This window comes from Lutjanus erythropterus, chromosome 3, assembly GCF_056507025.1.
Source record: "Lutjanus erythropterus isolate fLutEry1 chromosome 3, fLutEry1.hap2, whole genome shotgun sequence".
In the NCBI taxonomy this organism is placed as follows: domain Eukaryota; kingdom Metazoa; phylum Chordata; class Actinopteri; order Lutjaniformes; family Lutjanidae; genus Lutjanus; species Lutjanus erythropterus.
Window position 1 is genome coordinate 36226776 of NC_139319.1, and position 72089 is coordinate 36298864.

At 39.6% G+C, this 72089-nt stretch overlaps 3 protein-coding genes across 3 annotated transcripts in view; 1 reads left to right on the forward strand and 2 right to left on the reverse strand.

Annotated features, from left to right (window-relative positions):
* Positions 1-5917, reverse strand: part of LOC146330429 (keratin, type I cytoskeletal 19-like) — a 6541-nt gene extending 624 nt beyond the window's left edge. The window contains exons 1-7 of the mRNA XM_084715973.1: positions 5555-5917; positions 4299-4427; positions 2664-2746; positions 2293-2449; positions 1953-2114; positions 1595-1720; positions 1240-1466 (exon numbers count right to left, since the gene is read on the reverse strand). Coding sequence (XP_084572099.1) covers positions 1240-1466; positions 1595-1720; positions 1953-2114; positions 2293-2449; positions 2664-2746; positions 4299-4427; positions 5555-5917 — 1247 coding nt within the window. The remainder of the gene's footprint in view (positions 1-1239; positions 1467-1594; positions 1721-1952; positions 2115-2292; positions 2450-2663; positions 2747-4298; positions 4428-5554) is intronic.
* Positions 5918-30707: 24790 nt separating this feature from the next.
* LOC146330430 (uncharacterized) lies at positions 30708-31456 on the forward strand. Its single transcript, XM_084713955.1, has 3 exons — positions 30708-30782; positions 30864-31110; positions 31270-31456. The coding sequence occupies exons 1-3, from the start codon at positions 30714-30716 to the stop codon at positions 31344-31346; spliced, it is 393 nt and encodes a 130-aa protein (XP_084570081.1). The 5' UTR covers positions 30708-30713; the 3' UTR covers positions 31347-31456.
* A 3945-nt stretch (positions 31457-35401) lies between these two features.
* hap1 (huntingtin associated protein 1) lies at positions 35402-57618 on the reverse strand. The gene is given in 15 exon segments (XM_084715974.1): positions 35402-35576; positions 35579-35936; positions 37584-37686; positions 37944-38132; positions 39643-39974; positions 41113-41331; positions 45620-45831; positions 47686-47760; positions 47972-48102; positions 48189-48267; positions 48762-48870; positions 49602-49696; positions 49810-49926; positions 50409-50485; positions 56937-57618. Coding segments are annotated over 15 exon segments (2337 nt in total). The 5' UTR covers positions 57136-57618; the 3' UTR covers positions 35402-35534.
* Between the last annotated feature and the right edge of the window lie 14471 nt (positions 57619-72089).

Below are 72089 nucleotides of genomic sequence, written 5' to 3' on the forward strand. Positions count from 1 at the left end.
TTAAAACATATTTTATTGTTTTAGCTGTTGGCCAACAACTCTTCATTTTGATGTAATTTAACATTTGTTAAAATAAATAAAATATATATTTAGAGGAAAAAATATAACCTAAAACAAATAAATATTCACAGACTTTCAATGAGCAAAGTAAATTTTCATGCCCAAAAGAAGTAAGAAAAAGCAACATGCTTGTCCAGTCCTACACTCATTCAATATTAGTGATGTTAATGATTAATCATTAATCTAATCACCTTTTAACCTTTTAAATATGTATTAATGTATTCATAATTAAATAATTGTGCCTCATTTGGCATTGTTGAGCCATTTGTTTAATAAGGAAACTAATAGTTCAACTTACAGTGATAATATTGTTTTGTATTTGTTAGTTTGCTCCAGACTCTCTTTGCTATACTTATGGCTCTTTTTTGCTGCGTGCATAATGGTTGTAGGCTGCTGGTGTATGTTGCTTCACACCTCTACACAATAATTCAAATCTGGTAATACCCAGTGTTGAGCGGTAATATATTACTTTAATATTGTTATTTTTAATATATTACTCAGTAATATATTACTGTAACATTATTATTTTTTCAACAGTAATTAGACTACAGGTAACTAAACAGTTAAAAAGGTTAAAAAGTATCTGATTCCAGCTTCTTAAATGTGGATATTTATTGCTTTCTTTACTCTTCTGTGACAGTGAACTGAATATCTTTGTGTTGTAGGCAAAACAAGACAAATCAGGACATCATCCTGGGCAGCCAACTATTAATAGATCAATCGAGAGATCAATCCACAGATTAATCGACTGTGAAAACAATCATTAGTTGCAGCCCTATTATTTTCATTTGCTCTTTTTATTATATACATTGTTTCATCATCATAATTTGTACCAGTGCATTTATTTTATGACTTCCAAAAATCATAAGTTTGGCTTTGTTCAAATTTAGTAATCATTTGTTTGTGTCAAACCACATCTTAAATTCAACAACTTTTAAGGTTTTCACCATTTCACTAAAAAACAATATATAAACATATAAACATAAAGCATCCCAAACACAGCAAAAGTTATTTTGCTGTGTTCAGGACGATTAACCAGCCCGTAACTTCAGCGTTTGATGTTCTGGGAATGAGACTCAACAGTCAGCCATCTTTCTGGTGCATTTACAGACAGCTCGGACAAATCCTACTGATTCTATCTTATAGAAGTTAAAGAAATTAAAGATTTAAATCTCTCACTTCTTTTCATGCAGCTCTCCGTCCAGCAGCCTCCTGTACTCTGCGATCTCCAGTTCCAGCCTCATCTTGATGTCCAGCAGCAGCTTGTACTCAGCTTGCTGGTTCTCAATGGAGACCCTCAGCTGCTGCAGCTCCACCTCCCACGAGTTGATGGTCATCTGCAGCTGGCTGAGCTGGATGCTGTACCGACTCTTCACCTCCTCCAGACTCTGCTGCAACAACTGAATCTGCAAGGCAGGTGGGAAAGATATTAGGAGAGCTGTTTGGAGAGAGTTAAACTTTCATGATCTACCTGCACAACAGTAATTTTAAGGTACGCATTAACATTTTTTCAAGTCTGTCATGTACAGCTTACCTCTGTGACGGCACTTTGACGACTGATCTCCAAACTCTGGTAGGACCTCTTCAGCTCTGACAGTTCAGAGTAGTGTGTCTTCACCTCTGTGTCACGTACTGAGATATCCTTCCGAAGAATCTCCACCTGTTTATACAAACACACACAGATATTTGCAGTTAATGCCGTACAATACAATTACCATCTGTACATCTTTCATCATGGTTTTCTGTTCTGATCCTGAGTCCTTTTGAAAATGTCATGGTTTCTACAAATTTTCAACCTCAAAATTCCACACTTTTTCTTCACAGCTGTTGGTGATGAGAGAAATCAGATTATTTTCTGTACCGCTGAGGAACCCTGAATTTTCCCAGCTCACCTTAGCATTGAACCATTTCTCGAGCTCCACCTTGTTCTTCACCACCACCGCCTCATACTGTTCCCTCATCTCCTCCAGGACCTTCGTCAGGTCCACAGACTGTGTGCTGTCCACCTCAACATTAACCTGGCCGGTCTGCTGGACCCTCGCCAGACGCATCTCCTGCAACATGAGAGACACATTGTTTATCTCCTGTCCTCACCAACAGATGGCGCCATTGTACTTCAAAACTGAGCAGACATCCAGGCATCCTGCTCTTAAATCATCATTCAGTACCTTTAAACCCTTTTTGTTACAACCTTTTTAAACATGAATGAATGGTTAACAAATGGATTTTTACCTCCTCGTGGTTGCTCTTCATGTACACCAGCTCCTCTTTCAGACTTTCCACCTGCACCTCCAGGTCAGTGATGGTGAGACTCAGGCTGTCTCTGACCCCTCGGAGACGAGCAACATCGCCCTCCACATTTGTACGCATGCTCATTTCCATCTCATACCTGCAGAAGGAGGCCAGGTGTGGTTATAATCACATTAAATGGGAGAAAGAAATCAATCAACAACTTCATCCTAATTTCCCTGTGGCTGTAAATGTTATTCCAATCACATAATATAAATCAACTGTCTTTTATAAGATTACAGACTACAATTACAAACATTTCTTCAGATTTGGTTACTGTATATCTTCAATAAGTGCATGTGGAGGAAACCTACTTCATTTTAAAGTCCTCTGCAGCCAGTTGAGCGTTGTCGACCTGCAGATTGATAGTTTGATTCTCTCTGGATCTCCTCTGGATCTAAACAGGGGAATACAAATAATACTGTCTTTATTATTTATTCAAATGTTCATTTGTTTTACAGGACAGACTCATCAGTACATTCATGTGCCATTTTAACAATGTAGCAGCACCAAACAGGACAGCATATACTTCAAAAACTCAGTTTTCTCATTTGAGATTTGATTGAAGCCACTATAGATGATTTTAAGGTGGTATTGATAAGATCGATGACGTTCAGCCACTAGAGGTCGCACTCTCCCTGCACCTGTCTATTCCACTTCACTGGTTACCAGCTTGGTGCATCTGTTGCTCATGAACCAAATGTCACACACTTACAGGGTTGTGACTAGAAGTGAACCCGAGAGCTGCAACAGTTTGTACTGGTACCGCCCCACTGAACTGTGATTGGCTTGTTCTCATTCCACTCAGTTCTCATAACACGTTCTTATGATTGCCAGAAAGCCTTTCTAATGTTGAGAAAGGTTCTGTTTTAACCGTAAACCGTGATCTTTTCCTAAACCTATCCAAGTAGTTTTTGTGCCTAAACCTAACCAAACTGTTAAAAAACTGAAAATAATTTTCAAAAACCTGAAAATAATATTTAAAAAGAATGAATCAGCTAAAATAAGTGACATGTGACATGATGAACATAACTCAGAACAGAGCTGGGCAATTCACCCTGGAGGCTATTAATTTAATAATAATAATAACAATAATAATAATAATAATAATAATTTGACGTAAAATATCAATTTAAATTTTTTTTTTTTTTTTGTTCTATGATCAGAACTGCATGCATAGGAATGACCTATTATTCAGAACAACGATCAGATATAGAAATCAATGAAGAATGCTGTAATTGACCAGACAGCAATTTACCTAATCAGAATAGAGTATTTAAAGATTTTATAGTAACTTTAAAAAAAAAAAAAAAAAAAAAAAAAAGATTGTGAATTAATCATTTAAAAAATTGTACGGGTGCAAAATGAATGTTTTGTGTAAGATGTGTAAAGTTTGCTTCCTGGGCAACTGCGACGGTAACCTGGCAACCACTGAAATGGAATGGATTGGAATGGCAGGAGACAGAAGGGAGTGCGACCTCTAGTGGCTGAATGTTATCAAAATAACCTTTAATAAAACCTTGTATATAAAAAAAAAATTAATGACCCATTTTTAACAATGGCCAGCAGGAATAAACTTAATTTATGCAAGTCTCTTGTAATACACTTCATCATCAAGGGTCCAAGTTATTTGTCATCATGGTGCTTTGCATTTCAGTTAAGTTACTTAACTTTCTATTGGTATTGATGAAGTATCTATTTCCAATACATATGACTGATGTTTTATTGGCCAGGTGTAGTTCAGCTCAAAATAGCACAAATGTTGCAAAGATGTCAACTGTGTGTAAACTGGTTAATAGTTGTTGACAGAATAAATTATTGAGAAATATGTCTTTAAAGACAGAAGCACGCACACAAATGTTTGCTTTGCTGCTTCAGTAATCCATCCTTGTGTTTGCTCACAATGTCTATGCTTTCTTGTTAACTGTACTGTAAAATGAGAGCGGTACCTGAGCTCGGAGATCAGTGATGGTGGCAAAGTAGGCGCTGAAGTCTCTGCCGACACTAGGAGCTCTCTTTTCATAGAACTCTCTGATCTGCAGCTCCAGCTTCCTGTTGGCTGACTCCAGGGAGCGCACCTGCAAACACAACCAGAGGGTTACATCGCACCGTGACAGGTAGCAAAGAAGTGATGACACGTGGCCAAATTATAAAGCACTTTAGTTCTGGCTCGTAACTCATCACAGTAGTGATAATGCTATTCCCACAGTTGGGAAACAACACACTCAGCAGCTCTGCTTTGGTCTTAAGAAGCTGCAGCTTTTCTTCCCTGATTAACTCAAACCTAAACTGTACATTTACTGCCAGATGGACAACTTCACTGCTCAGCATGCATTTACCATCACCCTCTCTCAGACACCCTGAAGTTACACTCACTATGCTATGTTAATCTAACCAATCAGAAGTCTGCAGCATTTGTTGGCTCACCTTTATCATCGGGACTAAATCCAAAATACTCCCAAACTGCAGAGGTAGTGTAGTGTCTGTATTTTTGATGTTATTGAAAATTATAACATCATGATTACTTAATACCCTACTGTAATACCTTTATACCACCCAAGCCTAGGGTTAAGTCATGCATTCATTTGCTGTCATTTTTTTTGGCTGTTATAAACACATGTTATTATCTACTTCTTAAACCTCCTCTATCAAAGTCTATTGACTGCATCCTGTCTGACCTGCTTCTTTGTCATTGATGGAAGAAGTAGTCAAATCCTTTACTTAATGCTTTACTTTTGTTAAAGTTATGCAACTTCAGTCAACAAAATGCACTTAATATGTCAAAAGTAAAAGTACTTTCTATGCAGCAAACAGTTGCAGACAAAATTTGTCCCACGGGTCATATGGGCTTGACTATTGTTGTAAGAGACTTAAGTTACCCATTTGTGGTTATGTATGTGTACTTTGCATGTATGCAAGGTATTTGAATGAGAGAGAGGTTATGTGTAGGAAAGATAATTCATTGTGCATTCAGGCAGCAGTTTTACAATGAAGATATTGAGACATTAAAATATATTTGAACTTACTTTGATGCAGGTTATAAAAGTTTTATTTTTCTATAATTGCAGTGCAGGTCTTTAACATTCAGAGCATTGTGCAGTAAAGACAACACATTAAAGTTTGAGTGCTGCAGCAAACTGGGCAGCATGTTATAGATGTCATCATCATCATCATCATCATCATCATCATCATCATCATGTCTCACCTTCTCCAGGTAGGTGGCCAGGCGGTCGTTGAGGTTCTGCATGGTCCACTTCTCGTTGGTGATCACTGCATTCTCGCTGTAGGGGGTCAGAGACTGGGACCCGGAAGAGAAGTAGGTCTCGGCCTGGGAGATGCGGGTCCCGAAGCCCCCCGCACCACCGTACACGCTAGGTGTGCGGTTTTGGAAGGACCCGGTGGAGATGCGGGTCTTCCCGGATCCGATCATCTGCATCCCTCCGCTCAGCTGCATCCCTCCGCTCAGGCTGACGGCGCTGGAGCCGCCAGAGACGCTGCGGGAGCTGGAGACGCTGCGGGAGCTGGAGATGCTGCGGGAGCTGTAGCTGTTCATGGCACTCAAAGACATGGTGAGAGGTGGGTGAGAAGGTGGAGCTGTCCTGCAGGTGATGCGCACAAGTAGAGAGTCTCCGAGGAGTGCAGCTAACAGACCCAACCGGGCATTTTATAGGACCGTGAGAGGGACAGACAGCGTCGGTTTGCACCACAGCAATGTATGGTATGCAGATAATGTTTTTTAAAAGGTGTGTACAGTAGCGTTAGTGATGGACAGGTTGGATATCTAGTTTGGCAGCTTGATAAGAAGCCAGGCGTGAAGGTAATTGTTTTTTCTCTCACTGTCAGGTGTACTTAACAACTTTAAATGTCATTCTCTTTTCAGGTTGAAAGGTGTTACTAATTACACACAGTGCACATAGCCTGGAGTGTTTGAAAGAATTAATTTAAAGATTGTGACTGTACTGCTCTGTGATGAAACACATCAGTGCTGACAGGGTCAGGCGGTGAACTGAAGTATTACACTGTTCGCCCAAAAATCATACCTATGAATGCTGCTCATCTGGTGTAATCCAAGTCTCCTAATCCCCCCAACATGCACTTGCACCTGCACACCGTCACTGTCAGACCAGTACATTCAGTTCAGACAGTGTGCACATGCATGGCTCCAAGCTTAAGATCTACAGTGAGGATTCATCCTAAAAACATGTTGGGGATTTTTTTTTTGGTTGTTTTCTGTTTGAAAACTGGTCACCATTCACTTCAACTGTTTGAGACATTCTGCAGTGCTGTGTTCCTGTGAAACTCCAGCAGCGTTCTGTGGACTTAAAAACTAATCCTGGCCCTCAATCAGAATGAGGTTGAGTAGATCATGACTGAAGTTTTATTTTTTTATTTCCCTTCAAGTTAGCTGTGCTTACTAAGAAAATTATAACAAACTTTCCTTTAATGTCCATATTGCTACTCCAGTGAGGAAGCTTAAAGTGAAGACTGTTTTTTATGTTAGAAATAGATCTTAGTTTACTAAGAAAAAACTTGTAGAAGCTACTTTTCTGTCTGTGATTGATTACGGTGACATATTCTATATTCATGCAGCCTCCTCGATTTTGCGTAGGCTTGATTCAGTGTACCATGCATCACTACGTTTCTTTACAAGTCCCTCACTCACAACCGATTCTTTATGATTTAGTGGGTTGGTAGTTACCAGTTAGGCTCCTCCAAGTGGTTTCTTTTTAATGTACCACAGGTCTTAACTGACGTGGAGAAAACTGCATTTTCCTACTATGCACCATGGAACAGTCGTCAAAAAGATCTTAAATAACATACACATGTATCCACTGATGAATTTAAGAGCATCATAAAGAATGTGGGAATGGAGACGTGCTTGATTTTCTTGAGAGACCACTATGGGGTTTTTTTAATGTGGATTTTTGTTTAATATGTTGTATTTGTTGCATTTTCCTATGTTGTGATTGGCTGCTACCTTGGCCAGGTGTCTCTTGTGGAAGAGATTTTCAGTCTCAGTGGGATATCCTGGTTCAATAAATCTTAAATAAATAAACATCACACCTTCTCTTTTAACTTTGTGGTGGGCCAAGACTCCAAGGGGGTCATGAGATCATTCGTGGGGGTCGCCAGATGTTTGGGGAGAATAGAATAAAATATTGTGGCAGGCAGCACAGAATGAGAGCCAGGAGGCCACTCTCACTGACGTCATTGCCTTAAAGTCATTCAACGTTCAGCGGGACAGCTGAATATATGTTGTGAAAGGAGGGGAGGGAGCCGGGGAATGGCATGCAGCAAAGGGCTGCAGGCAGGAGTAGGACCCACAGGGTGAACGCCCCACCAACTGAGCTATCAGGCCACCTACAACAGATTTTATTCAGTGTTTGTGAGAGTTTAAGTGTGTTTGGGCACATGAGTTCTGGTTTGACACACATATACACACAAAAAACTTTTTCATTTTGGTGCTTTTGTGACACAGTATCATAGACAGTATATTGTTTAAATGGCTCCTAAGAAAATGTATTCCAGTTCAACACTCAGGCCAACGGGACACTGAATAGGAAATGGACACTGTCTCGAGGTGGGTCAGCTGAAATTGTGACAGTAGTGCAATCAACATAGAAATGTGAGGATCTGGCATCACGAACAGAGCCCTAAGCTCCCACCAAGCTTCAGAAATCTCATCCTCACTTTCTACAATATAGACTTTTTGTAGTACACCAACCTATTCGGGGGGAGGGGTAGGTTAGAGTGTAGAGCTTGGCGCTTGTCAATCTTGATTTGGGACTTGACACCTCGACTTTGGACTTTACTTTGGCCAGGTCAAATCCCAAGTCACTTGGGACTTACTAATAACTCTCAAATCCATGACTTGGTCCCACCATAAATATTTTGACAAATCACAAATGTACAACTTTACTGTCACTTTTTCAGACTCTTAAATGGAAGTTAACAGATGCATCACCACAAAGAGGGAGAGAGGACTTTCATTATATTCAACTAGATCCTCTAAGCAAGTGTAACAGCAGCAATAATAGTGTTAACGTGTTTTTCTGCTATGAAACTACAGTAAGAGTGAGAGCAGTTTACTTGTCCTCAGACATCCTGCAGCTTCATCCATCCATCTCAACTATCCCTATTTCACAATGATGGAGAAGCTGCTAATTATTCCACAATGGAAGAAGTTAAGTGCAGCAAAGCTACACTGTAGAGGAATCTAGTTAAAGATACTGGAAGAAGTTTTTCACTGGTTGTGAAATAGTGTCAATTAAAACTAAGTTACTTAGAAAATGTAGTTCAAGCTACTTTGTAAAAAAAAAAAAAAAAAACTGATCAAATTGACAATTTATATTTAATCTGAAATTGTAATAAAATGAACTACAAAGTTTATAGTGAAAAGTGCCCACTGGTGTACTGTCATATATAAACCAAAAAAATAAAATACTTCACTGTTCAAGAGTAAATGTCAGCTTTGGCTTTCTTTATAATGTTGTTGAACAACCAGCAAGCTCCTGTAAAATGTAGTTTAACTAGTTGAATTACATGTTCACCACATCCCACCACTGTCTTTTGATGAGAGGCATTTGGAGCACAGCAGAGTGAACAGCAGCGTATTATGACTTTGACTCACTCTGGTGTGCAAATGTCAAAGAAACCTCAGAGAGGAATGCCTGGGAAACTAAGACACTCTTTTAACCACAAACTGGTTATTTTAATTGATTCCTTTGAATGACTAAAGATAATTTACTTCCAGTGAAGCAAAGGGAGTTGACCAAATCTGTTAAGGAAATATGTCTCCAAAAATAACAGGGGACACAATACTGGACCCCCACCTCACGCACACTCACATAAAACTCTGTCACACCCTTTTTACTGGAAGTTTATCTAGCATGATGGTCAGAAGTGATTGACACAGGTATCTGAAAACCATCTCAATCCGCTGTGGACCACACCCAAAGTGAAAGATATCACTGTCACACCAATGTTTTGTGGCATTCACTTTCATATCTGAGATCATTACCCTGAAAAAGTACTACATGGCAGACACTTGCTATAGTTAAGATGTGTTTTAGTATCACAATGCAAGGGATCCCAAGAGATGTTTCAATGTGAAGCTAAGAGCTTACATCACAGTCTCAATGAATGGATTCAACTTATTCCTTTTTAATTTCTTTTATTGCAGTAAACCAAAATCATATTTTTGTATAGCATCATCACTTTTGAGTGCTTTATTGTGGATTTTCTGTGTCAGGATTAACAAAAATGTTGTTGTCAAAGCAGTTTACACAAAAATCCATATTACATACATACTGTATAAACATATATACATTACATAGGTGTCATTATCATGTATGTAAGTTATGTATGTAAATATATATACATGAAAATATGCAAAAAAATATAGCCGCAAGCGGCAATTTGCGGGTTCTAACCTGTTCCGCCCCAAACCAGCCACCGTGACCCTCACCACCCAGCGTGACCCTCATCTGCCGTAGTGCAAGACGTTCCCCACCCTGTCCCCGAAAAGCTCCAAGCGACACATACTCTTTCCAAGTCACACATTTCTTGAAATCGGCCTTTCAGCCAGCCTACACGCTAATGACATTTGTGGTATACTTTCACACAGAGACTCCATTTGAACATCAAAACATACATTGAAATTGTACCTATCGATGTGTATTTCAAAGTTTCAATAGGTATTTTAATGTTTAAGCAATCTCAGTTCCACGATCATGATCATTTTGGGAGAAATGTGGAGATAATAATGGTTGTGTATGGGAGAGGCTGTAAAATATCCTGTAAGGCTAAAGACACAGATGTGAGTGTACTATTATGATTTGACCTAAATGAAGGTAAGTGAAAGTTCAGACAGGAAGACCATCTCTTTACTTAAGTATACCTCAAAGCCACTTCTCTGTTTTCCAAATTTGACCGGCCGTGACACACAGACGATTGGCCGAACGGCTGGAGTCGATTCGGCCAATCGCCAGTCGGCAATGGCACAGTCAAATTTAAATACACCGAGAAAAGGCAGAAACTGAGCCAAAAGTTCTGTGCTGTGACACACAGAGGATTGGCTGAACGGCTGGAGTTGATTCAGCCAATCGCCGGTCGGCAATTGCACAGTCATATTTAAATACACCGAGAAAAGGCAGAAACTGAGCCAAAAGTTCCTCTCAAACTCCAACTGTTTAATGAAAAACCGTAAGTGCTACGGCTACAAAAAGCACACTGTCGGCGAGAGGACGGGATGCGGATCGCAAAGGTGTAAATTTCATTTCTGTGGTGTGAAAAATGAGGCCAGAGCCACGATGGACATAACTGGAAAGGTCTGCTTTCTTCCAGAAATTTGGGCTCTCGCTTAACATGGGAGCGAATGGGGCAGGCGGTCGGACTTGTTGTCGTTTCAGACCGCCTGCGGCCAAAACCCTAAATCCGTTTTCTTCAGCGGTCGCACCTCTGCGACCGGAACGGCTTTTCCTACAATTTGGTGTACAATTTGTGTACGTAGAGTGAACGATGCAGCCGCACCAGCGAGTTTAAGAGAAAATTTCTTGATGATTTCAGAGGTGCTGTGCACTCTATCGATGACATCACCCACTCTAAGTGGCAACATTCCACGCAATACACACCCATTATAAATTCTGAGAAGGGCTGAAAATTTCATGATTTTTAAACAGCTGGTGTAGAAAAACTAAAAGAGATATGGAAAAAATGAATCGGTCACTGAAAGGCGACAGCAATGTCAACGTTTCAGAGTTGGAATGGAGTTTCTACGTGAATGTATGAGTTGGTGAAGCGTGGGTGAAGAGGAGTGAGTTTGAAGGATTTTCTCATCCACTTCCATTATAACCAAGTTTCAGAAAACACTGAATATTTTGGAAAGTTTGAATGGTATTGAAAAGTTGAATCATATGTAAAAAGTCAAGGAATTGCTGAACATTTTCCAGTTTGAATGGAGTTTCTAGCTGAAAGTATGAATCGGTAGTTACTGTTTGAAAAAAGGTGAAATTTTGTGATTTTGGAAGATTCCCCCATTCATTTTCAATGGGAAAACAGTTTGGGAAAAAACAGGAAGATCTGGGAATGGCGGTGGCGCCCCCTATGTGCCAATCTCAAAATCTTTTTTAGGGTGTGCTTCCAAGTCTCATTGTGGACCTACCCACCAAGATTGGTGACGATAGGTCAAAGGGTGTGGGAGTTATGGCCAATCGATTCTAAGCTCCGCCCACAGCGAAGATTCATCGGTCTGTGGCGGCCATGTTTTTTGACCAATCTGGCTCATTTGTAATAGAAATGCGTCTGGTCATCCCCCAAAGCCGTGTACCAAATTTGGTGTCGATGGAGTCAAAACTGTAAAAGTTTATTCATTTTACTGTTTTTAACATTATTGAAATTAGCAAAAATTCTGTAAGGGCGGCGTTCATGGTGCAAGAGGCTTTTTTGTAGAGGATTATCGGGAGGACGTGTGTGTAAAATTTCAAGTCAATAGCACTTGCGGTGCGGCGGGCAGAGCCTTTCAAACTTAAACTCTATGTTATAGCGCCCCCATGAGGCCGATTGGGACCAATTTTTTTGAGCAATATTTGGATGTCATTTAAAGTCCATGTACCAAGTTTCATGTCCCTAGGTCCTTCCGAACGGTTAATGACGAATAGGCCACGCCCACTTGCACCTGTCAACATGGCACTCATGATATTGGTTAATAGCCACCCCTAGAGCATGCATACCAAATTTGGTGAAATTCCATCCAACGGTCTTTGAGATACAGATGTGCTCATTTATAGCGCCCCCTATAGGCTGAGCTAAAAATGCTTTGGTAGACAGCTGCCAAGTCTCATTGTGGACCTATCCACCAAGTTTGGTGATGATAGGTCAAAGGGTGTGGGAGTTATGGCCAATCAATTCTAAGCTCCGCCCACAGCGAAGATTCATTGGTCCGTGGCGGCCGTGTTTTTTGATCAATCTGGCTCATTTGTAATAGAAATGTGCCTCGTCATCCCCCAAAGCTCTGTACCAAATTTGGTGTTGATGGAGTCAAAATTGTAAAAGTTTATGTCATTTTACTGTTTTTCAAATTATGCAAATTAGCAAAAAATCTAGTATGACGGACCTTTATGGTCCTAGAGGCTTTTTTGGAGAGGACATTGAGCTGGACCTGTGTGTCAAATTTCAAGTCAATCAGACTTATGGTGTGAGGGGCGTGGCCTCCCCAAAAAGTCATTTTTAAGCCTTAATTACAGCGCCACCATGTGGCCGACTGGGCTCATATTTTAATAAAAGTTGATGCACATCATTTCCAATCAGTGGGCCAAGTTTCAGGTTTCTGGCTCATTCCAGCTCACGGGAATTTTAGCTCAAGCGGCAGACAACAAAAAATAATAAATATAGCCGCAAGCGGCAATTTGCGGGTTCTAACCTGTTCCGCCCCAAACCAGCCACCGTGACCCTCACCACCCAGCGTGACCCTCATCTGCCGTAGCGCAAGACGTTCCCCACCTTGTCCCCGAAAGCTCCGAGCGACACATAACTCTTTCCAAGTCACACATTTCTTGAAATGGGGTTTTCAGCCAGCCTACACGCTAATGACATTTGTGGTATACTTTCACACAGAGACTCCATTTGAACATCAAAACATACATTGAAATTGTACCTATCGATGGGTATTTCAAAGTTTCAACAGGTATTTTAATGTTTAAGCAATCACAGTTCCACAATCATGATCATTTTGGGAGAAATGTGGAGATAATAATGGTTGTGTATGGGAGAGGCTGTAAAATAAAGACACAGATGTGAGTGTACTATTATGATTTGACCTAAATGAAGGTAAGTGAAAGTTCAGACAGGAAGACCATCTCTTTACTTAAGTATACCTCAAAGCCACTTCTCTGTTTTCCAAATTTGACCGTGCTGTGACACACAGACGATTGGCCGAACGGCCGGAGTCGATTCGGCCAATCGCCGGTCGGGAATGGCACAGTCAAATTTAAATACACCAAGAAAAGGCAGAAACTGAGCCAAAAGTTCCTCTCAAACTCCAACTGTTTAAACTGTGCTGTGACACACAGACGATTGGCCGAAAGGGCTGGAGTCGATTAGGCCAATCGCCGGTCGGCAATGGCACAGTCAAATTTAAATACACCGAGAAAAGGCAGAAACTGAGCCAAAAGTTCCTCTGTGCTGTGACACACAGACGATTGGCCGAACGGCTGGAGTTGATTCAGCCAATCGCCGGTCGGCAATGGTACAGTCATTTTTAAATACACCGAGAAAAGGCAGAAACTGAGCCAAAAGTTCCTTTCAAACTCCAACTGTTTAATGAAAAACCGTAAGTGCTACAGCCACAAAAAGCACACCGTCGGCGAGAGGACAGGATGCGGATCGCAAAGGTGTAAATTTCATTTCTGTGGTGTGAAAAATGAGGCCAGAGCCACGATGGACATAACTGGAAGGGTCTGCTTTCTTCCAGAAGTTTGGGCTCTCCCTTAACATGGGAGCGAATGGGGCAGGCGGTCGGACTTGTTGTCGTTTCAGACCACCTGCGGCCAAAACCCTAAATCCGTTTTCTTCAGCGGTCGCACCTCTGCGACCGGAACGGCTTTTCCTACAATTTGGTGTACAATTTGTGTATGTAGAGTGAAAGATGTGGCCGCACCGGCGAGTTTAAGAGAAAATTTCTGGATGATTTCACAGGTGCTGTGCACTCTAGCATGACATCACCCACTCTAAGTTGCAACATTCCACGCAATACACACCCATTATAAATTCTGAGAAGGGCTGAAAATTTCATGATTTTTAAACAGCTGCTGTAGAAAAACTAAAAGAGATATGGAAAATACGAATCGGTCACTGAAAGTCGACGGCAATGTCAACGTTTCAGAGTTGGAACGGAGTTTCTACGTGAATGTATGAGTTGGTGAAGCGTGGGTGAAGATGAGTGAGTTTGAAGGATTTTCTCATCCACTTCCATTATAACCAAGTTTCAGAAAACACTGAATATTTTGGAAAGTTTGAATGGTATTGAAAAGTTAAATAATATGTAAAAAGTCAAGGAATTGCTGAACATTTTCCAGTTTGAATGGAGTTTCTAGCTGAAAGTATGAATCGGTAGTTACCGTTTGAAAAAAGGTGAAATGTTGTGATTTTTGAAGATCCCCTCATTCATTTTCAATGGGAAAAACGGTTTGGGAAAAAACGGGAATATCTGGGAATGGTGGTGGCGCCCCCTATAGGCTGAGCTCAAAATCTTTTTTAGGGTATGCTTCCAAGTCTCATTGTGGACCTACCCACCAAGATTGGTGACGATAGGTCAAAGGGTGTTGGAGTTATGGCCGATCGATTCTAAGCTCCGCCCACAGCAAAGATTCATCGGTCCGTGGCGGCCGCGTTTTTTGACCAATCTGGCTCATTTATAATAGAAATGCGTCTCGTCATCCCCCAAAGCCGTGTACCAAATTTGGTGTCGATGGAGTCAAAACTGTAAAAGTTTATTCATTTTACTGTTTTTAACATTATTGAAATTAGCAAAAATTCTGTAAGGGCGGCGTTCATGGTGCAAGAGGCTTTTTTGTAGAGGATAATCAGGAGGACGTGTGTGTAAAATTTCAAGTCAATAGCACTTGCGGTGCGGCGGGCAGAGCCTTTCAAACTTAAACTCTATGTTATAGCGCCCCCATGAGGCCGATTGGGACCAATTTTTTTGAGCAATATTTGGATGTCATTTATAGTCCATGTACCAAGTTTCATGTCCCTAGGTCCTTCCGGACGGTTAATGACGTATAGGCCACGCCCACTTGCACCTATCAACATGCCACTCAAGATATTAGTTAATAGCCACCCCTAGAGCATGCATACCAAATTTGGTGAAATTCCATCCAACGGTCTTTGAGATACAGATGTGTGGCTTTATAGCGCCCCCTATAGGCTGAGCTCAAAATGCTTTGGTAGGCAGCTGCCAAGTCTCATTGTGGACCTATCCACCGAGTTTGGTGACGATAGGTCAAAGGGTGTGGGAGTTATGGCCAATCAATTCTAAGCTCCGCCCACAGCGAAGATTCATTGGTCCGTGGCGGCCGTGTTTTTTGGTCAATCTGGCTCATTTGTAATAGAAATGTGTCTGGTCATCCCCCAAAGCTCTGTACCAAATTTGGTGTTGATGGAGTCAAAATTGTAAAAGTTTATGTCATTTTACTGTTTTTCAAATTATGCAAATTAGCAAAAAATCTAGTATGACGGACCTTCATGGTCCTAGAGGCTTTTTTTTAGAGGACATTGAGCTGGACCTGTGTGTCAAATTTCAAGTCAATCAGACTTATGGTGTGAGGGGCGTGGCCTCCCCAAAAAGTCATTTTTAAGCCTTAATTACAGCGCCACCATGTGGCCGACTGGGCTCATATTTTAATAAAAGTTGATGCACATCATTTCCAATCATTGGGCCAAGTTTCAGGTTTCTGGCTCATTCCAGCTCACGGGAATTTTAGCTCAAGCGGCAGACAACAAAAAATAATAATAAATATAGCCGCAAGCGGCAATTTGCGGGTTCTAACCTGTTCCGCCCCAAACCAGCCACCGTGACCCTCACCACCCAGCGTGACCCTCATCTGCCGTAGCGCAAGACGTTCCCCACCCTGTCCCCGAAAGCTCCAAGCAACACATACTCTTTCCAAGTCACACATTTCTTGAAATCGGGTTTTTCAGCCACCCTGCACGCTAATGACATTTGTGGTATACTTTCACTCAGAGACTCCATTTGAACATCAAAACATACATTGAAATTGTACTTATGGATGTGTATTTCAAAGTTTCAATAGGTATTTTAATGTTTAAGCAATCACAGTTCCACGATCATGATCATTTTGGGAGAAATGTGGAGATAATAATGGTTGTGTATGGGAGAGGCTGTAAAATATTCTGTAAGGCTAAACACACAAGTAAAGAGATGGTCTTCCTGTCTGAACTTTCACTTACCTTCATTTAGGTCAAATCATAATAGTACACTCACATCTAAGTATACCTCAAAGCCACTTCTCTGTTTTCCAAATTTGACCGTGCTGTGACACACAGACGATTGGCTGAACGGCTGGAGTCGATTCAGCCAATCGCCGGTCGGCAATGGCACAGTCAAATTTAAATACACCGAGAAAAGGCAGAAACTGAGCCAAAAGTTCTTCTGTGCTGTGACACACAGAGGATTGGCTGAACGGCTGGAGTCGATTCAGCCAATCGCCGGTCGGCAATGGCACAGTCATATTTAAATACACCGAGAAAAGGCAGAAACTGAGCCAAAAGTTCCTCTCAAACTCCAACTGTTTAATGAAAAACCGTAAGTGCTACAGCTACAAAAAGCACACCGTCGGCGAGAGGACGGGATGCGGATCGCAAAGGTGTAAATTTCATTTCTGTGGTGTGAAAAATGAGGCCAGAGCCACGATGGACATAACTGGAACGGTCTGCTTTCTTCCAGAAATTTGGGCTCTCGCTTAACATGGGAGCGAATGGGGCAGGCGGTCGGACTTGTCGTCGTTTCAGACCGCCTGCAGCCAAAACCCTAAATCCGTTTTCTTCAGCGGTCGCACCTCTGCGACCGGAACGGCTTTTCCTACAATTTGGTGTACAATTTGTGTACGTAGAGTGAAAGATGTGGCCGCACCGGCGAGTTTAAGAGAAAATTTCTCGATGATTTCAGAGGTGCTGTGCACTCTAGCGATGACATCACCCACTCTAAGTTGCAACATTCCACGCAATACACACCCATTATAAATTCTGAGAAGGGCTGAAAATTTCATGATTTTTAAACAGCTGGTGTAGAAAAACTAAAAGAGATATGGACAATACGAATCGGTCGCTGAAAGTCGACGGCAATGTCAACGTTTCAGAGTTGGAATGGAGTTTCTAGGTGAACGTATGAGTTGGTGAAGTGTGGGTGAAGATGAGTGAGTTTGAAGGATTTTCTCATCCACTTCCATTATAACCAAGTTTCAGAAAACACTGAATATTTTGGAAAGTTTGAATGGTATTGAAAAGTTGAATCATATGTAAAAAGTCAAGGAATTGCTGAACATTTTCCAGTTTGAATGGAGTTTCTAGCTGAAAGTATGAATCGGTAGTTACCGTTTGAAAAAAGGTGATTTTTGAAGATTCCCTCATTCATTTTCAATGGGAAAACGGTTTGGGAAAAAAGGGGAATATCTGGGAATGGCGGTGGCGCCCCCTATGTGCCAATCTCAAAATCTTTTCTAGGGTGTGCTTCCAAGTCTCGTTGTGGACCTACCCACCAAGATTGGTGATGATAGGTCAAAGGGTGTGGGAGTTATGGCCAATCGATTCTAAGCTCCGCCCACAGCGAAGATTAATCGGTCCGTGGCGGCCGTGTTTTTTGACCAATCTGGCTCATTTGTAATAGAAATGTGTCTGGTCATCCCCCAAAGCCGTGTACCAAATTTGGTGTTGATCGAGTCAAAACTGTAAAAGTTTATTCATTTTACTGTTTTTAACATTATTAAAATTAGCAAAAATTCTGTAAGGGCGGCGTTCATGGTGCAAGAGGCTTTTTTGTAGAGGATTATCGGGAGGACGTGTGTGTAAAATTTCAAGTCAATAGCACTTGCGGTGCGGCGGGCAGAGCCTTTCAAACTTAAACTCTATGTTATAGCGCCCCCATGAGGCCGATTGGGACCAATTTTTTTGAGCAATATTTGGATGTCATTTAAAGTCCATGTACCAAGTTTCATGTCCCTAGGTCCTTCCGAACGGTTAATGACGAATAGGCCACGCCCACTTGCACCTGTCAACATGGCACTCATGATATTGGTTAATAGCCACCCCTAGAGCATGCATACCAAATTTGGTGAAATTCCATCCAACGGTCTTTGAGATACAGATGTGTGGCATTTATAGCGCCCCCTATAGGCTGAGCTCAAAATGCTTTGGTAGGCAGCTGCCAAGTCTCATTGTGGACCTATCCACCAAGTTTGGTGATGATAGGTCAAAGGGTGTGGGAGTTATGGCCAATCAATTCTAAGCTCCGCCCACAGCGAAGATTCATTGGTCCGTGGCGGCCGTGTTTTTTGATCAATCTGGCTCATTTGTAATAGAAATGTGTCTCGTCATCCCCCAAAGCTCTGTACCAAATTTGGTGTTGATGGAGTCAAAATTGTAAAAGTTTATGTCATTTTACTGTTTTTCAAATTATGCAAATTAGCAAAAAATCTAGTCAGACGGACCTTCATGGTCCTAGAGGCTTTTTTGTAGAGGACATTGAGCTGGACCTGTGTGTCAAATTTCAAGTCAATCAGACTTATGGTGTGAGGGGCGTGGCCTCCCCAAAAAGTCACGTTTAAGCCTTAATTACAGCGCCACCATGTGGCCGACTGGGCTCATATTTTAATAAAAGTTGATGCACATCATTTCCAATCAGTGGGCCAAGTTTCAGGTTTCTGGCTCATTCCAGCTCACGGGAATTTTAGCTCAAGCGGCAGACAACAAAAAATAATAATAATAAACCGGTACAATCTTAGAAGGGTTCTACCCCTTCGGGGTTAGAACCCTAATAAATATAGCCGCAAGCGGCAATTTGCGGGTTCTAACCTGTTCCGCCCCAAACCAGCCACCGTGACCCTCACCACCCAGCGTGACCCTCATCTGCCGTAGCGCAAGACGTTCCCCACCTTGTCCCCGAAAGCTCCAAGCGACACATAACTCTTTACAAGTCACACGTTTCTTGAAATCGGGTTTTCAGCCAGCCTGCACGCTAATGACATTTGTGGTATACTTTCACACAGAGACTCCATCTGAACATGAAAAAATACATTGAAATTGTACCTATTGATGTGTATTTCAAAGTTTCAATAGGTATTTTAATGTTTAAGCAATCACAGTTCCACGATCATGATAATTTTGGGAGAAATGTGGAGATAATAATGGTTGTGTATGGGAGAGGCTGTAAAATATTCTGTAAGGCTAAAGACACAGATGTGAGTGTGCTATTATATGATTTGACCTAAATGCAGGTAAGTGAAAGTTCAGACAGGAAGATCATCTCTTTACTTAAGTATACCTCAAAGCCACTTCTCTGTTTTCCAAATTCGACGTGCTGTGACACGTAGACAATTGGCCGAACGGCTGGAGTCGATTCAGCCAATCGCCGGTTGGCAAAGGCACAGTCAAATTTAAATACACCGAGAAAAGGCAGAAACTGAGCCAAAAGTTCCTCTGTGCTGTGACACACAGACGATTGGCTGAACGGCTGGAGTCGATTCAGCCAATCGCCGGTCGGCAATGGCACAGTCAAATTTAAATACACCGAGAAAAGGCAGAAACTGAGCCAAAAGTTCCTCTGTGCTGTGACACACAGACGATTGGCCGAACGGCTGGAGTCGATTCAGCCAATCGCCGGTCGGCAATGGCACAGTCATATTTAAATACACCGAGAAAAGGCAGAAACTGAGCCAAAAGTTGCTCTCAAACTCCAACTGTTTAATGAAAAACCGTAAGTGCTACAGCTACAAAAAGCACACCGTCGGCGAGAGGACGGGATGCGGATTGCAAAGGTGTAAATTTCATTTCTGTGGTGTGAAAAATGAGGCCAGAGCCACGATGGACATAACTGGAAGGGTCTGCTTTCTTCCAGAAATTTGGGCTCTCCCTTAACATGGGAGCGAATGGGGCAGGCGGTCAGACTTGTTGTTGTTTCAGACCGCCTGCGGCCAAAACCCTAAATCCGTTTTCTTCAGCGGTCGCACCTCTGCGACCGGAACGGCTTTTCCTACAATTTGGTGTACAATTTGTGTATGTAGAGTGAACGATGTGGCCGCAATGGCGAGTTTAAGAGAAAATTTCTTGATGATTTCAGAGGTGCTGTGCACTCTAGCGATGACATCACCCACTCTAAGTTGCAACATTCCACGCAATACACACCCATTATAAATTCTGAGAAGGGCTGAAAATTTCATGATTTTTAAACAGCTGGTGTAGAAAAACTAAAAGAGATATGGAAAATACGAATCGGTCACTGAAAGTCGACGGCGATGTCAACGTTTCAGAGTTGGAATGGAGTTTCTACGTGAATGTATGAGTTGGTGAAGCGTGGGTGAAGATGAGTGAGTTTGAAGGATTTTCTCATCCACTTCCATTATAACCAAGTTTCAGAAAACACTGAATATTTTGGAAAGTTTGAATGGTATTGAAAAGTTGAATCATATGTAAAAAGTCAAGGAATTGCTGAACATTTTCCAGTTTGAATAGAGTTTCTAGCTGAAAGTATGAATCGGTAGTTACCGTTTGAAAAAAGGTGAATTTTGTGATCTTTGAAGATTCCCTCATTCATTTTCAATGGGAAAACGGTTTGGGGAAAAAACGGGAGTATCTGGGAATGGCGGCGGCGCCCCCTATGTGCCAATCTGAAAATCTTTTTTAGGGTGTGCTTCCAAGTCTCGTTGTGGACCTACCCACCAATATTGGTGACGATAGGTCAAAGGGTGTGGGAGTTATGGCCAATCGATTCTAAGCTCCGCCCACAGCGAAGATTAATCGGTCTGTGGCGGCCGTGTTTTTTGACCAATCTGGCTCATTTGTAATAGAAATGTGTCTCGTCATCCCCCAAAGCCGTGTACCAAATTTGGTGTTGATCGAGTCAAAACTGTAAAAGTTTATTCATTTTACTGTTTTTAACATTATTAAAATTAGCAAAAATTCCGTAAGGGCGGCATTCATGGTGCAAGAGGCTTTTTTGTAGAGGATTATCGGGAGGACGTGTGTGTAAAATTTCAAGTCAATAGCACTTGCGGTGCGGCGGGCAGACCCTTTCAAACTTAAACTCTATGTTATAGCGCCCCCATGAGGCCGATTGGGACCAATTTTTTTGAGCAATATTTGGATGTCATTTAAAGTCCATGTACCAAGTTTCATGTCCGTAGGTCCTTCCGAACGGTTAATGACGAATAGGCCACGCCCACTTGCACCTGTCAACATGGCACTCATCATATTGGTTAATAGCCACCCCTAGAGCATGCATACCAAATTTGGTGAAATTCCATCCAACGGTCTTTGAGATACAGATGTGTGGCATTTATAGCGCCCCCTATAGGCTGAGCTCAGAATGCTTTGGTAGGCAGCTGCCAAGTCTCATTTTGGACCTATCCACCAAGTTTGGTGATGATAGGTCAAAGGGTGTGGGAGTTATGGCCAATCAATTCTAAGCTCCGCCCACAGCGAAGATTCATTGGTCCGTGGCGGCCGTGTTTTTTGATCAATCTGGCTCATTTGTAATAGAAATGTCTCTGGTCATCCCCCAAAGCTCTGTACCAAATTTGGTGTTGATGGAGTCAAAATTGTAAAAGTTTATGTCATTTTACTGTTTTTCAAATTATGCAAATTAGCAAAAAACGTAGTATGACGGACCTTCATGGTCCTAGAGGCTTTTTTGTAGAGGACATTGAGCTGGACCTGTGTGTCAAATTTCAAGTCAATCAGACTTATGGTGTGAGGGGCGTGGCCTCTCCAAAAAGTCATTTTTAAGCCTTAATTACAGCGCCACCATGTGGCCGACTGGGCTCATATTTTAATAAAAGTTGATGCACATCATTTCCAATCAATGAGCCAAGTTTCAGGTTTCTGGCTCATTCCAGCTCACGGGAATTTGAGCTCAAGCGGCAGACAACAAAAAATAAATATAGCCGCAAGCGGCAATTTGCGGGTTCTAACCTGTTCCGCCCCAAACCAGCCACCGTGACCCTCACCACCCAGCGTGACCCTCATCTGCCGTAGTGCAAGACGTTCCCCACCCTGTCCCCGAAAGCTCCAAGCGACACATACTCTTTCCAAGTCACACATTTCTTGAAATGGGGTTTTCAGCCAGCCTGCACGCTAATGACATTTGTGGTATACTTTCACACAGACTCCATTTGAACATCAAAACATACATTGAAATTGTACCTATTGATGTGTATTTCAAAGTTTCAATAGGTATTTTAATGTTTAAGCAATCACAGTTCCACGATCATGATCATTTTGGGAGAAATGTGGAGATAATAATGGTTGTGTACGGGAGAGGCTGTAAAATATTCTGTAAGGCTAAAGACACAGATGTGAGTGTACTATTATGATTTGACCTAAATGAAGGTAAGTGAAAGTTCAGACAGGAAGACCATCTCTTTACTTAAGTATACCTCAAAGCCACTTCTCTGTTTTCCAAATTTGACGTGCTGTGACACACAGACGATTGGCTGAAGGCTGGAGTCGATTCAGCCAATCGCCAGTTGGCAATGGCACAGTCAAATTTAAATACACCGAGAAAAGGCAGAAACTGAGCCAAAAGTTCCTCTCAAACTCCAACTGTTTAAACTGTGCTGTGACACACAGACGATTGGCCAAAAGGGCTGGAGTCGATTCAGCCAATCGCCGGTCGGCAATGGCACAGTCATATTTAAATACACTGAGAAAAGGCAGAAACTGAGCCAAAAGTTCCTCTCAAACTCCAACTGTTTAATGAAAAACCGTAAGTGCTACAGCTACAAAAAGCACACCGTCATTGAGAGGACGGGATGCGGATCGCAAAGGTGTAAATTTCATTTCTGTGGTGTGAAAAATGAGGCCAGAGCCACGATGGACATAACTGGAAGGGTCTGCTTTCTTCCAGAAATCTGGGCTCTCCCTTAACATGGGAGCGAATGGGGCAGGCGGTCGGACTTGTTGTCGTTTCAGACCACCTGCAGCCAAAACCCTAAATCCGTTTTCTTCAGCGGTCGCACCTCTGCGACCGGAACGGCTTTTCCTACAATTTGGTGTACAATTTGTGTATGTAGAGTGAACGATGCGGCCGCACCGGCGAGTTTAAGAGAAAATTTCTTGATGATTTCAGAGGTGCTGTGCACTCTAGCGATGACATCACCCACTCTAAGTTGCAACATTCCACGCAATACACACCCATTATAAATTCTGAGAAGGGCTGAAAATTTCATGATTTTTAAACAGCTGGTGTAGAAAAACTAAAAGAGATATGGAAAATACGAATCGGTCACTGAAAGTCGACGGCAATGTCAACGTTTCAGAGTTGGAACGGAGTTTCTACGTGAATGTATGAGTTTGTGAAGTGTGGGTGAAGATGAGTGAGTTTGAAGGATTTTCTCATCCACTTCCATTATAACCAAGTTTCAGAAAACACTGAATATTTTGGAAAGTTTGAATGGTATTGAAAAGTTGAATCATATGTAAAAAGTCAAGGAATTGCTGAACATTTTCCAGTTTGAATGGAGTTTCTAGCTGAAAGTATGAATCGGTAGTTACCGTTTGAAAAAAGGTGAAATGTTGTGATTTTTGAAGATTCCCTCATTCATTTTCAATGGGAAAAACGGTTTGGGAAAAAACGGGAATATCTGGGAATGGCGGTGGCGCCCCCTATGTGCCAATCTCAAAATCTTTTTTAGGGTCTGCTTCCAAGTCTCATTGTGGACCTACCCACCAAGATTGGTGATGATAGGTCAAAGGGTGTGGGAGTTATGGCCAATCCATCTAAGCTCCGCCCACAGCGAAGATTCATCGGTCCGTGGCGGCCGTGTTTTTTGACCAATCTGGCTCATTTGTAATAGAAATGTGTCTTGTCATCCCCCAAAGCCGTGTACCAAATTTGGTGTTGATGGAGTCAACACTGTAAAAGTTTATGTCATTTTACTGTTTTTGACATTATTAAAATTAGCAAAAATTCTGTAAGGGCGGCATTCGTGGTGCAAGAGGCTTTTTTGTAGAGGATAATCGGGAGGACGTGTGTGTAAAATTTCAAGTCAATAGCACTTGTGGTGCAGCGGGCAGAGCCTTTCAAACTTAAACTCTATGTTATAGCGCCCCCATGAGGCCGATTGGGACCAATTTTTTTGAGCAATATTTGGATGTCATTTATAGTCCATGTACCAAGTTTCATGTCCCTAGGTCCTTCCGGACGGTTAATGACGTATAGGCCACGCCCACTTGCACATATCAACATGGCACTCAAGATCTTAGTTAATAGCCACCCCTAGAGCATGCATACCAAATTTGGTGAAATTCCATTTAACGGTCTTTGAGATACAGATGTGTGGCTTTATAGCGCCCCCTATAGGCTGAGCTCAAAATGCTTTGGTAGGCAGCTGCCAAGTCTCATTGTGGACCTATCCACCGAGTTTGGTGATGATAGGTCAAAGGGTGTGGGAGTTATGGCCAATCAATTCTAAGCTCCGCCCACAGCGAAGATTCATTGGTCCGTGGCGGCCGTGTTTTTTGATGAATCTGGCTCATTTGTAATAGAACTGTGTCTGGTCATCCCCCAAAGCCGTGTACCAAATTTGGTGTTGATGGAGTCAAAATTGTAAAAGTTTATGTCATTTTACTGTTTTTCAAATTATGCAAATTAGCAAAAAACGTAGTATGACGGACCTTCATGGTCCTAGAGGCTTTTTTGTAGAGGACATTGAGCTGGACCTGTGTGTCAAATTTCAAGTCAATCAGACTTATGGTGTGAGGGGCGTGGCCTCCCCAAAAAGTCATTTTTAAGCCTTAATTACAGCGCCACCATGTGGCCGACCGGGCTCATATTTTAATAAAAGTTGATGCACATCATTTCCAATCAATGGGCCAAGTTTCAGGTTTCTGGCTCATTCCAGCTCACGGGAATTTTAGCTCAAGCGGCAGACAACAAAAAATAATAATAATAAATATAGCCGCAAGCGGCAATTTGCGGGTTCTAACCTGTTCCGCCCCAAACCAGCCACCGTGACCCTCACCACCCACCGTGACCCTCACCTGCCGTAGCGCAAGACGTTCCCCACCCTGTCCCCGAAAGCTCCGAGCGACACATACTCTTTCCGAGTCACACGTTTCTTGAAATCGGCTTTTCAGCCAGCCTGCACGCTAATGACATTTGTGGTATACTTTCACACAGAGACTCCGTTTGAACATCAAAACAGACATTGAAATTGTACCTATTGATGTGTATTTCAAAGTTTCAATAGGTATTTTAATGTTTAAGCAATCACAGTTCCACGATCATGATCATTTTGGGAGAAATGTGGAGATAATAATGCTTGTGTACGGGAGAGGCCGTAAAATATTCTGTGAGGCTAAAGACACAGATGTGGGTGTACTATTATGATTTTACCTAAATGAAGGTAAGTGAAAGTTCAGACAGGAAGACCATCTCTTTACTTAAATATACCTCCATTATTTAAATTTGACCGTGCCATTGCCAACCGGCGATTGGCTGAATCAACTCCAGCCGTTCGGCCAATCGTCTGTGTGTCACAGCACGGTCAAATTTAAATACACAGAGAAAAGGCAGAAACTGAGCCAAAAGTTCCTCTCAAACTCCAACTGTTTAAACTGTGCTGTGACACACAGACGATTGGCCAAAAGGGCTGGAGTCGATTCAGCCAATCGCCGGTCGGCAATGGCACAGTCATATTTAAATACACTGAGAAAAGGCAGAAACTGAGCCAAAAGTTCCTCTCAAACTCCAACTGTTTAATGAAAAACCGTAAGTGCTACAGCTACAAAAAGCACACCGTCATTGAGAGGACGGGATGCGGATCGCAAAGGTGTAAATTTCATTTCTGTGGTGTGAAAAATGAGGCCAGAGCCACGATGGACATAACTGGAAGGGTCTGCTTTCTTCCAGAAATCTGGGCTCTCCCTTAACATGGGAGCGAATGGGGCAGGCGGTCGGACTTGTTGTCGTTTCAGACCACCTGCAGCCAAAACCCTAAATCCGTTTTCTTCAGCGGTCGCACCTCTGCGACCGGAACGGCTTTTCCTACAATTTGGTGTACAATTTGTGTATGTAGAGTGAACGATGCGGCCGCACCGGCGAGTTTAAGAGAAAATTTCTTGATGATTTCAGAGGTGCTGTGCACTCTAGCGATGACATCACCCACTCTAAGTTGCAACATTCCACGCAATACACACCCATTATAAATTCTGAGAAGGGCTGAAAATTTCATGATTTTTAAACAGCTGGTGTAGAAAAACTAAAAGAGATATGGAAAATACGAATCGGTCACTGAAAGTCGACGGCTATGTCAACGTTTCAGAGTTGGAACGGAGTTTCTACGTGAATGTATGAGTTTGTGAAGTGTGGGTGAAGATGAGTGAGTTTGAAGGATTTTCTCATCCACTTCCATTATAACCAAGTTTCAGAAAACACTGAATATTTTGGAAAGTTTGAATGGTATTGAAAAGTTGAATCATATGTAAAAAGTCAAGGAATTGCTGAACATTTTCCAGTTTGAATGGAGTTTCTAGCTGAAAGTATGAATCGGTAGTTACCGTTTGAAAAAAGGTGAAATGTTGTGATTTTTGAAGATTCCCTCATTCATTTTCAATGGGAAAAACGGTTTGGGAAAAAACGGGAATATCTGGGAATGGCGGCGGCGCCCCCTATGTGCCAATCTCAAAATCTTTTTTAGGGTCTGCTTCCAAGTCTCATTGTGGACCTACCCACCAAGATTGGTGATGATAGGTCAAAGGGTGTGGGAGTTATGGCCAATCCATCTAAGCTCCGCCCACAGCGAAGATTCATCGGTCCGTGGCGGCCGTGTTTTTTGACCAATCTGGCTCATTTGTAATAGAAATGTGTCTTGTCATCCCCCAAAGCCGTGTACCAAATTTGGTGTTGATGGAGTCAACACTGTAAAAGTTTATGTCATTTTACTGTTTTTGACATTATTAAAATTAGCAAAAATTCTGTAAGGGCGGCATTCATGGTGCAAGAGGCTTTTTTGTAGAGGATAATCGGGAGGACGTGTGTGTAAAATTTCAAGTCAATAGCACTTGTGGTGCTGCGGGCAGAGCCTTTCAAACTTAAACTCTATGTTATAGCGCCCCCATGAGGCCGATTGGGACCAATTTTTTTGAGCAATATTTGGATGTCATTTATAGTCCATGTACCAAGTTTCATGTCCCTAGGTCCTTCTGAACGGTTAATGACGAATAGGCCACGCCCACTTGCACCTATCAACATGGCACTCCAGATGTTAGTTAATAGCCACCCCTAGAGCATGCATACCAAATTTGGTGAAATTCCATCCAACGGTCTTTGAGATACAGATGTGCTCATTTATAGCGCCCCCTATAGGCTGAGCTCAAAATGCTTTGGTAGGCAGCTGCCAAGTCTCATTGTGGACCTATCCACCAAGTTTGGTGATGATAGGTCAAAGGGTGTGGGAGTTATGGCCAATCAATTCTAAGCTCCGCCCACAGCGAAGATTCATTGGTCCGTGGCGGCCGTGTTTTTTGATCAATCTGGCTCATTTGTAATAGAAATGTGTCTCGTCATCCCCCGAAGCTCTGTACCAAATTTGGTGTTGATGGAGTCAAAACTGTAAAAGTTTATGTCACTTTACTGTTTTTCAAATTATGCAAATTAGCAAAAAATCTAGTCAGACGGACCTTCATGGTCCTAGAGGCTTTTTTGTAGAGGACATTGAGCTGGACCTGTGTGTCAAATTTCAAGTCAATCAGACTTATGGTGTGAGGGGCGTGGCCTCTCCAAAAAGTCATTTTTAAGCCTTAATTACAGCGCCACCATGTGGCCGACTGGGCTCATATTTTAATAAAAGTTGATGCACATCATTTCCAATCAGTGGGCCAAGTTTCAGGTTTCTGGCTCATTCCAGCTCACGGGAATTTTAGCTCAAGCGGCAGACAACAAAAAATAATAATAATAATAATAATAAACCGGTACAATCTTAGAAGGGTTCTACCCCTTCGGGGTTAGAACCCTAATAATAATAATAATAAACCGGTACAATCTTAGAAGGGTTCTACCCCTTCGGGGTTAGAACCCTAATAATAATAAACCGGTACAATCTTAGAAGGGTTCTACCCCTTCGGGGTTAGAACCCTAATAATAATAATAATAATAATAAACCGGTACAATCTTAGAAGGGTTCTACCCCTTCGGGGTTAGAACCCTAATAAACAAAAAGCAGTGATGAGTATCTGCTGCAGCCTCTCCTGATAATGTCTGAACCTGACCTGAGCAACAGGTTGCAGGAACAAGCTGTCTGGAGTATGCGACGGCTGGGACTTTATCAGATTTCACTGATGGGTGTGTGTCACTTCAGTCTAGTGAGAGTTTAAATATTCTGGCCTGTGAGTGCCTTTCCACCACAGGATTATAAGATGTAATGATTGTTCACAAGTTACATTCCAACAAGATCATATCCTGGGTGCAGGGTTCAATTTGGTTTATGGCTCCTCAGATTTTTTTCATTAGTCAGATCATCCTGACCTATTGTCTGCAGGTGAACATGCTCTCCTTTCCTTTGTGCCACTGTCACTTGCATTCATCTTCTAAATCAAAGTATAGCACATTATCATACAGGCATCACTACAGAGTAAATACAGCTGACAGATGATGCTTTAAAAAAAGAAAATATATCATTGTTCCTGCTTTTCTGGACATTGTTCACAGCAGCCGTATTGCTATGAAATAGTAGAATTAATACAGGTGTTACCAATGGTTCTGATTGACTTCCTGTTCCGTTTAAGGGTTTTTAACACTCCATATTCTAAGGATAAGGACAGCCCTAGGGTAAGAGTTAACCCTGGGATACTTTTCCCCTTGTCACACACACATTGATGGTGCACTTCTACTACCCCACTTAACATTTTAAAATGTTCAGTAACTATTTTGATCTTTTAGCCCCGTTCACACCGGCAGCTTTTAGCCCTGGGTTTAGTCTGTTTTTCAGGGGATTTCCAGAACAGTAAAATGACATACAAGGTGGTTTATTACACAGAACCATCTTGGAAGTCGTGGACAAGGGCAGGCAATTAAAAAAACACTCGGCAACACCAAATAACTTCAACCAATCAGGTCAATGCAAGCTTTCCAGGTGATTTCTTTATTGAGTGTTGTCTGAGTATTTTATTTAACAATTTGCTGTAATAAATACAGATGCTGCTTTCAATCATTATTATAGTAACTTATAACTATAGAAACATAATTTCCATGTATGTAGTAATGTCACAGCACTCATGTGGTTGTGCCTCATCAGTAAATGTACTCAGGGAGACGCTTCAGCTTATTTCACCAATGTGCAATCCACCTGATATTAATGAGAATTTAAATTTTTAAGGCGTGACCTGCCTGCCCAACCACCAGACTAACCACAGTGTCTTCATCACTACCAGTGGGTCATTTCAGCATCCTTGTTTGCCTTTCCAACTAACAAATCTAAAAGAAATAGCAATGTGCCCCGAGGTAGGCCCACCTGGCTCTTCCAGGGAATAGGAGCTGATAATTTGATTTCCGAAATTAAAACCCTTGCTTTGATCCATGCACTTTAGATTGCCCTAGAATAGTGTGTGTGTGTGAGAGAGTGTGTGTAAAACTGCTGTCATAGATAAAGAGGATGTAACGTAACTGTTGGTCGCTACCTCAAAACCTACGCGCTGTATTGGCACCACTGCCAAACAGGCTGAAGCCAAGAAACATCCCAAGTTAAGCAAAAATTGAGAGAGATTATGTAAGTAACTATAGGCAGAGAGCAGGGTCTCTGCAAATACAGGCACCAACACACACTTTAAGTGGGTCACAATTGATGATTTATAGGAACTTTTTCTGGCAAATGTTGCATTGTATGTCTTTAATTAGTATGATTATTGACAGTTGTGTTTACCTGATGGTTGTCAGTAGAAACTGGACACACAGTAACTGGGACACAAATCTATACAGTATGTAAACAGAGCTATTGTCAACCATGCTTTGCAGTAGGCCGTTTCTACTAAAAGGGTTGCGTGTACGTCATCTGGAAAGTCCAGGCCGCAACAGGACAAGGTGAAGGCAATAATCACTTCAAACCAATCAGTATATTACACACACTTTTCTATTTTTTCAATTATCAGCTTTCAGCTCTGCTTTTTTTAAAGCAAAAAGTAAAAAAAAAAAAAAAAAAAAACAGTTGTCTGCAGCCTGGGCTATGTTGAAATTGAGGCACACATAGAAAAGACGTAATTTATCTTGATCCAACATTTGTGAATTGTCAGAATAATAGTAACTGGTAAAGGAGATATCTGATTAGAGGAAGCCAGCTTGAGGACACCAGAAAATCCTGTTTACATAAGAAATCCAATACTCCTTAAGAGCCTTTCTGACCAGTAAAGAGGATCTGATGTAACCATGTAGCCGCTAAACACATTGACTCGTTTTATTGTTATTGCTGTGCAAAAAAGGCCTTTCCAGGTAAATGAAAAGCACAATAATGAGTTTGTGGATGTAGTGGTCTATCGTTTCCTCTACGCACATCCTCCCAGTGCATCTGTCCACCAATCAATGAGTGAACACTGTTATCTGTCTTTGATTTTAAGCCATATTGCCAAACTATAAAAGAGCTGATATGCTCAGTGTGCACCAGAAGCATCAGACCTGTTGGATTTTGTGCACGTACGTTCCTGTCTTCATACAGGTAAGAGATAACTTCTTATATTCATTTTTAAATATAATTATTTGTTGCTTTAAATGAATGTAAGTCTTGTTTTTCTTCTAGCACACAGACATGTCAGGTAAAGTGATTGTGATGTTCACGCTGTTGGTGGTCCTGCTGGTCTCCAGTGCAACCACCTCACCTGCAAAAGAGTCTAATATACTGCAGCAGCTTCTTGCCAAGACGGAGAAAGTAAGAGGCAGACAGCAGCCGGCGCCTCAGGCTAATTTTGCACGGATGGAGAGACGGGCACACCTATCCGAGGATGAACGCGAGATTATGACCAAACAAATCATGCAAGCGATTTCAGGTATGCCGTGGTGCAGGGTGTGAAAGCTTTCTTTTGATGTTATTTGTTTTCAAGTGTCAGTTTGAAAAATGAGTGAATGGGCAGAGATCCAGGAAGATGCTCTGATGTGTTTACTGAACAACTGTGTATATGGTTCATATAGGAATGGTTTGTTCACAGAGATGATGAACTCTGAGTGCCTGTCAGATCGGGACTACCAGGGCTGGGTGGACTTTGGACGCCGGGATGCTGAGTGACACACAACAACAACAACAACCTGAGAGCGCAGGCTTAGTACTTTTTGTATATGAAGTTGTGTTTTACTTTCACCTTTATAAATAAAACAATTTGCAGAATTATGACATGAAACACATCAGTTATTATAGTTGTCTGTTTTTCATTAGGGTTCAAGCCCTATTATGTTTGTGCTGGCTGACAATTACTTTTCTGCAACAAAAGCTCAAGCTGGAACGAGCTAGAAACATGAACTTTGGCTGAAAATGAAGTGTGCTTTGCAAGAATTATGAGCCATATCAGCCACATAGATTGACTATAAAGATTGACCATTGACTCCATGATGGATTTTTTGCTAATTAGCGTGAACTGAAAAACAGTAAAGCGACGTCTACTGTTAACTCCAAATTGAGCATGCAGCACTGTGAGACATACCTATTTCTATTACAAATGACCCATGTTCACACTGCAGCCATTTTCATCTGATGTCACGCTCAGGGTGGGAAGCTCAAATTTCGATGTGTGTTCCACATTGCAAGTCGTAAAACGCAGAGAATGTTCTCATCCCATCTCTTCCAGAATGATCAGTAACTGATGGACAATTGATAGTGAAAATTTGGAGGGACGTGGGTTCATATTTCAAGTTAAAATAACATATTTAGTAACCCATTAGTCACTGTAGCTAACATCAGTGCTCAGCCACTTCCTAGCTAATGTTATCATATGATAGTATTAGACCATATGAAAGGTGAGGTGCAAATTAATTCTGAAATATCAACACATCTTGGACGCATTTATTAAACTCTAAGGCTGGAAGTAAGACGCAATTGATGTAATCAAGCCTGTAATGTAGGCTAATGCTTCAGTCAGGAGCATAATGTGACATTAAGCTCACTGGTCACACATCTCTGTGTTCATACCAACACAAAAGTTACAAGCGCTTTAGCAGTGTGTGTGGCAGTAATGATGTCAGTTACATTAAATAGGAAGTGTTTGAATGCTAACATTACCTGTTGTCTCACAGTAGCAAATTAATAATTAGATTAATCTTGAAGCAGTGAAACGATAAGCAGTGAAACGATAATCATTTCTCTTGATTCCCTACTGTTAAACATCTTATATCCTGGAACACAGCAGTATGACATTTGAGTTTCCCACCCTGAGTGTGACATGAGAGGAAAAAGGTCACCGTGTGAATATAGTGAATGAGCAACATTGATCAAAAAACATGGCCACCAAGTTAAAATATCTTCCCAACGAGCAGGGCTTAGTATCAGTTGACCATAGCTCAATAACCATTTGTCCAATTATCATAAAAGTGAGTAGATATCAAATCACTGAGAAGGAGCAGGTCTACCAAGTATTTTGAGACCCACCCATAGAGGATGCCACAAATACCACAAAGGTGTGTCTGAAAAATCAGTGGGACGAATTTCACCAATTTTGTTGTGCATTTTCAGGAACATACAACCAAAATCAAACCAAAAAGTAACCAAAATGCTAAGTGCCATATTGTTTGGTGAAAGTGATGTAGCTGATCACATATTTGCACATTATCAATCCTGATTAACCTCACTGGCGACCTGCAGGACCGCCTCCTGGAACATACACACGTTTCACTCAAATCCAGTGAAGTGAGGGCATACTGCTGACTGATTGAGCTACTTAGGTCTGTTGAATGCAAAGTCTGCTAGACTTAGTTTTAATTTTGGTTTTGTTTTCAATTTCCAAAGTGGGTTTGCTTGTTTCAGTTTAGTTTTTCATTTTAATAATATTTAGTCTTAGTTCAGTTTTCATTATTCTTTTTTTTATTATAAAAAATGATTGTTGTGTTGACCAAATTGACAAAAACTGATTCAAATACTTGTTTCAATTAGTCTTTGTTAGTCTAGTTTTTATTTTTATCTCAGTTAACCAAATTTTTTTCACATCTAGTTTTAGTTTTTGTTTGTACTTTAGTTTTAGTTAAAACTAATACAAGGAAATTTCATACTTTGAGTTCTCTGTGGACAAAAGCAGTGGTCTCGCCACCATGATGACCACAAAATATAACTCTTACCTAAATAAAAATAGAAGTGATAGAAATAGCCAGTCTTCTCACAGGTGGCCTCATTAACTTACTTAGGTAATATAGAGGCATCAGTTTGTTTCATGACCAGTTAAAAACCCCTCATAGTAGCTTGAACTACAATAACCTTAAGTCACGCGTTCATTCCTCAGTGTCATGAGGTCATAAGGGAGACACACACAACTGCCCTGGATGGAAATACAACATTTTATTCACAGGTGGTAAAATGTATACACACACCGACACATAGAGCTGTGATGCTAACACAGAACAGAGCACAACAGTGGTTTGGTTGATTTAAGTCAGAATACAATCTATTACAACTTGTGTATGATTTCTTCCCTTTTTAATCCACAGTATCCTATGCCTTTTTGCTACAGTTGATCATTCAGAAATATTTCAAAGAATCATGCTGTTTAAATAATTATGACCACTCTACATGTCTTTGATAAGGATTCCCCTTAACGTCACAGGAGAATTCACTTTGAATGCCCGCAAAACATTTGTGATTTCATTTATATTCAGCAATTTCAAAATTCCTGATGACATGAAATACAGCAGATTTGTACAAACAGTCGACACAGTACGGTAAATATACATATTGCTTCACTGTCTTTGATGCAGCAGGGCAAACCTGATTTGTATTTGGTGAGAGGTTTGGCTCAGGATCAAATGTTGTTGCTGTATGGAACAGCATGTGCTATGTGAAGGCAGGTGAAGAAGTGTAGGGCAAGCAGTTAAAAGATTATCAACATTATCAACATGTTTCAGTTCAGTCAGTGTATCTCCCGTCCCAGTTGGGGGCAGATGTCATCACAATGCATCTCGATCAAGTGTTTCATTCAGTGTTTCAATCTTATGTACAACATGCTTTCCTCAATCTAGCAGCTAATAAGCAGGAAGACCAGAGTGTATTTTAGTGCATTTGAAAGTTCTTCAGTGTGACAGCAATGGTTTGGTTTGTGGTTTTCAACTGACAATAATTTACTGCATGTAATCATTTTTTTAACTTTCCCAAATGATACTGTTATATACACAAACCATAGGTGATGTTCTACAAACCCAAATTCCAAAAAAGCTGGGATGTTGTGTAAAACAGAAATAAAAGCAAAATGCAATGATTAGTAAATACTTATCAACCTGTTTTCAATTGAATACAGCACAAAGACAAGATATTTAATGTTCAACCAGATCAACTTGTTTTTTTTTTTTTTGTTTTTTGTTTTTTTTAATAAATATACACTCAATCTGAGTTTGATGCCTGCAACATGTTCCAAAAAGGTTGGGACAAGGCCATGTTTACCACTGTGATACATCACTTTTCCTTTTGACGACGCTCAGTAAGTTTGGGAAGTGAGGACACTTATTGATGCAGTCTGAAAGTGAGATTCTTGCCCCAGAGAAGTCAGCAGTTTCTGGATGATGTTGATGTATGGCTTTCACTTTGCATGGTAGAGACTTAAATTAGAGTCTAACTTAACCTGTTTACCTGTGGAATGATCCAAACAGGTGTGGGTTTTTTGAGCATCCAAAATTACTGTATATTTAAAAAAAAAAAAAAAAAAAAACTTGCCAGTTTGAATATTATAAATCTTGCCTTTGTACTGTATTCAACTAAATACATGTCGAAAATTATTTGGAAATCATTGCGTTATGTTTTAATTTATATTTTACACAACATCCCAACTTTCTTGGAATCAGAGTTTGTGCTTTGGAAACTAAAAAGTGAAAGGTGATGAGGCTTTTTTAAAACCAGTGGCAGGGAAATTGTGTAAAATGACAATCACGAAACACAGTATAAAAATATGTTTTTTTCTTCATGATGTTTCTGTTTTTGTGTAAAAAGAGGATAGTCAACAGACTGATGATCAGGTGATTGTCCTGAGATGAAGATGTCTCTCTCTCTCACACACACACACGCACACACACACGCACACACACACAGATAACTATAGTACACATATTCATATAAAAGAATATTACTGTACACTACAGAGACAAGTATGGCTCTAGCACAGTCTGTGGCTTTTGTTTTCAAGACCGCAGAGCTGTGTTGCCCTGAACTGCACAGTGGGAATCAACATGGCTGGATGCAAAGTCACTATGGTGAATGAGAGAGGAGTTAAGTGGTGAGGAGGCCTCGTCAAACTTTCAGAGGATGTCCGTCTGCTTCTCTCTCTCTGCTTCATTGCAGCCCGTCATCCCCCAGGCTGCCACTCTGTGCAGCCCCAGACTCTGAAGCTTCTCCACCAAGTTCAAACTGAAAACATTCCTCCTTCTTCCCTCTCTGTCCGATGACGAGCCTCCACCTTTGTCTTTTGCTGTGGAGCGTGAAGGTTTTGGAAAGTAGGGCAGGTTGCGTTGGGGATCAGTAGAGGCTGAGATGCCGCGTTCTTGCAGCAGCTGCAGGAGTCCCAGTGATGAAGTGGTTAAGTTTGTGGTGGCGGTGGTGGTTCCTCCCAGGCCATAGTGTTGCTGGTGAGATGGTGATGAAGCGCTCACGAGCTCACAGTTCCGACAAGCTGGCAGGCCGAAAGAGTGAATGCTGCCAAGGGAAACAAATAATAATTAAAAACAAAAATAAAACACAACTGATGAGAAAACTAAGCTGTTTCTTGCTGCACATACATGCAAGCTCATACGCAGGAAATAAAAAAAAACAAGACTATGCAAACAGTTTCAGTTAGTTCAGTTGCTGTTAGTCAGTCTATTGTTGCTGTAAGATGAATTAACATCATGTTAGTGAGCGAACAACAAACAGGATCTGGTGGTTTGCTGAGATGAAAACCTAGAAAGGTCAAGAGACATTAAGCCAAGAAAATTAGGGGAGAACAAACAAGTTAGAGCAGATGCAACCGCTGAGCAGGAAAAAGTGGAGGCAAAGGGTGTGTATTCAACAGAAACACCGTGCACGAGCATTTTAACAAGGTCACAGCAAATGTTTAATCTCAGTCTCTGACTGAGGAACGTAGGCAGGAAAGGTTTCTGAAAGAATCAGTGTATTACCTACAGTAGATGACAGTCAGCATGTCCCCAGTTTGGAGAAGAAGCAGAGGTACCAGTGTAGGAAGCTAAGCAATGAACTGATGTGGACAAGGTCAGCAACAAAATGTATTTTAGCTGTCTGATGGCGAGGGAAGGTGGTATTCTAAATACAGCGTACAGTTTCACTGATATTGATTATTTTGATGTTTTACTGCCGACCCTGTCCACAGCAGTACACTGCTTAGCTTCACACACCGGTGCTCCTGCTGCTTCTCCAAACTGGGTGCTGACTGCCATCTACTGTAGGTAATACACTGACTATGGATAAGTATCTCATACAACCCCACTTCAAAAACCTGGAATTCTTATTTTAATTAACCTTAATTTTATTTTGTTACACAAACATAGTGCTGTGCCTGTATCACTAATGTTGAAACTGAGAATTCATGGTGTGTCCATAACCCTCAACTCTTACTTTGCCCCGAAGACTCCTTTTAGAGTTGGAGAAAGAGCCTTGACAGACGTTTTCTGCCACTGCGGGCGTAAAGAGCAGAGGTCAAAGGGGAGAAAAAGCAGCACGAAAGAGAGGAAATCTGGAATATCCACACTTATTGAATGAAAGTGACACTGCAAAAAAGATGTGGATTAATGAACAGGGTTGATTAGATTACTTTGAAATGTAGTCAATTACTGAATACAACTTACATGGCAATTTTGTAATCAGTACTCTTTGAACATATCAAAACATTTTCAATGGAAATAAAATGTATGCGCACCACAAAGTGGATCACTTGTGTAAGAAACTGTGTTTTTCAAACTTGATTTTCATGACTTACCATGAAAAAAGTTCCACAAAGTTTTCAATTACCTTATTTTAAATACATAATCAAAAGTGTAATCAGCAATCCCTGACAAAGTAACTATAATCTAATTACACATTTTTAAAGGTAATCTGAGCTGAATATAATTACTTATTTTTGTGATCTTATCATGTAATGATATGTTATTCGTTATTCCCGTAGCTCCTCGTTTAAAATTTTACTGTAACTCTGGTCCACCATAACATTAGAAAATTAAGTTCAAGCTTAAATTTAACTTTCCTCACCTTAATCCTGTGAAGAAATACACAAACCCAACACAACATGCTCAAAAACATATAGAGGCACCGATACAGTAAACTGCATGTTTACAATTTGTATATTCTTACCTAGTGGAGAAGGAGGGGATGAGAAGGGAGGGTTGGTTGACTTTGCAGGTGGTAATGGTATGTGTGGGAGAGGTCTGAGGGAGGTTGGGGCCGGATGGAGCGACTGTGAGGTCATGGAGGGAGAAAAGCCACATTAAACTACACATGAGGAAAACTGCACTGAATCAGAAACTACAAGAGCCCATGAAGCTGGAAACTAAAGTTAAACAGCACAACTAATGGGATACAAGCAACACAAGCATGAATAAATAGGAGAGAGAAATCAGGAAACATGGAGAGAAAGGGCATCTCATGTGAACAGGAATAACAAAGCTAGTGGAACTGTGTAGCGTGTGTACAGTGTGTTTACATGTGTCTTACCCATGCCATGCGCTCCAGAGAGGTGCGACAGGTCGGGCTCATCCTCCTCCAGGTCGTTCAGACTGTAGACGTGCTGTATGTCGACCTCAAGCTCCCTGAAGTCTTTAGTCAGGACACCCGGACGTGGATGCAGGATCCCTCCCAGGTTTGGTTTGGCCAACTGCTGCCACTGATGCAGAGTCACTGAGCCTGATGATGAGAGGGTCAGAGGAAACTGAAGCTGAATAATGTTGTGATTCGATGCAGTTACATGTTATTTATCCTGTCAGAAATAACTACGATTTATGATTATATATTATTATTTATCACTACCCCTCTCACATGGTTTTAATGGAAAGGTTCAAACATGGAAGTCCATGGAGGTAATGGAGGTAAATGAAGCAAGTTGTTCATAACTTATGTTGTAGCAGGCAAGTGGTGAAGTAGAAGGTCAAGCTCAGAGATTTAATGTTTTTGGTTTGTTTTATTTGCCTCCATACTACAGAAACATGAGGATTCTGCAAAATTCATGAAGATAAATATTAAGACTCAATGCATTCTTATACCAGAATATTTAAAATATTTTATTATTTTTTTAATATTTTATTTCTTAGAGTTTTTTTTCCAAGACGAAAGTGAAGTAAATTCTTTTTAAGACTTTTTCAAGACCTGCAGATATCTTGCTATAAATGCTAGACACAGCTCTAGTTAACTGCAAAGTCCAGTGCAAACCAAATCAAAACGCAGCTATAATAAAAAAAAAAGTTAAAAAAGACAAATTGAACTCTTAACCATAGCTTTAAGTGATCCAAGTCACGCTGGTGGTCAAAGTGCATTGATAGATAGCCTATAGACCTGTAGGCTACTAATTTGTTAAAAATGTTCACACATTTTTATTCCATTCACATGGAATAAAAATGCTGATACATAATCTTGGTGTATAATATTATGTTGGCTACGTGGTTCAAGGTACTGTGTGCACTGCATTTACACAGAGTGAAAAATGCTGGCTTTGGATTGGTGATTAACACATTTTTGCAGGTCATTGGCTCTCATTCAACAGTGTATAGACCACCATGAATATGATCTATGTAGGAAAAATAAACAATCAATGCTTTATCATGCTCCTTTTTTATTAGTTGCTTCACAAATTATTAAGTAAAAAAAAAAACTGAGAACCACCTCCTTACAGCCAGAAGAAAGGCTGGGTTCAAATCTGAACCAGCCAACTGAGGCCTATTTTTTTAAAATCAAATCTATGTACCAATGGCCACTAATGTCAAATGTAGTTCATGTGCTCACATTTATTTTATTTTATTTAACCTTTATCCATAGTGAAGTCTCACTTACAATCAAAATCTCTTTTTAAGTGTCCTGGGCCATACACCATACAAATAACAAATACAAAGTCATGAAATATCAAAATATATGCAATATTCAAAACATCTACAGCCAGATATCTTAGCTTCCAAGAAATGCTAGTTTTACTTTTGTAATCAAGTAATTAAACTGCTTTAAAAATGCTTTGGACTTTTAAAAGCAGTTGCAGCTTTACGCCTGTGCTATTTAATGAATATCACAGACAAATTCAGAAAATGATCAGCAGTGTTTGTCTAGTTGGGTTTTTACCAAGACACTGTTATGGAAATTGTTATCATGATTCCACAGAAGTTGGAATTTGCTCCATGAAGCTGACACAGTACCCAGCTGAGCCTTTTACCTTCCAGAGGCTTGACGATCTGCAGGCGGTCTGGCAGGTAGGACCTGGATCCTCCTGAGGAGCCACAGGAGTGCCGCGAGCTGCCGTTGGAGTAGTTGGTGCCCGTCGATGCTGCCGGGCTGGAGGCCAGGCTGTCATTTGGCGTGAGGAATCCACTGGAGCCCTCCCCCTCCTCGCAGTTTGCTGCCAAGGCATGGAGTTTACGCTCACGCTCCACATCAAAGAAAGGTCGCTCAGAGGAGTGGTTCTGCTGGCGGGCTGACAGGCTGCGCAAGGCGGCTTCTAGGTCCTGGCCTCCTGGTGTGCCTGGCTGACCCAGACGCTTTGGCCCACTGTGGTGAATAGATGTGACAATGTTTAAACTGTGTCAAATCAGCTGTGGACCTTTAAAGGGATCGATTGTATGAGATACTCACTGATGGTCCATTTATTAGCTAAAGTTGTTGCTGATCTGCACATCCCCAGTTAGGAGAAGCAGAGAGGAGCACAAGCATGGAAGCTAAGTAATGTATGGTTGTGGACAGGGTCAGTGACTAGAGGTATTTTAGCCACTTAAGAAAAGTACACCTAAAAAAAGACATTAATTCTCTACAAGCCAACCAAACTCTATAGGTAAAATCAATGATTTTATCTCACAGGAGTTGCTGGTCTACTGTTGCCTCAATCTGCCAGTTTGTTTGTGTTACTGTGTGACTTTGGTGAATCTGAACTATCCTTTTAAAACACTTAAGTCACAAAATAACATCAACAAACAAACAGACTGAGGCAGTGGTAGACGAGCAACTTTGGAGAGGCCAATATTTGGCTTGAAATTTAGAAGTTTCTCATCCAAAAAGGTTGTCTGACAGCAATGGGTGAAAATATTTGAAATATGGTGTACACTTTAACTGATATTGTTTTTGTTTTTTAGATAAACCTTTGTTTAAAGTGTCTTGAATACCTTTTGTCACTCACCATGTCCACAGCAGTTAACTGCTTAGCTTCCATGCTGGTACTCCTCCCTACTTTCTCCAGACAGGAGGCAACTGCTGTCTACTGTAGGTAATACACTTACTATTGACAAGGACTGTTGACATGCAGTGTTAAAGAAAGTCAATTTTCTTGTCAAGTTTTTCACAACAGCTGTGATAATGTGCATGCATGTCTCCATGTGTGTGTGTGTGTGTGTGTGTGTGTGTGTGTGTGTGTGTGTGTGTGTGTGTGTGTGTGTCTTTGGATGTGTCTGTCTACAAAGTTTGTTCATATTAAGTAAATCAGTTTAGTCATGCACCTTTTGGTTACAAGTCACTTCCACTGCCACACCCCCTTTTGCAAATTGGCATGAACACAAACACTTATGTTTACACACATGCACAAACTTGACCCCATACCAAATTAGCCTTCTAGGTTGTGAATTGTTGCCATCAAAGGATGAGGACATTTTTATGGACTAACCAACCATTGTATGTGCATGAGCACTGTTAAACACACCTATTGTCTTCTTTCTGTGCATTGCTGGAGCTGGGCCTGTCCTCCAGGGTAAAGCTGGCATTATCTGAGCCATAGTAGCTGGTTCGGGGGGTGCTGTTACAACTGGAGCGAGTGGAAACCGGGCTGGAGCCGGGTAGCCCCGGGGAATGACACCGAGACCGCAACCTCACAGCCTTGTTCACCACCTTCACGGTTTCAAACACGCGCCATGGGTGGTTCCTGCCAGGAGAAACAGGGCATGACAGGACATGCAAAGATTACATCTAATCCACATTACTGATCTCAGCTGCGCACCTGTGGTGAAAAAAGTGGTGATGTAAGAGGGATGCTCATTGTTGTAGGGCAGCCATCACCATTCAGATTGGTAGGACACACATCGGGTGTGCACTGGAGGAAGAAGGTCACCTTCGTTTAGTGTCTACTATTCTCTATTTCAGGGCTCTGGAGCCATATGTGGCTCTTCTACTCCTCTCCAGTGGCTCCCTGTAGCTTTAACAAAATATGATATAGAAATGAATGAACAGTTTTTAACATTTCAATTTTCATTTATCATTGCTAGGTCTTAAGTGATCCTTCAATTCTTCAACTGTAAAAACGTGTAGCTCATACATTAAATTTAAAACTTCATTCTAGGATTTCATCAACTGAAATGTGTGTCCTAGTCAATGCATGGTTCAGTGCCTTTACCTTTAAATTTTACTAGCAGCTACTTTTGAGTCTTCCTTGGCTAACGATGGATGCCAAATCAAGAAACAAGAAAATTGAGAATTTAATAGTTGGAGCTGTAAACATTTTTCTCTCTTTTTTGACCAAAAATGTCCCTTTTGAGAGTAAAGGTTGCAGACCCACACTTAATCCAAAATCTATCTCAATCTGTTTGCACCACCTTTGAAAAGTTATTTTCAAAACTTAAGTATTCGTCTACAACATTAAACATTCATGAATAATAAGCAGGCATTTTGGCTTGGAAAAGAACATCCTTGGGTGCTATCTAACAATCAAAAACTCAACTAATCTGCTTCATCAGGCAGATAGGTCTATCAGCAGGTGAACAGTACTACAGGACACACCTGATACATGGCACACCCTCCAAACAGCTGCAGTTTGATTCAATTTAAGCACCAAAACTACCTGGTTAGATTTAGGCAGAAAAATACTTGTTTCTGGTAAAGAAAAGATGATGGTTTGCATATACAAACCGGAAGTACATCAGTGCAGAAAGTTATGTAAGTGGAGATGTCATGTTGTCTGTGAGACTGCAGATAAACCCTATCAGGACTGGGAGGGTGTGGTTTGATCAGATCTGACTGACAGTTGCCTGGCAACATAAACAAAAAAAAAACCCTCATGTTTTCATTCAAATGTTGTTAAATCCTGTATAGTGCATTGAAACACTTTGACAGAGCAGACAAAAACAGAAAGCAGAAATATCTCATTTTCATTTAGCATTTTTTAAAGCTTTTTTTTTTCAAGGTTTTTTTGGACTTCATTATCAACAAAATTTAAGCATATTAACATTGTCAGAATTTGAATTTCTACAATCCCTTGACAACTGAGCAACCTCCATCTGCACATGAGGATAAATTCTAGAATTAACCCAAAACTTGAATACAAACAAAAACACTGACTTTGAGCTACTACCTTACACAGCACACTACATGAAGCGCCTAACAAAGAGACAACAAAAGGTAAGATTTTATCATATGACCAAGAACAATCTAGAAAATTTAGCACTGCACAGATCTCATTTCTTCTTGCATTTCTTTAAATTCTGCCTTTAACAAATAAACTGAACATTTTTTCTCAAATATATCAGTTAACATATAACTAACATCATTCTTCTTCTTCTGTAAGAGCGCCCTTACAACCAACCCTCAAAAATATTGAGAAATACAATACAGAGCCTAGATATATTTCAATTATAATACAGTAGTTAAATAGATTCATGCATGTAATAGCCTTTCTTCATACAGCATAATTACATCTATTTTATTGTAAAGGATATATTACTTTCTCTCAGGATATTTAAACAGATGACTGTTTGTCACTGATCAGAAATTAAATGTAATTTAATCAATATGGAGATGCTAGCTAGGTAAAGGGTTAAAACATGTTATACTGTTTGCTAGCTAGCTAAATGTAAGAGAAGACTTATATTTTTGCTGGCTAGCTAAAATCGATTGAATTATTAATTCAAGTGAAAGACAGAAGAGATACATCATAAATCTCAACTGGCCCTTAACTTTCTTCAACTTCTATAAACTTGATTATTTTGCTCAATCCATCTCAAAATAGCAGCTATTTTAAAAGTTAAACAAGTATTAGTTTACAGTTAAAACTAGATCAAAGTTTAAATTGGAGTTTAAGGTTTTGGTGCAACAGAATATATGTTTTTTTCTTGGCTAAACTTATTGCAACCAACAGATATGTTTCTGATAAATTCTGCTGAAACAAAGAAATGATTTTAGTGGAGAAATTCAAAATTGTGCAACAATTTAGAACAGCAACTCCTGCTTTGGCGTGCTCTTAAAATCTAACTTTTGTATTAAAAGAAATATTGCTTTATGAAAGAAATTTTAAACTAATTATCAAACTTCATCATCATGGACTTCCTGTGATGTGCTTTAAGCTTCATAACTTTATAGCTACAGTTTTCTTTGACAACAGATGTGAAAGGCATACATACAGTACATTTACTGTAAGTGTGATAGTGATTTTAGCTAAACACTAGTTGTATGTTTCTGTTTTTCAGAGAAATGAGCGTAATTGCCCTGGTGGCAAATATCGCAAGCCACGAGCATGTGAGCCAGCTACATGCAAGACAGCTGCACGCAAAGCCGCTGCACGCAAGCTCACTACACGTGAGCCAGCTGCAGGCGAGCTGGCCGTACACAAGCCATTTGTCGGCCAACCGGCTTCGCACAAGTCAGCTGCACATCAGTCATCTGTACGCCAACTGGCTTCACACAAGCCAGCTGTACACAAGCCCCATGAATGCAGGCCAGCTGCAAAAAACATCATGGTGCTCGCGCTTACACAAGCCATTCAATCAGCTTTGAACATCAACTGGAAGCTGACGGCCTTGAGACTGAGGAAGCAGGCTATGAAATCCACACACATGAACATCTGTTCAGGGAAGAAGAAGAATAAACTCATGCATGAAAACAGACGTTTACAGCAGAAACTTGGGAGGAAATACTACCATGCTAAAAATGAGATCTCCAGGTTGCAGAGGATTTTGGAGGGCACTGAAACCAACAACACTTTTAAGGAAGAATAAAAAAATAGAAAAATAAAATGTGAGGCCCTAGACGTTAAAAAGATTCGCTGGATTCTAACCACTTGATTACAAGTATCTCTTACCAGCCTAATTAATATCTACTGATGTCTGTTTTGTCTTATTTTTTCAGGAGTGTAACTCAAACAAGCCCAAAAAGAAGAAGATAAGACAGTGACAGTGAGGACAAAAACACTGCTGTTTGATTGGCTCCAGTATATCAACAGAGCTATAACCTTCTTCCTCTTCTTCATCTCCACAGCCTCATAAAAATTAAAACTGTCCTACTTGATGATGAAGTGCTGTTCTTTAGATGTTTGATGTTTTAACCATGATTCTTGTTCTGCTTCTTTATATCTCCACATCATCAGATCTTTTACTTAAGTAAGAGTACCAATACCACTATCTATAAATCTATTATAATCCAGCATTCAAACTCCTACTTATCAGAAAAATCTAATTTAAACTAAAAGTAATGGTTCAGCAGTAAAATGTGCTGATATATTCTATATGTCATCACTGGATTGTTAATGGTGTTGCATCACTGTGTAAGCAGCATTTCACTGTTGCGGCTGGTTGAGAAGGATTTGAGATGAAGGAGTTGGGACCCTCCAAAGGGTCACAAGGTAATCTGAGGAGTTGTGACGTGATTAGCGAAAAAACATTAGAGAAGAAAAAAGTTCTGCTTCACTTTTATTTTCTAACTTTTCTTTCATTTCTGCTGCTTTTGTGAAATAATGGCTCATTTGTCCACTTTTGGTCTCAAACAGTTCTAAGAAGTTTAGTCTGAAAACATAACAAAAACTGAGGGTTACGATTAAAAAATGTTGGGAACAACCACAACAACACTGATAAAACAGTGTCCATTTTATGGTAATTTAAAGGCAACTAGTGGCTATAGCTGTCAGCTGTATGTAGTAATATTTACTACTAAATAGAGCTTCAGTATTACGTGATGATGTGGGGCTCCCTCACATGAACATCCATCCACATTACAAAGACAGACTTTTGAGTATAAATGAGGCACTGGAGGGTTGTGTCTTAGTTTAATGATGTCTGATAAAAGTAAGAAAGTAGAACTATTGGGGCTCTTAAGCATCAAATAAGCCTCGATGAGTCAATTTAAGTAAAACTCCTGGATTTTATCTATCTAGAACCTGAATGATTGAGAGGAATTCAAGCAGAGCCTTGCACATATGAAAACATACACATACAAAATAAGAGACTCACTTGTACTCCGAGGGAGCCGGGGTGTCCAGGCCTTTGCGAAAGGTGCCCTCTATCTCAGCCGCCAGTGAGTCCATGGGGAGGACGGTTGCCAGTGAAGTGTACCGCTGCACCGTGCTGTTGGGTAAGCTTTTATTTCGCAAGTTCTTGATGTCCTCTCGGGCCTCACGGAGCATGTCCTCACACTCTGAGTACTTGTCCTGCAGGTCCTTGAGCTGCAAACAGGGGGAGACATATCAAACTGGAGGTCTAGCTACGCACAGAGTGGTTGAGTGGAGAATAGAATTCAGTAGCATTTAAACTGAGGTGACATCCAACACAGACAAGGACTCAGATGTTTTTTTTAATTTATCTGTAATATCATTTTATTTATAAAATGTTTATCAACTGTGTTCTGTACTGATTAGTATCTGAGTGCTGTGGTTTGGTAAATGAAATTGAATGTAAATTCAATAAAACTGGGTTGACTTTTCAAATGTTTACATATGATGCCCGGGCATGTTTGCAGACTTGAAAACACAAAAGCGTGTTTTAGTTCTCTACATTCTGATTATAGCAATTTGAACAGGAAAACAAAACTAAGCTCAAGTAACAATGTGAAAGGATTCTAATTCAACTCTAAAGTAAAGTTCAGACCAAAGATTCACAAGTTGAAACTTGCAGCTATTTGTGATGCACCCATCTGCAATATTCTGAAAACTTGCCAATTTGTCCTAATGTGACTGGAGGAAATGGTCTATTGTTTCCACAGCAACAGCTCTTGTACTTCAGTTAAAAACTGACAGCTGTTAGGGGTTTTTTGTAGCAGGATCAGGGCAGAAATTTCACAATGACCATGACTTTGGCCTCTAAAACAATGATCTGCCCTGTGATCACAGCGGCCTTGATGCTCCGCCCTCCTCTGATTTAGCAGTTTTCTCCTCTGCGTCTTTCCTGTCAGTATGTCAGTATGGTTTTTGTTGAGATTCTGTCTGGCCAACATCAAGTGAAATGCTGCATACATAACCGGTGGTGAGTTCAGTTTCACCAGGCTATTTAAGTGTGACAGAACAAGTGAGAGACAGAGCACTCAGGATGAGCCCGACCAAGGCGGCATGTGAATATGGACAGAAGTGACGATGTGATCTAAACTTTCTTTGTCCATGAAGCTCAATGTTCCTCTGCAGTTCTGTGGTTCACACTAAAGAGTGGCGTCTGGAGTAAATTATTTGCTTAACTCCAGTTAACAAGCAAATAGTTGGATCTACATTATATACACTCATCTCTTCACTGCACTGCACTGTCATTCCACGTGTCCAAAGACTTCAAAGACAAGACAACTTCTACAACTATCACACTTCATACCACACAGACTATCTTTTTAAATAAGAATTTGAAAAAGTATCTTTGTAAATCAAAACCTGATAGCTTCACAATGGCATAGACTTGAACAAAAGAAAAATCTTAAACCTTAAAATCAAAAGTCAAATCAAATCATGAATTTGGAGAATTATAACCCCTAATTTGTAGCATCTTAAAATGTGAATGAGCACAGGTGCATTTCTAGTACTGATGAAACAGGAAAAACAATCAAAAAACGTGTATCCACAGGCAGTGTGGTTGAGTCGAGTGAGAGACAGTGAGCAGCAGAGAGTGAAGGTGAATGAGGAGCAGAGGAAAGGTTAACAGTCAAGTGTCAGGTTACAATTACACCTTATTTTTAAGTCTTTTGTCATAAAGACACGGCTGTTCCTCACACAAATTGATGAGGTGATCCTTACTCTCCTCCATCCTAACTTCTGCGATTATTGACAGTTTGTAACTGACTAGACCAGCTGGCTTTTCAATGAGCTGACTTGCTGATGAAACAGATGACGAGCCTTTCGTTCTAAAACCAGCCACTGGCAACTTGACAAGCTGTATTGCAGGCAATGCCGTCAGCCAGCTTGAGCTGAGCTTAGACGGGCCAGTTCACACTGCTGCAAACTTTCTCTGAAGCATTTTTGAAATGGTTTCTACTCGTCATGAATTTTTTGTCTGAACTGGACTTGAGTGTGTTTATTTCGTCAAAGGGATTGTAAGTGTCTTGCCTCTGATTTAAGATTGAGCTGGCTCTCACGGGAGGCACTCAGGTTTTGGTTCAGCTCCTCATTCTCATGGGTGAGCTAGAGGGAGAGGAGAAGAGAAAGAAGAGAGAGAAGGAAGTCAGGAAGGTTTTACTGTGATGTGACATAAGTCCATTCATGGAGAAAATGAAAAACACTTGACAGCAAAGATAAATATTCAAAGTTACCGATTACATAACTCTTAATAAAGTCAATAACCATTTTACGTAAGATCCTTGAGGGCACCTTCTGTGTTGTGTGTTTCTCTCACCCCTTTGCAGCGGGCCTGCAGGTCAACAATCTGAGCGAGCAGTGAGCTGATCTCCTCCTGTTGTCGGAGAGAGTCCTCTACTTTCCTTGCCAGCTCCTCTGACAGGTCGACCACTTGCTTATTGACGGATGCTGAAACACACAAGTCCCGTAAATATACTTGTAACAGAATGTCGGTGCTTTATTTACATACTGTGAAACAAGAAGGAAACACTTACAGAGTTCGTCCACGCACACCATCATCAGCTCCTGTTCTTGCTCCTCGTAGCTGGTCGTCTCTGCTGTGAGCTCGTTGGCCTGCAGAAATAATGTTGGTGTCAAAATGTCATATTTTTAACGTAATACTAGAGTACATGAAAAAATGAAATCACCCACATTTTAAATTTAACTGTATAATACATTCTATGAATCATTACATCTTGATATTTCTATTTCTATCTTTTCTATTCAATGTACTTGTTTAATTTAATCAACAGCACACCTGATCCCAGAGATCTCATTTATAATTAAATTGTAGTTAGAAAAGTGTTTAGTTTGTGTTAAACAATGCATAATGAGAGTATATACTGGATTTTTGGTATTTTCAATCAAATTCTGGAAACATATGTTACTGTGTGAATAAAAATATTAGTATATAGTGTGTAAATAATTTATAGAACAATCAAAAGCTAGATTTTATACAGACATGGACAAAGACTGAACATTTTTAATAAGTGTCTTATTTGATCTTGTAAGTGAGCAACTTTCCTGTCTTTTCACTCTGTGTGTGAGAACTTCACAGTGTTTCATACCTCTAATCGCAGTTTACGGTTCTCGTCCTCTAAACCCTTCAGTTTCTGCTGCAGAAAGTCATAGTGGACAAAGTTGCTGAGCGAGCTGCAGGATTCGTTCCTTTTTATTCTGCAACAAGAAAAGAAACATTGATCTGCATGAGGAATCTTTCTGTTTTCTCACATCTAAACAGAAACAAATTACTACTACACCCAGTTTTTTTCTGAATTAATTTGAGTACTAATAAATGTACTTGACATGGTTAAATAAACTTGTGCAATATAAGAAATTAAAAGACAGTAGTAATGAATAGAGATAATCGTTAACTGCTGATGGGAAAACAGTTTAGCAGAAAGCTTATCTGGAAATGCTGAGAGGATCAGTGGAGATGCTGTGACGCATGAGTACTTAGACACAGACTCAGTGCACTGTGAGGGATCTCTTTTACTGTATATCAGTGAATAACTACAACAGAGTAGCTGTTAAATGAAAAATCATTAAATCATTTAAATGATTTTGTGATAGAATATTATACTGAAGCACAAATATTTGGCTTCTGTCATTCCTACCTCTAACATATCAAAAAAGCTATGATGGTTACTGGAAGGTATGAGATTACTCTTTATGCTTTGAAAGGGAAATAAGAAGTGTCTTGTCTGTTGAAGTTTGGTAATTACTTAGCAGCATGAATTGCAGACTTTCTTATTTATTTTGAAAGATGTCACAAACTATACTTAGTTTTAAAATAAAATAATTATGAGATGTTTTTGTGCAGCTATTTCCAGTGGTGTCATTCCTTCACCTCTGTTAATGTGAACGTGTGTGTGCGTGTGTGTTTGTGTGTGTGTGTGTAAACTCACGGTGACTGCGATTCAGCATTCTCAATCTCCTCAGTGCTCGCGTAGAACTGAAGGAGGTCATCTCGCATTGAGAGCTCGTGACGAAGTTGAGCGATCTAACAAAATACCATTAGTCAATATGAAGTGAGCTCAGTAGAGAACTTATAACACAACACAGATCATGTATTTCAGTGACTTCACTAGTGTGTGTCATGAGGTCTGGTTATACCTCTTCCTTTGCAATTTCAAGCTGTTCATCCAGCATTTCATTACGTGCCGTCAGCTCTTGGTTCTGCTTAAGGAGGGACTGACCAATCCGCGCTGCTAACTCGAGGTCCCGCTCTTTCTGCAAAATGATACGTAGATAAAACATTTATTTTACTGGACAATGCATAGTGAGAGGGATGCACAATAACATCGACATGCCATCAGTATTGGCAGAGTGTACAATGAATTTGTGAAGAACAAAGAGAACAAAGGAGAGATTTGATGTTCCCTGCAGTTAGGTGGAAAAAAATATGTGCATATCTCAGTATTGACATGGGTCTTCAGCCAAAATGAGTTCCAAAATATCAGGATATTGGATATCTGCAAAAATAAAAAATTCTGTATCTCTACATAATGATATAGCACATTTATGTTTTTGCAAAAATTGACAAGACAATCACAGTTTAAGCATGGAAATCACAACTGCAGTTATGCTTTTTCCACCAAAGTTAACTGACTTTCTTCTGAGTGCTGAAAAGGGTGACAAACAGTAATGTTCAGCAAGGCAGATAAGTTTAATCCCCCATAATCTCGTTCATCTGTTGTGTGTCTCTCTCTTACCTCCTCCAGCAGGTGGGTGACTGCCTTGATGTCATGATACGTCTTGGTGACCTGACCCACTCTGTCTGAGCACAGCACTGCAGGAGGGAGAGAGGGATTTAATGAATGGAGGAACAGACAGAGCTGCAGAATGTACACAAAGGATCCTGTAACAACACAGCCTCTCTTTTTGTGTTTATGATGAGATTATTATGGGGTTGTGAGCAATAATAGCCAGCCAGTGGGGGAGGTGTTTTGATTTTGACTGATATCTTCTTAATTTTGCTTTTTTTTTTTTTTTTTAACCAGTTACAGTTAAAGAGCACGGTTTTTACTTAAAAGACAGAGAACGAAGTTTGATATCGACTTACACTTTATGTCTTAAACTGGAAATAAACAACTTTTTGCTTTAACTCATTATAATTATTATTAATGAGACCATTCATGTTTATATTGGCTCCCTATATGCTTTGCTTTCATCAGTCAGTAACACTTTATATATTATTTTTTATATATTATAAGCATTATCAATAGATGATTAATTCCTAGTTTATTAAAATGAAGTTAAATTAGTTAACAAACATTCAATTCATGTTTATACACACACACACACACACACACACACACACACACACACACACACACACACACACACATACACTTTATAAATCATTTATTATGCAATTGTAAAGTATTATATTTATGTTTATACTTGCACTCCACAGTATGTATTAACTTTTACAACATATTATAAACATCAGCTGCAACTTTATAATAACCATCCAGATAACGTTTACAGGCAACATGTTTTCACTGCCAACTTGGTGGTCCTACACTCCTACTATGATGCTGTCTGTACCCCTGTAGCAACAGTCTTGTGGAAAGGGCTCTGCAATAATAAATATGCAACATCCAGGTAGACTTTCAAAATAAAGGCACAAAAACTACTTGGGTAGGTTTAGGAAAAGATGATGCTTTGGGTTAAAATAAGTATGTTACTTATTAAAGTTCATGTACATGGTGTAACTTAAGCAAGGTACATACATAAGTACATAAGGGGCTATAATCATCAGTTGTAACTTTAATAATAGCCATCCAAATAATGTTTACAAACTAATTATTAACCTTTAATAAAGTGTTACAAATATGGTGGTGCATCTCTCTGTAATAATTTCTTTAAGGTTTACACATAATTTTTTCCACATCATCAGTAACAAATATCTGATATAAAATGTTATAGTGTGTGCAACAATAAAATGTTTACTAATTAATCAGATTGTAACTGTCTCTTTTCAGCTATGACACAATATATAATTTAGAATGTATTTATTCATAATTATATTACACAAACAAGTGATGAAATAACATGAATTATAGCATTCCTAATAATTTGTAAACAGAAACTTAAAAATATATATATTATTATTAAAAGTATTTAATTGTTTAAATAATAACCAAAGTTTAATAATGACAGTCATGATCAAGTGTATTTATAAGCAGTTTCACCATTTTCAAGAAGCAGTGCTGTTAAGTCTCTTTGCCTTTGATTTTCTATAATAGTTTGTGGTTTCATTTCTGGAATCCATTCACATGGATTGTGATTAATTATAATTTAGGCCTGATATCAACTTGTAACAACGCCAAGATCACATCCAGACTGAAAATAGTGCCTTGAGCAGCTTCTTGTTCCTGCTTCAAGTTTCCATAGCCACAGACCACAACATCTCCATGCGGTCAGCCAGATACTGATCCTCTTAGCTTGATCTTTTTTAGCCCAGATAAGACGCCAATAAAGACCTTGTTCTCCTGGACACCAATATAGCTCGACAGGGGAGACTGCCAGGGCTGAACAGACAAGGTGTTCACACCGGTTGGACATGTACAGCATGGAGGGGATAACAGTGACTGGCTTGTTGACCTGCAACTTTGTTTACATCCTGGAGAATGGTTTGTTTATGTCCACTTCACAGTCAATACGGGTAAAGAGGCGTGGAAGTCATTTTTTCAGGTCAAATCGATCTAGTGTTGACGTGATTCTCAACTGAGCCAATAAGGAACTGGACGTGAGCTAAACACAGAATTTATTATTATTTGTTAATTATCCAAATTTCATCAGAATTTTCAAAGGGTTTTACTTTGTCTGCCAAGGACATAAATTATAAATAATACAATCATCTTTCATATTTTGTTGCTTTTGGATAGTGATTCATGCACCATAACCACAACATACGTCAAAAATCATCTCAATAAAAATCTCCTTCATTTTAACCGGCTAACTAAAGTACTACTTGCTGGCTTGTTTCATCTGATTTCACAGAGAATCTGACCAGGTAGCAGGCATTAAGAATAACAATACAGAAAAAAAAAAACATTTATTGTAGTCTCGTTTGTTTACGTAGGTCATAGAGAGGTGTCAGTAATAAAGTAACACTGTTTCATAACCAGTAAAAAACTTTTTGTAGCAGCTTTAAGTACAAAAATTGTGCTTTAATTTTGTGCCACTTTTTAAATTCAACCTGTAATTGTAAGTCTCATGCTTTTGCAGAACTCGTTGGTTTAAGATGCATATTTCAGCTTCTGATTTTTCTCTGTTAATGGATGTACAAAATTTGCCTGAACAAGCATGTGAGTCTGACTGACACTGCATACGACTAAACCAAAATCAGCAGTATAATCTTGCTTTGGCAGAAAGCTTAGCTTGGACTAAAGAGATGGGAAGTTGCCACAGAGCAAAGTAATTAGACTGAGGTCCTTGAATTTGGCCTGGAAACACAGTGATTGGGTAGCTGTATCAGTGTCTAATCAGCCTAATGGAAAGAGCCTAACCTTGGGCTGCACTATAGCATCGTAAAAAACCCTGCAGCTGCCCATGAATTATATACTTTTAAATCATGTCTATAGAACTATGAGGTGATTCACTGTAAGGAAGAGTTTGTTGCCATTAAGCAGATTGAAACAGAGTAACACAGACCAAAAATGTTGGACAACTGTGATAGTGAACATATTTTAAGTCATGTTTTCCAGAAAAATGTGAGGAGGGCAACAAACAATAATGCACATCACGTGTCACAATTATTTCTTATTATTTTATCAGTGTTCCTTGCTGCACTTGCTTGGTATACGTACATGTTAAATACAAAATATAACATTATGAAGCAGCCTTCTGAGTACCTTTACATAGTCATATTGGTGCACAATCCGTACAGAAAAGGTCAATTATTATTACTGTTTACTACCATTACTATTTATTCCAGCTCAAAAATTCACTACATCAGCCACCATACTGTTATAAGTGAATTTTTCCCCTCTAAAATCCATATTGGTCTCAGAAATCCCATATCTGTTGGGCTCTACAAAAATGTGACTAAAACTAAATGGGATTTTCATCAAAACACCATGCATAAAATTAAATCAAACTTTGCTGTCAAATTTAACACAGCTCTTGGCTATTTAACAGGTCTGTTGAAGTGGCAGCAGGGCAAATTAACTTAAACATCAAATCCAAAATAGCCATTCTGTCAGTTATTAAATTCTGATCATAAAGTAGCTCTGAGATCTAAGCAAAATGAGGTAGTCTCCCAAAATCTAAATCTTAATTTTAAAACCAACATGGATGAGAGGTCAAAATGGACATTTGTATATTAACAAATCCATATCATAAGGCAAACTCCATTCATATACTAGTCATCTTCAGCACTAAATAACTAATAGTGTAATTATAAATACATTCTATAAATTAACAAAGTTTAATCAGATAATAGCTCTCAACTTCCTCAGCAGCAGGAATGTCGTCAGTGGTCCTGAGTGTGTGCGTGTGTGTACAGATACACACAGACAAAATAATTCAGTTGACTATTAAGTCATTCAAATGTTCATGTGAGTCTGTCTCAGGAATATCAAAGTGAAGTATTACATCTATTCATTATTTACAGGGTATATTCTGTTGTTATTCTTAGTCAATTAAGCACTTCATGTTTTTTGTGGTGTGCTGAATGGATCATTTGCACGCAAATGAATGAAAGCATTCAATTCAGTTGATACGCATAGATCTGTTTGCAGAAATTAACAAGCACCTGAACTGTATATCCATTGAACTTCATTGAGCCAAAATACCTGATCTATTTCCTCTTGACCTGACTGCCAGAGCTCAGAGCAGATCAAGGGAAGAGATGCCACTGTGCCAGCGAGAGGTTTTAGGGTTTGGGGTGAGCTAAGTCCAGGCAACTGAACCCTGAACTGCTAGCCTAATACTGTACCTATGGATGACCCTTGCTCACTTAGTATACTTATGACGTCTGTTGTGTTGTGGGGATCAGACAGGCATGGATGAGCTCCAAGAGTAACATTTCCATTGATCCCCTATTGATCTCCATTATTCTGAGGGTGCAGACTTGACAAGATTGGCAGGAGCTAAAATTTGTCTTGCAGAGCTTCTTAGCGTAAGTCTGGACATTTTTTTAGGCTAGAGCATCTTAACTGTATACTGACTAGGGATGTCCCGATACAACTTTTTCACTTCCAATACGATATCGATATTGCGGCCTTGATTATTGTCCGATACCGATATCGATCCGATACAATATCAGCACGAATCATACATACTTTTATTACTTATTTTGTAGTGTGGAATGTTAGAAAAGGCTTGATCAAGTGATGTTACTCAAACAGAGAACAATAGTCAGCAACCAGAGTCACCTATGGATAGAAGTGCTGGAGCGGAAAATGGACTGCTTATCGGAGCGCTTATATCGGAGAATTTAGATGCAGTCCGATAAAATCTGATACTCGTTTTTTGGCTGATATCGGACTGATCTCCGATATCAATATCAGATCGGGACACCCCTAATACTGACATTACAATAGTAAAAATTAATACCACTATAAAGAATTAGAAGTTATAAATAATCTTATCAGTATCAGATCAATCACTGATGCATTTTGCCCACAGAACCTGGCAATACAGACATATGATCACATTATACAACACACTCAACCACATATCTGAACTGAACTGAACTGAAGTATTTGTGCACTGAAAATCCAACCAATTTCTTTATCCCATTGCATAACAGAGAGGCCAGAAATTTGTCCAGAGCATCCTGTTCCACTGGAGCAGTGCCTGCGTTGCAGTATTCGCAAGGTTGCCCGCCACATGTCGATTTAGACAAAGAACGACCCATACAAAGGAGGAGTAGAGGAGAATTCCCGCTCACACTAGCTGCTTTAATCTTAGATTTATAGCCATGCAATTAATTATATACAACATAATTTTTTCTGATAAATATTGTAAAAAAAAATTAAAATGTGCCAAAAGAAACCACTCTACACTATAAGCCAGGCAAAAGATCTTTTTATAAACAATTTATTTTGACTTAACTGTATCAGATATCATTTTATGTCTGGAAAAGCAAAGACAACTGACAATGCTGGACTGAAAGTAGGGCAGCAGTACAGTTACTGTACCTGCACTCTTTGTTCTGAACCACAGACCACACAGTAGAGGGTTTAGGAACTAGATCTGCAATGATTAATCAATTGTGAATTGATTATAAAATTTATCTCCAGCTACGGTGATAATCAGTTAATCTGTGTGTTATAGAAAAAAAGTTACAATTCACTGATTCCAGTGTCTTAAAAGTGAATATTTTCTGGTAAATGTACTTGTTTATGACAGTAAACTGAATATTTTTAGACAGTGCACAAAACAGATATTTGAGGTCATCATTTTAGGCTTTGGCAAAAACTGATTTTCTGACCATTTTCTGACATTTTATAGAAAAACAACAAAAAAATGAATTAAGAAAATAATCAACAATGAAAATAATCTATTTAACGGCAGTTATTTAGATCAATCCTTCAATCTAAAATGAACAATTTAATTCTCTCTGTTTAAAAAAACATAATTCCCCTCAGAGTAAGTCCATATCAGAGGGGAAGACATCCAAAAATGGACACTGGCATCAAAATACTATTCCCTAATTTGGCTCTGATCCCAATATAACAACAGTAAAAGAGAAGAGAAAAAATTCATAATGCCACCAATGACGATTGCTTACATGTACACAGGGCTCGAATGTGTTGCTGCAGCATGTGTGAACCCACACGTACACACACACAAACACAGACTGAGTGACCTTCACCACACTGTGAGGAAACAATAAGCTGGATATATTTACAAAACCTCACACGTCTCAGGGCCCTTTCATGTTGAACTAAAGGGGTCTTATTACAAGGGCAACAAAAACAAGCATTTTGGTGAATGGTAGTCAGCATTTGCGTGATGTACCTTCAGTGACATCACTGCACCCTGCAGTACATGCAGTGCACTATTAACTATTAAAGCACTTAGATAACCAAGACCTTGATGATGCAATGTAGAACAAAAACATACCAGACAGCAGTATTTGACTCCCAGGGCGGAATGATCACAACCACAACACTTGACACTTCACTCCTTTCGTCTAATACCTCTCTCTTAAGCATGGCAACTCACTCAACCCTCGTCAGTCTCTTGTGCATGTCACCTGTCTGTCCTCTGCCTCATCTCACCTTGTGACACCTCCTGGCAAAGGCTGTCCTTGTTGTTGTTATTATTGTTATTGCTGTTGTGGCATATTTTCTCCCCCACCACCACCACCCCTTCATCCGCAGTGCTGGAAGTGCTTCTCTCTTCTTCCTCCTCGGATGCCGAGGAGCTCCACACCTCCATGACGACCGGAGAAAAACTGTCCTCCGTCTCTCTGTCCATCAGGTTAAATCCCTCGTTCTCCTGATTCTACTGCGTGTTCATTATGCTGTGACACACCAGCTGTGTCTCTGGCATCATTCTGCTGTCCTGTGTTGGCAGAAGACAGTATCCACTAGTCTATGCGAGTGTGTGTATGCACCTGCGTTTGTGTGTGCAGGAGAATCTGAGCTGCTTGGTGTTAATATATAATCCCTCAGACTGCAAGGGCCATCTGTCGTCATGCCTGCCTCCGTTCACCTGGCCACGTTGGACTACCGGGTAAGAAAAGAGGGGAGGAAGAGGAGGAGGGGTGCAGGAGGAAGAAAAATCTAAACCATGAGGCACAAAAGCTGCTATTTATCACACAGACCTTGTCTAAGCATGAAAAGATAAGCATTATATAGATATAACTGAAAGAAAAATCCAGGATGGGAAAGCTGATGCAGTATGAAAGGATGCTGCATTAAGCCCACCCACCCCTGTGAAGCTGGGGGAGATGGTAGGTTCCGCCCATGCCAATGGCTGATCTTGTTCTGCACACATACGTAACAGCAGAGAGAGAGAGAGAGGGCTCTGTGTGACACTGGTGCAGACAGAGCCACACCCACTTTACAGGAGTGTGATGGAAGTAAGGGAGTAATACATTTTTATAATCTGATGTGTTTTGACTGGGATTGTTGAGGGTGAGCCACAAGATAAAATAATAATGTCATTCTACATATTGATCCCTATGATAAAATACTGATTCCTTTTGTGCAATACTTTAAGATTCAGCTGATTCTTTTTAGAATAATTATTAATGATACTATTTATAATTAGAGATGCACAATAGTATTGGGGACATTTCTATTATTATTTATTATTCTAGTAATTAAAATACAGCATTTTATAGCATTAGTACTATTATAGTATTTTATTTAAGTTTATAAGGACTACTACATTGTTTTTGTTATGCAATTGTACATAGATAATTCAAGCATTCATTGTCAAAGACATGGCTGTCTTTTATTTGATTTAAGATGGGAAGCAGAAGCACTTTAAATTATGAAATTGCAACTTTATTATTAAATATGGCAATAAATATTACATGGACTTTTTATCATATTATCATCATACCTTGAGTTATTGGTATTGTTCATCCCTATATATTTATGAAGTCTTTTTATGTATACTGTAAAATAAATAAATGAATACAATAAATAAATGAATAAAAAATGAATAAAAAATAATAATTCATATGCTGCCCCTGCATAGCTCCTTGCACCTGATTAACTAAAGAAAAACAGCTGATTTAATCACAACATTCACTTCCCGATGAAAATATGTTTAAATTAAATGTTTATTTTATTATATCTTATTCAGTTACTTATTTTAATTAGTCTGTTTTCATCTTTATTGCTGAAGCGCTTAACAAAAATATAACGTCTCTGGCTGTCCCTTGCCTTTGCAGCTGCGACCATAGACACAGCAGTTTTCTTACAATCAAATATTAACCTCCTCATTAATATTTCACATGCAAACTGACTCTTTCCAGGTCAAATGCAGCATGCAAGAGACAGTGGAGATAAAACTTTTGCTATCTGTTATATCCTAGCATCTTCCTGCGCTTATCTTTGCAAGCATTTATTTGTCATTGCAGAATGTAATCCTTGCAGGCAGCGCATCTAAATCAAACACATACGGTTTAAATGGGAATCGTATCACCCTCATGAGGAATGGCTGAAGTTGAAAGGCCAGTACTATAACAACATTACTAAAAAGCTTCTATCGAAAATAGGTTATAAGGAAGTAGTGCTTCAAGTACTTTGCCCACATTAACAAGCAAGGACATGACAAGAGCTTTGTGTACGAGTCACCTCCTCCCAGCAAAATCAACATTGCAGTCTTGCACTTTGATTCAACCGCCTCTAGACAACATATCACCTGGATGACCGATAATAACTTTATATTAACTAACTATCAAAGTGTTCCGGGAGAGTTTAGTCACAAGTTTTGTTTAAAAAATTAAGGCAATAAAGTACAGTTTGAATAAAATCTTGATTAAATCAACTCAACCCACTACTGTAATGCAATGTGAGGAGGATATATTGTAACATGCACCATATCATATACTGCATCAGTTCAAGTCTGCAAACTGAGAGCTGATATCACTGGTCAATATTTGCCTGAGGAAACACCCGTAAAGGTCATTTGCCACATTGTTTTGGCCCACAGTGTCAACAGAAATCCAGCAATATGTCACGTTGCGCTCATGTTTCTGGTCTAATATACTAATCATTACTTCTTAAAGATCAGAAATGTTCTACCTGCAGTCTGCCCCACTATGAGAGTAGTGAGCTCTCTCTGCTGCACTGCACGTCTCAGTTAATTCAGATGTATTTCCCATGAACTAGATGTGGATCAGTACATAATATTATTGTTATTTTTGGTGTGGCTTAAAAATGTTCCCAGATGCTTCCTCATAATACTGGCTGTGTTATACAAGGAAATTTGACCTGCGGTTTTGTCACTTCATGACTGAACCATACTAGGTTCCACAACTTTCACATGCTATGTGAGACAAAATATTTATTTATTTAAAAAATTTTCTGGCCATTTTGGTTCAATGCAACAAGCTGTGAAAACAACATTCACCTTATTAAAGGAAAATCTGTGATATATTTACTATAACACATCAGAGAATGACTTGAAATGTTTATTCAAGGCCAGAATAAGTACTTTTGTATGTCCACTCCACGTTAGTCAGAGTTAAAACAAATGCCAAATTTTCACTGAATGAGTAAGTGTCATTAGAAATAATTTTTTTAAGTCTGGCAGGTAGTGGGACAGGAAGCTACTTAACCAGAGTGTGTATATTGAGAGCAGTGGGCTTTTGTTTTGAGGATAACTGGCTTAACTTTACATTGAAAGACAACTGACAGTTATAAACACTTGATCAGCTTTCAGTGGAGGACTTGTCATCGCTTGTTATTGTCAGTTCACAATGTTGTGTACATGTTGTGCTCCTGTGGAGCTCCTGCAGCCTGCGGAGCTGCCCTCAAGTCTGGGGAGGAGGGGGTGGGGGGAAACAACTTTCTTCAACCATAGACTGTATATTAAATAGGATTTCAACTTGATGATTTCAAGTTGATATGGCAAATGTATTAGCAAAAAGTTGCCTATTTACACATCTAGCAGACGAGGAGTGGCATTAGCATTCATATGAAGTCGTGTTTTTGTCCATTTAATGAACCTAAGTACAACATTCACTCTACTCTTAGCTCTGTTTTGGTCTCAACCAACCTTTGAGGGAAATATCTGAGTCTTTAGCTAAATGCTCCCCTATGTTCTCCAGTCAATTGCTAACTACATTTGTCTGTGGTTTGGTGCTGAGCAGGTAATGTACAGCTGACTGCTATCACTGGAAACAAGGCTAATAACAGCGGTGAGACTGAACCAGCTGTGGGATTAAAAAAAAAAAACACAAGTGTTAAAAGTGGAAAGTGTTAAAACACTGTAGAGCTAAGGGGACTGCTATACATATTGCTATACATCACTGATGAATACTTAGGTCTGACTAAACCCTCAATCATAAAAAGGTGCAGAAATGCCTGTTTCACACAGAAACAGTGCAAGACTGGAATTAAAACAGAAACAGATTGAACAGAGAAGGAAGCAACGAGCTAGAATAAAGAACACTAAAAACAAACAACACCATATGCTACCTGCCAAAAACAGTCAAACACTGCAGCACGGCACAGCATGGCACAATCTGCACAGACCAGGTTAGTTTGTCCTGGTCCTGACAGGAACATGTGGCTTGGCATCAACTGGGTACAGCCTATCCAGCATTATGAGGACACAGCCATACAATCTCATGAAATCCAATCACTCTAAAGTGAAGTCAAGAGGAGTAAGAGGTATCTCAGAATAAAGGTTCTGTTACAAAGCATATACTACCACAGAGCAAGATTTCTTAACCTTTTCAGATATAATTACAAAGTAAACATGGCTGCTATTTGCACACTTACACAGACTGTTTAATGCATCAATATTATTGGATCATTGAACATCGTATTTATATATCGATCCAGATCGATGTATCATTACATGCCTACTAAAAAGGGTCTTTAAGATGTGAGTTTAAACATTCAATAACTACCAAGCAGAAACTTTGTGACTCACTGATCAAAGTTCCATTTTAAATTTGATGGTAGATCACTGTGTTTCAGGGTAGACACTAAAAATTATGAAAAGTAATCACTCATGCACATCACTACAAAAGCAAGCCTTACAGTAGTTAAGGTGTAGCTGCAAAGAGCCTCCCCACTAGTCAACCTATGCCTCTAATTATAAATCCTTTCTGGGCTGCTGCTGCAACTGATTTGCCAACAATGTCATCATGATGTCAAAGTGGGCACTGAGATATGCCGTCTGCGGCGATCAAGCGGAAACTACTTAGGAGGCCAAGTGACGGCAGGTTAATCGGCTTGGTGACATTTGACATCTGTGTGTGTGTGTGTGTGTGTGTGTGTGTGTGTGTGTGTGTGTAGGGGGGGTTGGGCTGCACACACTCTGGCCATTACAAATGCACACTTGGGTTTATTTTCATTTCTGGGCAAAATAAGAGAATGAACATCATTATTAGATGATCTGACATTTAATTTCTTGAGTAATGCATCAATTGCTTACTCTATACATGAATAAATATTGAAAAATGCCCACCACAATTTCCTAACACTAAAGCTGACATCATCAGCTTGGATGTTTCCCTACACATACATCATCAACTAAAAATAAGCAAGTTGTTATAGAATAAGAAAGAAAAAAGGAAAAGAAAAACTGGAACTAAAGAATATGCCAATTATTTTTCTGCCAATTGACCAATGGATTAATCGATGAATGGTTTAAACTCTAGTGTTAAAAATACACACTCACAAAAATCCTAAAATATATCTTAAACATAATGTGGTAACCCCTGAATACATCTCAACAGATGGTAGGAGATAGAATATTTTGTGTTTACAAATGTTTCACGTGTATTTCAATAACCCAGTATGCACTTAGAGGTGCAACCATTTAAGGGAATAGTTTGGCATTCATAAAAAAAAACATGTAATAAAGTAAGCAGAAACCTATAGCCACTACACCCTGCTCTGCAGTCATTTGTGCACTGTGACTGTGATTATAATGAAATGATGTAGTGTTACCAGAGGTGCTGGTCTATATCACAGTGAAGCCTCTAGCGACATAAGGAAAAACAAAACAACATGAAGTGAAAGCACATGATGATGGTTTTGGTACTTGTGTTGTAATTTTTTAAACAATACCCAGCCCTAACGCCTTCTCATGTAGGTTCATATTCCTTTTAAAGTTTTTAAACAATTCGCCAGACACTGCACTACTGTAGTCCGCTTCTTGGCCAATCATCAAGTAACACATTAACATTCAACAAACATTCAAAACTTAACTTGTGCAAAGAACTTGTAAAACACAGGTTAAAAATGAAGACAGACAATGGTGAATTCTTGGGACAACACCTACAGCCTCATATTTTCCTGCGAAGACTCACTGTCTGCATCTGCTACACCCACAGATTCTACTGATTAATTCAACCACAAGGAGGTTCAGCCTGAATTTGAAAGTAACTAGGATTTTTACTCAGCTGCTAATCTTTTTGGAACATTAAGCCAAGTATGAAGACAGCAATACAACAAAAACAAAGTTTATGTATGACAGCCAGCATATGCCCTAAAATGAGGGTTATACATTAAATGGTGCTCCTCAACAGACTTTAACTTTAAAGTCACACAGCCCCAAAATATTGCACAAAGGTCAAAATGCCACTTAGGAGACATAAGATGGACAAAAAAAAACACCCCATAAAATTTACTAAAGCCCACAGAGCCTGACACCAGTAATCCCAGCACAACACACTATGTATAAGTAAAACAGCACTCACAGAAGTACTTCAGCGTCTCTTCAATCTGCTCATGTGTGAGTCCCAGAACGACCTCTGGAGGCAGCAGCGGGGTGTGCAGCCAGTCGTCATTGTCGTATCCAAACACACTGTCTGCTCGAAGAGTGTAGTTGGGCTGACCCTCTGATAGGAGGCTCACTATCTCCAGCTCTGGCAGGTCGGAACAAAGGTCTGATGTGGAAGAGTGGTTGTTTATACGTGTGTGTATACATGTTTTTATATAAAGATTTGTGAGTGTATGGGTTTGTACATGAGGAAAGACAAAAAAAAGGAAAGAGAAAGGAAGCAGCACTTTAACAACCACAACTAGGCTGACATGTCACCTACAATGACACACTGCCCTCTACTGATAAATCTATGATCCTACATTATTCTTTTACTCATAAGTGTAAACTATTCAAAACTGACTTAACTATTCATTCTTATTATCAACACATAAGTAATTTGCAGAGTAATGAGTGAGTGTAGTTTTCTTTGAAACTTACCTGTTAAAGTTGACACATCGTGGCAGGGATGTTGTCCCAGGTTCCTGAGGTTCCCAGATGAAGCAAGATGAAGAGGCTGCGGGGCCACATCCAGGGCCCCCAGCACCTCCCCCTGCCCCTCATGGAGGGAGAAGGCTGACTGGGAGTCCAGGTGGGCCTGTGGGAGCCAGGAGGGAGGAGAAAGAGGAGCAGGAGGAGAAGAAGAGGAGGGAGAGGAGGCAGGGTCTGACAGCTTGACTGGGGCTGAAGGGTTCAGGGTGAAGGTAAACTCAGAGCTGGGTGTCCCGCTGTGGGACTGAGGCCCCCTGGTGGCTCAGGGAGACAACACAGGCTTCCAGGGCATGAGGCTCTGATTGGCTGAGAAGGTGATGACTAGAGAAAGGAAAATACAAAGAAGAAGAGAGGGAAAATAAGAGATTTGAACATTTTGAATTTCTAAGGAATTATGGGCAGGAATGTCTTTAACATGGGGCTCCATAATAATGATATTAGAGATATTTTGATAAATATTGCTATTTTGTCACAGACCACACTGTATGCCTAGACAGCAATATGGTGCAATGACATTTTGTTTTCTGAATTTCCAGCTAATAAACATTTCAATGAAAAACTAAGACATCACTTAACATTTACTCTGAAGTCATATGATGAAAGTTTTGGTTTTATTTCACTATGAGCAAACTAATGGACCCACAATTGTTTCAAAAACAAAGTATATAACATCTCTCTCTCTCTGATATCTGTATTTTTTCCAGATTTTTGAATTATTTGAGCACCACTACCCTACATCTGTGAGAAAACACTTACTAGCAAAGAAAGTGTCACATCTTTGTTATTTAAAAAAATATTAACTCCAATAACACACTTTGCACACAGTTACATATATTTTGCTTCTCTGCATGTTACACCATGAGGTTTTTGTTGTTTTCTTTAAACAAAAAAAAAAAAATCCCTCACATTTACACTTGACGTGACGCTTTAAACCAACATAGGGAAAATGAATGAACAGAACAACACTTGTCATCAAGGCTACAGTTTTGCATACATCTAATCATGTAAGAGATTGTGATTCATTTATTTTGCAAGAGATCTGAACTCTCCCAGCATCAAACCTTTTGTTTGATCAAAGAGCCTTTCACTATAAACAAAGCAGGGTCTGGCCTCCTGTCTCTGTGTCAGGGTCACAAAGATAGAGTTACCACTGCCTGAAGGTACACGCAGATCAAGTTCCTCACCATAACTGTTACACTCCTTTAAAACACATACGACATGGAGCAGTACATACTATGGGAATTACACACAGGACAAATAACACCGGTAGATACAGTACAGTAATAAGAAAAATTTGTGTCAACATACGCTGATCTTAATTTGTTTGGTATCATATGGGAAAGAAAAATCTCACGTTACAAATCTTTGCATTTTAAACATACAATCTAGTTCATTACCCTTATGATACACATTATGATGTCATAAATTAGACAAAGTAAATGTAATTTGAAGAAATTTCCATAAAATAATTTTCAGGAAAAATTTTAGGATGCATTACCTTAAAGCAACACTGTACCATAATGATAAGGAATGAAAAAAAGAGAGAAATTGTTCAAAATTTGAATATAATTTATACTAATTCATGGAAAATTTAAAATTGTTTCCCCAGTTTAAGATGTATGTCACCTGCAATTGAAAAACATTACAAATGAATTCTTTTTCTAAGTTTGGCATTGTCAGACTATTTTTGTGGAGAAAGATGATGGAGGTGAACCATGTGAGGAAGGCCACAAAACAGGGAGAAATACTTTTGTTTTTCTTAGGGCCCTGCCTCTTTTTTAAAGCACTGCAACATAATTGAGGATGTAGTGTGTGAGTGTTAAAGGGACAGAAATGGGTACATACCTAGAGGAAACACTGTACCATAGAGGGTAATGTACACCGGGCTAACTGCTGTAACTGATGTAGCTAATACACCCTGTTATCATCAATGAAGGTAGGATAAATGACAGAAACAACTCTCTGTGTAACACAGTTCAGTTAAGCCTGGCAATACGTGTGGATAGACCTACAACCAACAAGAACAACAAATTATGGTAAAAATACATAAACATTGTCACATGGTACAAAAAGCTGTGTATTATTGTTACAATAATGCCCTTCTTATAAATTCATGTCCCATAAAGGTGTCATGCTTCACCCAGACTGGTAACAAAAGGACACTTGATACCACAACTCAGTTATTGCAGTCAATAAAACATGCTCGCCAGAGGGCAAAGGGTTCAGGCCCAATTAAAGCAACAGCTACTGGCCTATCATGGTAAGTACAGTGTGAACACATGGACCTACGTACATGACACACACAGCTTAAAACTGCAGCTGTGTACACAGCACCATAACACACCCACTTGCTTGCACATGAATGGACCCCTCCCCCCAGCACCAGTATCACTATCACCGCCAGAAGCCCTTTATTTCTATTTATCCTCCTTGGTCTCCTCTGCTTTCCAATCCATCCAATCAGCTGAGTGGGTTGGTTTGTGGCCAAAACTTCCTCATCAATCCTCCCTCTCATATAGATGTCAGAGGCGTCATACCACCTGGATGCACTACTCCAGCTTTTATATTCACCATCTTCAGACTGACCATTTCTGGCAGTAATTTTTGCATATTGTGAAGACAGTTAAGGGTCTCACTTAGCCTTACACTAACATAGATTCATTTTGTGCATAAGAAAATTTTCTTTTTGCATACACACAAAACAAAAGCCTTGCACTCATAGAGAGGAAAACATGGCATGTCCAAGCTTTTCACATTAACACTCTGCCAGTTCTAATTTAACAGTGAGTGAAACACACTGTTGGTTTGTTATACATGCAGCCAAGCGAGACCCTGTCAGCCACTTAGGGGTGACACTACGGGACATGGTTATTAGCCGTTTCTCTCTCTCCTTTGTATTCTCGTCTTTTTACTGTTCTAGGCAGGAAGCCAGAGGGAAAAAAACTGTCAGCTGAGTAATCAGCTAGATCATCATTTGTACAGAGCATAATGGAGCTGCAGTGAAGATTAGTGCACTAACCTCTGAGTTCAGAAACAGCAACAGAGTAACTGGCCAAAACAAGCTCAAAATGCCACCAGGGGGGTTTCAAAGTATACTGTTACCAGAATCAACATGATGTTACTCTAATAAAATAATAAAATGAATCACATGAAGCACGATAAGAAAAGGCTGGTGTTTATGCTACTGGCTTGAAGTCAAGTCTGGGCTGAAACTGTATAGTAGAAAAAATTGTCTTTAACCTTGGAGCCTGGACTGGACCTGAGCTGAACTGACCTTAATAGAGGTAAAGGGTGTTTGACACTCTACGTTGCTACGTTGCAGCTCTACGTTGGTACTCTGTGCAAACAATGCCCTTCCAGGAGGGTGTGTACGTGAGCAGAAGCACACAGGAGTGAAAGAGAGCTAATGGGAGGAGGGGCAGAGAGAGGGGGTGCACTGAAGGGGTTGAAGGAGGGGTGCATTTAGGACATGGGTTCTTAGTAACTAGCACATTGAGTAAAGCATGTTCTGCAAGCAAGCCAAAAAAGCAAGGCAAAAGGCTGTTTTCTTTTAACATCTTCTATAAGTAGCTGAAGGGATCTACAACTCTGAACTTATCACTGCTCAGAAAACATGTAATGTAGTGGAACTAGGACTGTCACAATATCCAATTTTCACTACACAATTATCATTGATAAATGAATTCATTAGAACAATATTCTCACAATATCTATAGAAAATTTAAAAATAAATAATCAGTCAAATTCATGTTTAACTGTGTTCATGTGTGTGTGTTTTGTCTTTTTTATGGCAAATGAAAGGAAAATATGTAATATATTTAGTGCGTTAAATCATAAAGTGTACATCAGAGATTCATGGAACATTCTAAGTTGAAGTAGAGGGTCTGAATAGCTGTTAAGCATAAATTACTTTGGTAAATATCTTGTTACCCGACCCCATAGGTCAGGTAACTTGGAGATCCATTTAGCAAATGCTTCTTAAAGTTAACAAATACAAAGTCTGGCTCTCCTCCTAAACAGGCTTGAAATCTAAAGGTATGTAGACAAGAAGAAGTAATTGTTTCAGAAGACCTTAATGTATCTTTTTGTCCAAAAAGCTGAAACCAATTAGGTTAAGGAAAGACACTTTGATTGATATTTTCATTAATTAAATGAATATCTGGCAGTCACTGTGCCCTCAGTTCTTACTTGTTCATGTGACCAAGAAGGAAAATAAAAACTCATTTTTTGTTTTCTCTTTGCTTTAATAACTTACAGGACAGCCTATGTCCGTTCTACAGTGTCATTAATATATCAGGAGTTTTAACAATATTAAACTGAAAATTAGACTAACTTTGAATTTGTTTACTTCTTAAAAATCTACAAGAACATCTGTAAGATAACAGTAACTAGGGCCTTAGCTTAAAGTGCTTTAAAACCCTTGAAGTGCAAATAAACTTACTGAACTTCAAAATGTTTTCTGGACACTTGAGATTAATGCTCACATGGATTTCATAATTGCAGCAATTTAATGATTAAATGTCATCAGAGAGTTTTACAGGCTGGACTAAAAGGCTCTGCATTACAGAAATGCTTTGAGATATTCTTCTCTAATGTGCTGTTTACCATAAACTACTTGCCATAATATATGTTGAAAAAGCCAGCACAACAGAAAATTATCAAATCTTTAACATGTCAAGTTCTTCAAAAACTACAAAAACCTCTCAGCTGAAAATGCCTAGATCCAACCCTCAGGCTGGGTTAAATATTTTAATCTAATCATCTCAGAGGGAAGATGACCCAACAGTCCATCATCTACAGCGTGTTATAGTACAAAGATAAGCGGACGTGCATCAGTTCACGTTCTGAGCACACCACAAACAATTAACAATACCTTCAACCTGCTTACACAAACACACACACTGTATCACAAGACATTTATAGACCAATCAAACCGCAATATGATGTTTAACAAGTAATACATGTCTATCTGTGTTGTCAACCAATGCAGTATTCCTGCTACTCAGGTTACAATATCTGAGACATGCACGTAATGCTGAACAAACTCATTGATCTGTTTGTCTATTTTTATGAAAATCAGGCAGGTACAACTGTAAGAATAAATTATTAGTGTGGTTAAAAAGAAAAATATATGAACTTCATATGTATGTCATAAAAAAAAAATCTCCATGCAACCACAAATATTTCTTTGTAAAACAATGTTGGACATTGGGCCTGCACAATTAATTGAAATATTATTGAAATCACTATATGAACAAGACAGCATTATAATGAAGTATTGTAGTGCTGCAGAAATTCCCTCACCTACAAATCTTGTTTGTTTGGTACAGACCCCAACAAACATCACATAATCATGATTTTCACATTTGTTTGTTTTTTTCAGTGAAAATGAAAATTGTGATGCAAAAATGCTCATTTCCGCTCATCACGAATCATATCACAACATCTAAAATAAAATAAACACAGTGAAATAAATCATCTAACTCTGAATCCCTTAAAAACATTCAGGCTAGCTTGCAATCATTAGGTCCAGTAAGATTTAGCATAACTAGATTACCAATCAGCTGATACATAATTGTCAGAGTCTTTAAATGCTCAAGTTTACCATGTTATCATCAACCAGCTACACACAAAAATCTTGCCCTGCTGTGAAACTGATGTCCAGTCCGTTATAATGCAATGAAATTACATCATACACTCATTCTGAATGACAGTTGTTCTGAAGCACCAGACTCATCCACAGCGTTGAATTAGGAGTATTCTTCGGTTAACCATTAACAACAACTCATACATTCTTCGCCAAGTTTCCATAAAAGGACAAGTTTATTAGTCATTCTGGGATATCAGTCATAAAGGTGATTGAAGTAACAGCTGGGAAATGAGAGTTTCAAACTTAAACAAGGACATCAAACTGTACTGTACAGACTGGTTTCATCTTACCATATGATCATGGATCGCTTTCATACAACACAGATATGTTGTAAAATGATATATGTGCTGGTACTGTTAATGACATCTTTTATTCTTTTTTTAGTATCAGTCTCAGGTCAGCACAAAGCAAACACAAAGCCTACATCATGACAAAAGACAGGATATTATGCCTGACACAAAACAAATATTTAAGTTTGTCACATTAAAGAGAGCCGGAAAGGCTTGGGAAATGGACTGATAAAGCTGAGGTAGCTTAGGTGAAAACCTGGAAAATGGGAGGAAAGAGTAGGGACTTAACTAAATTTGTATGTGCTTATTTGACAAATTACTGTACTAGGTACATGGTTCATCAGTAACCATGGCCTTGAAGTTTAAGTTTATGAAGTTTCCACATTGCAAGCCTTAGGCAACACAGCATTCCAGTTCCACAAACGTCCTGATTCTTTCACTCATTTGAGCTCAACATTTAACAAAAACAACAAACAGTACTCATCACTAGCTAGCCACCAATATGTCAGTAGTACTTTATTCTGGGTTTAATAAGCCTATTCAAACTGCTAACGTAATCCTTACAGGAGAACTAGAAGCACAAAAAGCCGTAACAAAAATTTTGGAGTGAATGGAAGGTGTGTGCCAACATTTTCCTCAACTAGCAAACAATGCTCACAAAACACCAAATCACAATTCATGGAAAAAGGGCACAACATCAAGTGTCACACTCAAGGAAGGTTGTGCATTTTTTTTCTACACAAGTTTAAATTTAGGCCACTAATAAATGTACTTTGGCTGCCAAATTTAGGGGAATGGTGACCATTGGGGCCGGTGCTTAAAAACATTAGCATCAAGTCTCTGAGGAAAACACTATGGTGTTCAGATGAGAGGGGGAGCTTAACAACCAGACATTATTGGATATAAAGATAAAATAGACAAACAGAAGGAAAAGAGCATGGGAAGCAAACAACAGGCCAGTGTACAGAGGATCTAAGGTGAGCAAGAATGTCGCCCTGACAACTGGGAGAGCTATATCTGGACAGCAACTCCATGTGAAAAGAAAGTGGTCACAAAAACCCAAATACCAGTTACTCACTCTCTGAAGGCCAATCTGCTCTGTTTACTCAACATGCGGTCCTTTAAATCTTCTCCAGGAGGAGGATGTAAAAGTTGCACACAACTCTGGTTCAGAACGACAGACCCATATTCAAACTTACTCATCCTGTAAATCTTTGAGATCTGGGCTTTGAGATTCTGACTCAGAGATAGGATTTGGCTAGTGTACAACAGAGAGCCAGTCAGCTTACTTCCAGACTGTTATGAACTTTAAAACAGTAATTATTTATATTTATTATTTAGATTTTTAAGAGTTTTTTTATGTTGCTAAAACAACTGATTTCAGACAGTAAATTTAAGGCAATCTAGAGCCTTTTTTGAATCCAGCTCAATCAATTGCATTAACTTAAAATACATCTTGTCGTTTTTAATCATCACATCTGGCTGTCTTTTTAATTTCAACGAAAACTCTCTATCCAACCTCAGCGACAAAGCTCCCTGAGAACTTCCAAAGTCAATAGTTGAATATGTAACTGAAGTCTGGAAAAAATTGAAGGCCAAACCACACGTAACATTAGTTACGTCAAAGTTATAACAGATTAATCTGTAGCTCAGGTGCTTTGCATTCATTGTGAAGCAGGTTAATGTACACCTCTATTTCTCTGAGATACTCTGCAATGGCACAAAGCATTTCTGCACATACTTTGTGGCCATTCTCAACTTAAACACCCTTTTAGACACCACACACCTGTTTCTTTATGTGTTTCTCTACTTTTATCACATTAGCCTCATCGGATAATTGATCAAAATAAACAACCAGAAAGGGTTTAAAAAAAAAAAAAAAAACCTCAGCATCTTATGAATGCCAGCATCTTATGTCCCATCACACGACTGCTCAAATTAATTACTAGACATTCTGATGTGTTATGATCACAAACAGGTGAATACAAAACACAAGCAGAGAGAAAATGAAAAGCAAAGTCTCCCTTGCTTTGTCACACCTGACAGTTCAGAGATGAACATAACACAGAAAATGAAATTGTCAAGGGATATCTAATCACCGAAAGCCAGAGGCAAATTTTAAACATTGCTGTGACTAAGTCAACTAAAACAAAATGATCAACAAACTTGAATAGCACAAAGTGTCACAATTAGGCAAACAAAACATATTTCTGTCATGCTGACATGAAAGGCATCAGGAAGAAAAAAAACCCATCCCCAAATTGGTAAAGGCTAATCAATACAGACTGGGTACAGCAACAAACAGCATGCTAAATGCTAATAAGGCTGGACATGCCAGCAAGGAAAAGAATTAATACAAAAACAGAGAGACACTTACTGTGCTTCTACAGCAGTTGTAACCTTTGCATGTGATGTTCTGTGTATGTAGGGTTCTGTCTCCTTTAAATGTGTTTTCACTAAATTAGATGCTCTCTGCTGCTAGTGCTGCTTCACCGGCCGGCTTCTGTCCTGTCCTGAGTGTGTCCTGTCAGAAAGGGAGA

Coding starts and splice junctions, on each gene's coding strand:
- LOC146330430 (XM_084713955.1), top strand. CDS start 30,714: ATGCTCAGTGTGCACCAGAAGCATCAGACCTGTTGGATTTTGTGCACG. Junction 30,783..30,863: donor ACGTTCCTGTCTTCATACAG/GTAAGAGATAAC, acceptor TTTTTCTTCTAG/CACACAGACATGTCAGGTAA. Junction 31,111..31,269: donor AATCATGCAAGCGATTTCAG/GTATGCCGTGGT, acceptor GTTTGTTCACAG/AGATGATGAACTCTGAGTGC.